Below are 65,000 nucleotides of genomic sequence, written 5' to 3' on the forward strand. Positions count from 1 at the left end.
AATCTGGATTAAGAAACTTAACAAATTCGCCCCTGATAATATCACTGTCCTGTTTACGTGGTTGCTGCGTACGTGGTTCCTGCTTTCTTGTGTATCTATGCATATCGTAGGGCGAAAATTCTTGAATATGAAATATTATTGTTGTTGAGACAGATATAAAACATACAACAGCATCACAGCCAGCGAGCCCCACACCCCCCCACTCGGCGAAACACACAAAGCACCCCTCTCTGCGTCGTCTGGGGTCAAACCCCTTTTGCATGCCAAGTTCGGACAATTATCTCCACCTCCCGTTCAACTCACCTTGCATTCTCGCGCGGATTACACCTCCCCTTCTTTTTTTCTTTTTTTAAGCTACTATAAGCTGTGGTGTTTCAGTCTTTCACACATAGCACTTCTTTAGGACTTCAGTCCTTGCTTCCTTTATGGTTGAGTCGAGATGCTTTCCCCACCCCCCTGCCCTCCCGGCCGACAGGAGGGACAACGTCCCGCATTCTTCCACGAATGTTGCTACGCGGCCGCGGACGCTGTCTACCATCTCAGCACGACACGCTTGTCAATTAGCAAGAACGCAGTCCCGAAAAAAAAAAAAAAAATTCCCCAACAATGCTTGCATGCTCTTCGCCGTCTCCAGCCTTCCTACAGCTCCTACACCCTTTCTGCCCATCCGTATTCAATTTTCACTTTTGATTTCGATTTTTTTTTTTCACTTCTATGCTCTTTTCGTTTGCCCAAGCCTTATAAAAGGGGAAGCAACGACGAAGAAAAATTACTCTTGAAAAAGATTGGTCGCCCGATCGAAACGTCGAGTCCGATAAAAATGTTTCCTTAAATGAAGCGTACACTTCACTCCTCTACAATATATATATATATATATATATATATATATATATATATATATATATATAGGAAGCACAGACGAGAGGCCTCGAGGAGAGCCATCAGTTCGTTTCAACCATGCCTGCATCCAAAGAATCACACAGGCCTCTTTACGTTGACGATAGTGACTACAATTTTGGCGCTCTTATGGTGGAGGTTGGGGTCATCCAAATAGAACCAGAGGGTATTTCCGCGGCTAACCTCGTTGAACAAACAGGTGTCATCTATGACCGCGGCTGCCAGTGAACAAACGCATTGGATGCAATTTGCCGACTTCCATGCAGCAGATATGCCGGTTGACACCATTCTATGCGAGATCTGATGATCAGCGAAGCTTTCATTTCGAAGATTCAACGTATTGACAGTTGTGTGGGTAATTATGGAAATAATTTAAAGGAGTAGACACCAGATCTTTACTGTCTTGTTTTCTTCATTGAAATGATGCTTTGGTCATTAGAATCCATGAATCACCCCGGAGTATTCGCTCCGACTGCTGTGTAATTCATCATACAATTTCTTCTTCAAGCTGCCTCCCTTTCCGTGCCATTAAGCAAACAATGGCTTTGATTCATAGTCGACAGTAAGGGCACGTCAGGCCTTAAAATATGCTATATAAATGCTGATAGGCTGTTCATTGTCATTCCGCTTCATGAATAAGGTTCGATTTAGTGTTGTAATGAATTAAAAATAGAAGCGATTATATTGCAGTTTTATTCCATGCCTTCCGTGGTTCCGTGATGGAACCAAAATCAAAGCAGCATTAGAAATACAAATAATTAAATTATTGAGTGGTTGTAGGCGATCACCATGCCGTGTTACATGTGCTCAAACAGTATATATACACTGAATTTTTAGTGTGTACAGACCTTTGCTGGTACGTGCATATATATATAATGCATCATTAGAAGGCGGAAAAAGGTAAACCCCGCTAAATTGAGACGACAATAGTTCTTTAAATTTACATAGCGCTATTAGGATTACGTATCGAAGCTGTAGTAGCACCGAAAGATGTTAATTTTGCAGTTTTCCCGTCACCACTCATGCAGATGTTACGGTATGAATGAGGAGGAAGTGCGGCGTTAGCGCGGGGGGTAAGCGCGTGGAAGGGAGAGCGTGATGAAGGAGGTCCATGAAGCCGGTGGTGTTCGGCGAGCAACTGTCTCTGTGACTGTGTCTGTGTGCTCCTACCCCATATGCGTGTCTCCTGAGTGTCATCCCTACCCCGTAACAATTTAAAAACTTTTTGTTTTTTTACTAACCTATATTCAAGCTCGCCGTTTCCCATTCCCAGCATCACGAGGCGGGATAACCTGGTAGGGTGATGTCCAGGTGGCCGAGGTTTCATTTTTAGCAGCGTGCAGAAAATATTTGTACGACCGATAGGGGGCTCGGGCCCCTGCCAGAAACAAAATCGGGAACATAACGGGAAAAAAAAAGTACAACAAGTGTATTCGTCTTAGCATAATACTTTGCTCACAATAAAAAAAAAATACATCACAGGAGGCTTGTCTTCCAATGAAGCCCCGCCTTATGCGGCCGCGTCTCAAGTACCATAAATAGGCCACACTTCTAACTTTGGCATCTCGCTTGACTTACGTTGAGCTCAGTACGCACTATACGTTCTTTTTTTCCCTCCTAAAAGGCGCGTTTCATGCCTTTCGCTCGACGAACCTATGCGCAAGCTGTGATTAAGGTCTGAGCCAAACTTAAGCGCTGTCTGTCAAGGGTAGCAGTTTCCTCATGAGCAAACTTCATCATATCGCAGCTTTTACTACGTCGGGGATAGAAAGCTCGCTCAGAAAGAAAAGAATTCAACAAATTGGTCATTATGCTATGTCAGGAAGGGGCATCCGCATTCTCTATACCAGATAGCAGGAAACTTGACGGCTGATTTTTTTTTTTTTTTTTTATTGTCTCCGGGTACACAAGCATGTAATCTGCTTTTTAATTCCTCTCGTGTCACGGCTGTTCCGTTCTTCCGCCAGGTACGTTCAGTCAAGTCTGAAAGAGTGGAGCTCATCCGACGCTGTTTTCAGACGCTGTTTTCAGATTCAGCATCTCGCACTTTTACATTTTTCATTCTTGTCTGGAGTAATGGATAGAAAGGAAGCTTTATTAAACCAAGAAAAACAGGAATCGCAAAAGAAGACGTGCATGAAACCGTGGGATATATGCCAGTGTTACAGCTGGGCACAGAAAAAAAAAACACGTTTCATAACAGAAATAGAACATTGCATATTCCTTTCCTCGCGGATCAAGCCTCCAATAATGGAGGGACAGACAGCGAGAAAGTGGAGCTGCAATGTTCTATTTCCGTCCTGACACACGTCGTTTTTTCTATCTCCAGCTCTAACACTGACATACATCCGAAAACTTTATTTACATCACCTTTTGCCTTTGCAATTTGGCCCATATACTTAAATGCGCACGTTTTCATCATCGGGCAACCGGTGGCGTCGCTTCGGTCGTGCATCGTATAACTGAACAGGAGGAGCCCCGTGCATAGCCATATTTCGTAAGGTGCTTGGGCGTGCAGTGAATACATCCTCAACCGGAAGCCGGTTCCTTCTTGCGAAGGAGTCTGTTGCATCTTAGTGCCCATCATGACACTAGGCGCGGTAGCCTCGATAGCCTCCTCTGGCAACGACGGAAACCTGTGGCTGCCGAAAAGAGACCCCAGGACCGAGGGATGGGCACTGACCGGCAGCCCTCTACCCGTGGCCTTTATTACGGCCGTTTACGTCTACTTCGTGAAGGTTGCCGGTCCCCGCTGGATGTCCCACCGCAAGCCCTTCAATCTAAAAACCTGCATTCTGGCTTACAACCTTTCGGCCACTCTCCTGAGCGCCTTCTTCGTCTGTCGCTTCGTTAAACTTGCCTACTGGGATCTCGGATACGCTTTTCTCCAGGACCTCGACATGAACGTCTCCACGACTCACCTTGCTATCGTGAATCTGTCGTGGTGGTTCTACCTGTTCAAAATTTCCGAGCTGGCTGACACCGTGTTCTTCGTGCTGCGTAAGAACAACCACCAGGTCAGTGCGCTGCACGTCGTGCACCATGTCATCGTCACCTGGAATATGTGGTTGGGCGTGAGCTATGGTGGATTGTCGCACGGTATGTTCGTCACCTGCGTGAACACCTTCGTGCACGTGTTTATGTATACGTACTATTTCTTGGCGGCGCTGGGGCCTTCCTACAAGCGCCTGCTGTGGTGGAAGAAGTATCTGACAATGATGCAGATCGTGCAGTTTGTCCTAGTCTTCGTTCACTCCGCCGGCATGGCGGTCGCCAGGGGAAACTACGTGCGTCTCTTCGTCTGGTTAGAGGTGGCCCAGGCTGTTCTCTTCTTTGTGTGGTTTGTTGCCTTTTACGTGCACGCTTACACGAAAAAGAAACCATAATTGCATTGACTGTTTTTTCAAAAAGCGCAAAGGGAGTTTTGTTTTCTCATTTCTACTCTCTTTTTTTTTTATTTTTTGTTCTTTCAGACACTTGTTTAAGGCTACAATATTATACTAGCCCGTTTACAATTGCTTTTATCAGTGCTAACAATTTAAACCATTGAGGTAACAGAAGCTCCAATCAAACCACCGCTCCCATGCGTTCAGTCGCAAGGCTCTATCGCGCGCTTGTTCCTGTGTGCTCATTTCAGTGACTGTTCTTTTTAAGCGCACAGGGAGTTTTGTTTTCGCATTTTCACTCTCTCTACCATTCTTTGAAACACTTGTTTTAAGCTGCAACATTATTTAGAGCATTTCTAGTTGCTTTCCTCTGGATAGTGCTAACTACTGAATCCGTTCAGGTAGCAGCAGCTCCAAAGAAGCAAGCGCTGGTACACCTTAAACCGTAAGGATTTATCATGCGATTGTTTTTGTGTGCGCGGTCTTAAGTGATTAAAAGCGCATATTCGAAAAATTAAAATGTGTTTTTCATTGTGCGTCAAGGTCTACAAAGTTTTCTCATGAATTGGTCTTTAAGCACATCACTATATGATGCTTGACTGCAGGGTGAATGACAAGCGCGCTGTTATGTAAAGTACGTTTACCCGTCCTGCAAGCATGCTAACTTTGGCAATACGATATTACTTAAAGACATTTGTAAGAAAGCGTACATGTCTTACAAAGGCGGTAGTCCAAAAAAAAAAAACTGTTTTTGGTACTTTTGTCAGTTCACATTTTTTCGCCTCTTGATATTTATGCATTATTAGAGCTGACCAGCATCGACTAAAACCTATGGCATGAAAGCGACGAAGGCGGCGAGTTTTCGATAAAGCTTCGGTAATCCCGCCAGCAGTGTTTAATGGTGCAGGCAGCTCTTTGATCGCTCCAGTTGCAAAAGTCGCCTGCCCAATATGTTTATACGCCTAATATTCTCTACGATAAAAAAAAAAGTAGAAAACAAAACCATGCTCCTGGGCATGTATTCTTCGTTGTCGAATTTCAAGCAATAACTATTCTTTCACAATGGTTAATACCAAATAATGCGCAAACTTGTGCGAATTTTCAGCAAGGTGATATTGCAGCAGTCCTCTTGCATTTCTTGAGGGACCGCAATGCTGCCGCTCTGTGTACACACTCCCGTGTCGAGTTATCTGTAAGCTTTAAACTGCGTAAGCAGTGGTGGATTTATAGCGTTCAGTTAAAAATTCAGCGGTGCACTATTTTGAGACGAATGCTGTGCATAGTTTGTATCACTTGCAAACGGAAAGTGCTGTTCCAGAGACATTGTGTAATCATAGGAACAAAATCGAGATAATATGCCACAAAAGAATTCATTCTGCGTGGGCTGCTGAATACCACTCTAAGCACACAATCAAACAAGGGACTAGCAGAACTTTCTGTGAAGCACTGATGAAAAACACGCAGCCCTTTTTACGCCGTTTTCTGCGTGCATGCTTAGCAGGCTTGAACTTATGGCAGGAATTTTTTAGAGTCATTTTCGAGCGTATGCGAAATATTACGTCGTTTTCGAGGACTGCAGTCACTATCCAGCATCTTCCAAGTCTCTGCCATTTTCAGCGGGCTTATTGCTTCCTATTACGCTTGAACGGATAGATCCTTAGCTTCAAAATCACTGCACTGGCGCACTCAATTGAGCACCACAGTACACAAATAGATTGTACTGTTTCCTCGATGTCAGTGGCTATTCTTCCTAACGCCAATGCCAATATAAATCCACTTGTTTGATTCAGATACGCCCTTGTATATTGTGAAGAAATGAGCACGACAGCTTTTAACTTCTAAGAAACGGTGTTATGGTGCAGGCAAAAACATGGTATCAGCGGACAGCTGTATCGAATATTTCCCAGAATCCGAAGGGACATTTATTTACACAAGACAAAAAGATGGCTAAATAAAAACCAGCCACGTAAATAAAGTTCCTCCTGGTGACAGCATATTCGAGCTTTTTTTTTTTTTTTGTCTATTTGAAATGTGTTATACTACACAAACCATCTATTTTTACAGCTCTGTCGATGTGGCCTTATTGTGAGACGAAACATCTGTGGCTATAGGCGTCATTCGCGTCATTCCCCACCTGGAAACAATTTTTTATATATACTTTTCCATCACGATTTATAGAGAACCATATTCATGCCGTTCGGAACAGAGTCGTGTACTTGGGTTCTTTTTTATTATTATTATTTTTGGAGACACCAAATCTAAGTCACATACTGCAGTGGAAAGTAGGTCTATAAATCTTTTTTAATAACTAAGTCAAATCATACTGCAGCGGCAGGTAGAGCAGTACATTTCTTAAATTACAGTGGTAGCACAAAATCACCTGTAACACCCAAAAACCTGCGCGCAAATCTGATTTTAAATCAAAGATGAGCCCGGTTCCGTTGCTGTTCAGATAAAACCGAGCCGATTCCCTCGTTAGAGCTTTCTTTGTCAACATGAGTTCATAGCTTACGCTGCTTTCAGTATGGCTACATTTATTCCTTCCCTGGCACTGCTTTACAATCGACTACGTAATATATGGATAAATCGGGGGAAGATCCGAAACCAGAAGACTACGATAACGAAGGGATCAGTCCAGAAGAAATCGGAGCAGCATTTGTGTTCCACTCCGTTTTAAAGTCTTCAGTTTGTTTAACTGTGCTAATCTGTAGCGGATTCATACAATCATTATTGTGGGCGAAAGGCAGACACAGGGAGGAACCGACAGGAATAACGGTTGCCCGATCGTTTTTTGTGTTCTCAGAGTCTAACAGTGTGTTACGATATATCGGGATGGAAAGAGATGATAAAGAAAGCTGGCACGTCAGCGCTTTTAATTACGTGGTCCTAGAAGGTGCTCTAGAAGTCTTCTAGAATAATGTAGCGCTTGTGACCAAATCTTACTAATCGCAATGACTTGTTTGTGTTGGTGAAACACTGCAGCGCCCCTTTGGCACACAATCAATGCCCTGTTTTCCTGCTTGTTCGCAGTATAGTCATTTTAAGCCATATTTTTAAAAGCGGTCATAAAATTTGTCATGAATAAAATTTCACGAAGAAAGCGGGTCATGTCTGCAGTTTCGAAGCGAATGGACCCAATGTCAACATTGATGCGCTGTATTCACCAAAGTTTGCACCATTTTTATTTCATTACAGTACATAATCCCTTATATCCCTAGTGAAAAAACCCTATGAGTCACAATAACCTCATACAAATTCTCATACTAAACTCGTACTAAACCCATACAAATCTCGTATAATCTCATACTAAACTCATATATCATATGAGAAATTAATGAGAGTTATCAGATTTGTATGAGGTTAGTATGAGAAATCTGTATGAGGTTATTGTGACTCATACGGTTGTTTTCACTGGGGATGTATTATCATAGCGGTCCCTCAGTTCCCTACGTTTACTCACATGAATAATACCATACATCAACAGCTTTGATAACAATATAGTTTATGCACTAAACAAATTGTGTACTGTCCTCAGTTCCTGTCCAGATGGATTTGGCTCAATCTCCAAAAGAAAAAGCTTTTCGCTTCCATACAGGGCTGCACGGTTGAAACGTGCACAGTGAAGGGGGCGCCATCTTGAATCGTAGCTGCTACCTAACCCAGTTAAAGAGTGAGATATAAACAGTAATTTAGGAATCTGGTTTGTTGCCGTCCACAGTGCACAAGGGAAAAATAAAAAAAAAGAAAGAAAAAATGGAAGAAAGAAAGTACAGAGGATGTTTAAGAGAACACCATGCAAGCCGAGCAAACGAGATTGACCTTCATCTGTATTTGTAATTATGCATGGAATAGGACTGCTGCAGCTGAGGCTCTAAGGGAGCACTTCAGGTGAGGGGTCAAAGGAAGTACCTTTGAAAGACAAACAGAACCACCTTTGCAGGCTGCGAGGTTCGAAACTGGGTTTGGGCCCACTGCGGAGGAGGGGCGCGCAGCGGGGTTTACGGAGCTTCTCCCAAACGCACACCCCTGGAAAAGCCGAGCGCCAGGCCGGGGGACGCTTGTACCCATTTTTACCGGTGGGTGTCCGGCGGTGGGTTTCGAACTAACCACCTCCCACAAGAAGAGAGTGAGAAGTTTGGGCTTAAACTGAACATTAAAAAGACGAAGATCATGGCGTCTTGCCCTATCAAGTCCTGGAGCATCAATGGACAAGAAGTGGAAGCTGTGACAGATTTTCTGTTCTTGGGCGCCAAGATTACCTCGGAAGGAGACTGCAGCCATGAAATTAGGAGACGCCTGCTTCTGGGAAAGAGAGCAATGGTTAGCCTTGACCGCCTAGTAAAGAGCAGAGACATTAGTCTGTCAACCAAGATCCGTATCACCCGTGCTATGGTCTTTCCAGTTGTGATGTATGGATGCGAGAGTTGGACTGTGAAAAAGGCTGACCGCCGAAGAATTGAAGCGTTTGAATTGTGATGCTGGCGAAGACTCTTAAGAGTTCCTTGGACTGCCAGAAGATCAAATCAGTCGATATTGTCGACCATAAACCCTGACTGCTCATTGGAGGGTCAAATTCTAAAGTTAAAGCTCAGCTACTTTGGTCATCTGATGAGAAGAGAGGAGTCGCTGGAGAAAGATTTGATGTTGGGAAAGGTTGAGGGTCGCCGGAGAAGGGGTAGGCAGCGAACGCGATGGTTAGATGGCATTCTCGAGGCATTGCAGATGAAGCTATGTGATGTTAAGAAGATAGTGAGAGACCGGAAAGCGTGGCGTGACATGGTCCATAGGGTCACGAAGAGTCGGACACGACTGAACGCCTGAACTGAACTGATGGAATGGAAGTAGATTCCACATGCGAGGCAATTGCAAAATTTTATTAGCATAGTGAGCTCAATGACCGCTCTTTTTACGATAGCTAAGTTTAAGCATCTTTGCTTGGTTTGCATTATGGTATTTAGAAATGTGCTGCTAGCAGGAACCTGCTCATAAGAGTTCAAATACGCGCAGTCATGCGGAACCAGTCTTCACTGCTGTGAGGCGGTTTTCTTTTCTTTTCTTTTCTTTCCTTTTTTTTTTTTTTTTTTTGCAGCTAGGCTGCCTACAATATTTCATACTTAGAGACCTGGGCAACTTGGTTCAAAGTAGGCGTAGGACAAAAACGTCCTTGCACGTACGATGTCTGCGCATACTGAAAATTGCCAGGCCACCCAATTTAGAGTAGTTTCAGAGAGTGCATTATTGCCATATGTCATCATATATACTTGTCATGTTTTCCAAAGCGGACGATCATACATGGTTGGTACATTTTCTGAAGGGAATATATTTTTGTAAAAAAAAAAACACATTTGCTAATTATGTGGTCGAAGTGTTGTTGCAACCGCACAGCTGGCGGAGTACGGCACGCCGCCTGACAAGCCGATCTGGACGAAAGTTCGGTCCCGCACAGAGAAAGGCGCCAGTGGCGTCTTCCTATGCTTCGCACGATGACGGCATCCCTCCGGTCTTGTGGCACCTATGAACTGTCTGAATTACCAGGGGACAGTTGTTTCGGTGCAGAAAGGTACTGGGCGATAAAATAATTACCCGCATCTGTTAGCTGCCCTGTCAAACAGTGGGCAGCCTATCGTTATTTCTAAGTAGGAGACCGCACTTGTCCCATTTGCTTTTGAGGCAACAAATCCGCCTGTACTAACCTGGCTTCTCTATACAGAAGAAGCAGAGTTGCTTGCTTCCTCCCCGTTACCACGATCTGACTAAAGGTAACGAGTGACCCCGCCTATACTAGAACGTTACTGTGCCAGCCTTCATGCTTTCTGTGCAGAGATGTGTTTGATTGGTTGCCGAGTTGGAGGGATGTCCCCTGTGTTTGACTGGATAATTTCGTCAGAGAGGAACTAGACATGAGGGATTTTAAAGGCGATATTCAATGAGCAAGGGCACTTTGAGCCTTAGGAGTATGGATCATCAAGAAGCTCAACACAAGGAATTATTAGCCCTTAGCGTTCTGCTTTTCAAACATTTTCGTCCAGCATATAAATGTTTCCAAAATAACAGCTTGAGGGGCTAGTTGGTGCTGCATAATACCCAGAAATGTGGCGCAGCAAACACAAACACACGCGAAGAGACACAACACACGCAGAAGTGAGTGGTTTTTTAGGTGTTATTCAGCCGTCTGTTGGTCACGTTAGGAGAATTTGCCGAATTTTGAAATCAGAGTTATGGAGGTAAATTCGGATTTTGAAAGACTGGATTCGTATTATATGTTACGCATTACACCCTGCGTGGATTGCGGAAAGAAAATTGAAGGAGACACGGGGTCTAGGGACCCAGACAACAGAGTTGTTATGTCTACGTTATGTGGCTTTGTTGCCAAGAAAAATGGAAAAGCATAATGCAAAGCCTAGACAGCTGGTTGTATTGGGGGATATCTCTATTCTAGAATGGGCGCGTGTGTTGTGTCTCTTCGCACGTGTTTGTGTTTATTGCACCACATTTCTGGGAAATGTTTCCAAAAGTGCCATTATATCTGCTTGTTTTCATTTTCGTAATTCCCAAAGTTTCAGGCTTCCTCAAACCTCAAGACTCACCACACTACCAAACGGAACCCGGGTGTTCAAGCTAACCTGAGCGCCATGGCAGTGCTCATTTCTTTCTCCGGAGAAAAAAAAGGTTCTCTTATTGGTGCCTCTGTTTCTAGAGCACGCTGCCAAACAATTTTAGCTTCTCAGGGCAGAATAAATCGCGTGCTGCACACAAACGTCTGGTACAAAAAAAAAAAAAAAAAAAAAAAAAAAAAACATGTTCCTTAGTGTACAGAATTCAGGTTAGAAGGAAAGAAAGAAGATGACTACATAGTACGAAAGAGCACTGAACAAGGGTTGAGGGGGACTCTCAGTTCGCACGCCGAGCAAACGTTTCGACGAAGTCAAGTCCCCTGTCTAAATATTGGCTCGGCTTGCGAACTGACGCTATACTGCTCAACCTTTGTCCAGTGCTCTTTAGTTTGTGTAAAGAAGACGTGCAGAGAAATGATGAAATTCCTTCTTTTTTACGCGTAAAACTCTTAAAAAAATTGGGTGACAATTGATATCTGCCTTTAAGGGTATGTACAACACGACAGCGCTAATGGCTGCCATCTGGAGTTCTACTCATGGTTTTCGTTCAGCTTGTGGCATCTCCGAGACTGTGGGCCATATATTATTGGTGTGCCCAGTGTATGCGGGTGAATGAAATCTGCTAGCCGTTTCCTTGAAGCGTTTGGACAAGAGGCCTTTGTCGGAGGAACCACTGCAGGGCGCTTGGCAGTACAAGGGGAAGGGTGTCCAGGCAGTGCGGTCTCTTTGCCGTTTTTTGTGCGCCACCGGACTTGATTTCCGCTTGTAAAGTAAGTTGCCGTGTCTGTATATATTTTCATATGCCTTCTGCCACATCGTCACCCATCATGGTCCTCTTTTTTCTCCTCCTATCCAAAAAGCAGCGCTAACAAACGGGGACGAAAGGAAGAAACCACAGGAAGCGCAGCGCTTGTTCCTGAGGAACAGCGCTTGTTCCTGTGGTTTCTTCCTTTCGTCCCCGTTTGTTCGCGCCGTTTTTTGGATGATGTATCACCAACTCGCCCGCTTAACTATCCTGTTGAATTCTCCTCCTACCCAGTGCAGAGTAGCAGGCAAGATTTTAATCATTCCGGCCGACCTCTCTGCCTTTCCTTGCAATAAATTCATCTATCTCGTTCCCGTAGTTTGCTACTCACTTAATGCCTAGTTTCTTAGTTTGAGAAACTTTTTTTACGCGTATGGAGCGTAAAATGGGCGGCTACCACATTACGTGCAAGACCATCCGACATGTATATAAAGCTTCACATTAGCCACATTTTACTAGCATAAGGTAATGTTCAACAGCCTCGAGAAGGAACAGCAGTTTACATTAGGTAGCGAAATACTGGAAGTAGTAGGCGAATATGTCTACTTAGGACAGGTAGTAACCGCAGATTCGGACCATGAAAAGGAAATAACAAGAAGAATAAGATTGGGATGGAGCGCATTTGGAAAGCACTCACAGATTATGACTAGCAGCTTACCGGTATCGCTAAAGAGGAAAGTATATAATAGTTGCATCTTACCTGTACTCACCTATGGGGCTGAAACGTGGAGGCTAACCAAGGGAGTTCCACTTAAGTTGAGGACAGCTCAGAGGGCTATGGAACGAAAAATGGTAGGGGTAACATTAAGAGATAGGAAGCGTGCAGAGTGGGTCAGAGAAATAACTCAGATTACCGACATTCTAGTTGAGATTAAGAAGAAATGGGCATGGACAGGAAATGTAGTGCGAAGAGAGGATAACCGATGGTCGCTTAGGGTAACAAACTGGATTCCAAGGGAAGGAAAGCGTATCAGGGGGCGGCAGAACGTTAGGTGGGCGGATGAGGTTAAGAAGTTCGCAGGGGCCAAGTGGATGCAGCTAGCACAGAACCGGGTTAAGTAGAGAAATATGGGAGAGGCCTTCGCCCTGCAGTGGGCATAGTCAGGCTGATGATGATGATGACTAGCATACCTGCATGGACTCGGTATAGCGTCGGACTCGGGATCCAAGAGTTCAACTTCCATCTCGTGGGATTGGCAGAGGAGTCAGTTTGTGTCAGCTCGACGTCCTTCTTTCTCGTGACATCACACAATTCGCGAACCAATCAGTGTCATGCCATGACATATGAAAACTACACAGCTTGCAAGAGTCATGCTCGTGATTTTTCGCTCACAGCGCCGACAACAACGACAATGTCAATGCCGTATTTTATGCAGAATGAGGTCCTTATAATCGTGTCGTTTTAACGCAGTGCTAGGTAACGCAGAGAACCCAACAAATATTTGTACCAGAATCCCAAGCTATACAATCACCTGCCTAGACACATGTATTGTGCGATTTTTTTTTTTTTCAATTCGAAAGCATTTGGAGGCTTATGATGGCGAAAACTGATATCGTTTGAAGTCATTACGATGCATGTGCTTGCCACTATACCCTTCGTCTTCTCCGCGGACCAGAGTCGCGGCTTGCACGACTGGACGGGAGTTCTTAGAAAGCGATCCTGGGAGAAAGTTCAAGGACTATAGGAGGTGAGACGACCGTGCAGAAAACTAATGAGGCGGGTGTAAACGCTATGCCGGCGGTAGAGTCAGCATAGCAAAAGCAAGGCGCGACTAGCCCACTGATGATAGCAGCGTCTTGGAGGATGCTGCTAGGCCGTTAGCGGATAGTTCGATCTCAGCGACGAAGGTTACCGCCCAAAATAAGAGATGGGGTAGAGTGAATAATAAAAGTGAAATTGTTCCCCGGTCACTAATAAACGAATTGGTGACAAAAACAATTAATGACAAAAAATACTAATAAACGTGATTAGTTATGAAAATGTCAAATCACAAAATCATTAAGTGGGTAACCATTAGCAATACTAGTGCAATTTATAGTGCGAAATTAAGTTGTCAGGTGTGTTTAATTCAGTCACCATTGATATTAAGGCAGCTAGGAAAAGGTGATTGCTCTTGCACTTCATTTATATTTTTCCTGCAGCACTACTTGAGGCATTACAACTGATCCCCTGTAAGTCATTTCATTCCTGAGTTCATGATACAGAAGCGCCGTACTTATAACCATACAATGGCCAATAAATGTGAGATACGATGTAGAGGCGCTTCATTTCCCGAACAAAAAATAAACGCAGGACCCGTGTACTCACTGCCTCACCTATATTTGAGCCAATGCGGAACTGCATGCTATAGTTGCTCTGATCCGGTTTTCTTAACTAGCATTCAGGTAACGTCTGCAAAGCTTCTGGTCATGTTGGCATCGGAACTGCACTTCTTAGATCTGTTCTACTGGCATTTGATTAGAGGTTTGACGAACTGCCAAAAAAGACCTCCGGCATTGCGAAACACTAGTCGGCAAGAAGGTACAAAATCTCGCGATGCCACTTGGCCTGCCTGCTTTTGACATTTACAATGTACAGGGGAGTAGATATCTTTGCTAATGAACGCTAATATCTCGCACTCATTGTAGCTTTCGTTTTTCCGGTTTCAGGGTTGGTACACGCTCGCACAACGTCCATACAACGAAGAGAAATTGTCCCAGTCGCCCATGGGTAAACACTACAACTTATCCGAAGAGTCTGTCGATAGGAATCTTCCAACATATCTTTGTCGCCGCTACGATATCTGTTGGCTCTTCATCAGCTCAGCATCTTCGGTCCGATAGCCAGAGATCTCAATCCTTGACACTACTATAAGAAAAAGTGCGCAATCTTGAACTGCTGCCTTATGAGCGTCACAGCCGTATACAGCTGACAACCTCGACCCCAACCTCAGCCCTTGGATGATATGTACAGCCTTTGTCAAAAGTTTAGAACCCAGAGGATTTGCTTTTAGGCCATACATTATGACTTCTGTAACAATCGTGGAAGTCCTAGCCATTGGAGAGGGTAGTACGAAACATATTCTTCTCTTGTAGAAGTTTGGAAAGCTGAAAATGCATTACGAGCTACATAGTATGGTCCAGAAGTAGACCCCCTGGGCTCTAAACTTTTGACAAAGGGTGTACCAAAACAAAATGAGAGAGTGCACCAGATTAAAAGTGGCGTATTGCATTGTTTATTCCGAACTATGTACACAAGTCATCACTAGATGTGGATCCGTCGTGTACGTCGAGACCTTCGAGTCATGTTCTTTGCAGAACACGGTCGAAGAAGTGCTTAAGGCCACGCTGAATTTGTTAAATGTGTGTGTATAGATTTAAAAAAAAACGCACTCACAAATATAAATACATTGGGCTTGTGATACCTATGCCTTGAGACCACACAGCAGTCATTGTCCTTAGGCTGCTACCACAGTTACTAGGAAGACACACAACGGCGTTTTCATGCTCGTTCACACAAACACAGACAGAAAGAAGCTGCGGCACTGCGTTTTATCTGCTCGTAACGCATTGGCGCTGGCAGTCAACTAGTATCGTCCTTGGCCATGCGTCGCAGTACGATGCCTCGCTGGTGCTGTCACTCACACATTCACCCTCTTTCAAGACCGCCACGCTGAAACAGGTCACCATGTGACGTACTTTCACAACATTCACCACAGGAAAACGTCGGCCTCAGAAAGCTTGGGCGAACTGGTGGGAGTCGGAAGATTCATGAAGTGCATCCCAGAGTGAAGGTTAACGCACAGCACAAGATTTCCACTCGAGCCGTTCACCTTTGACTATGCATCGCCCCATGGCGGGCCTTCCGGCTGTGAAGCCCCGTTAACTAGGGCACACTGACCCAGAATTTTGGACCAGCAGTCGAACTGGAGTTGTTTACTGGGCCTTTACTCGCTCAGCCTTCCATTGCTCGTCAGGAGAAGACCCGTCACACTTCACCAGCCGAACAACATTGGACTTGTACGACCGAATGTAGAAGCTGAGGAACTGGATGAAGAATATGAGGCACTGCGAGAGCATGAACAGCGGTAGCGAAAAGTAAGGCACTCCCAAAGTGAAGACGAGGCAGATATTGCGCACAATCATGAAGATGAACTGGACAAGCTGGAAACGAGTCAGGTAGCGCTTCCACCAGAGGTGCTTCTGGACTTGCGGCCCCAGAGCGGCCAGGAAGTAATAGGCGTACATGACCACGTGCACACTCGAGTTGAACACGGTCTCGAAGCAGGCGATCGAAAAGCCACCGTATGTGATGTAGAAGTAAGTGCAGAACGAGACAGAAACGTGATGAAAGACGTGGAGACCGCTGACTTGGTTGAACTTCTTGCGCAGTACGAAGAACACGGTCTCGATGCACTCGGACAGCCGCAGCACCAGGTACCACCAAGAAACCTGCGCCAGTAAGACGGGTGGAACATGGCGGTTAGGATTGACGTCTCTGCTGCGTTGAATGGCATAACACACATACGAGCGACAATCGACGGGTGCAGTTAAGTCTGACGTTTTACTTTATCGGTAATGAGAAACACCGCTGACTGCTGAGGCACTTAGAAGTTGGCACAGTGCTATGATCGACATTTGATAAGGTTTTCTTATTTAAGTACAGCCTTAAAAATGTGCCTGCCCGTGAAATAATTTTTTTCCAACTTTTTTTTTTTATTTCCGAAAAAGTAATTTGTCGTACTTCACTGGTTAAAACTTGATTGTCTGGTCCGATTCAGCAGGTTTGCGCACTAACCCATGTCCAGGTCAACATCAAGACCAGATACTGACCTTATACATTACTTGTATTGTGCCTAATGCATAAAGATGTGGAAAAGTCAAAGTTTCCAGCCTCACCTGAAGCAAAATCATGGTGGTTGGCCTAGTGGACAGGTCGGGCCCCTGCAGGAAGAGGTCGTAGTGGCCCGTGACAAAGGCGTAGTAGCCGACGCGTGTGGCTATCGCAAGGTTGGCCAGAACCATAGCGGCGTTGTAGCACAAAATGGTCTTGCGCAACTCGAACGGCTTGGCGTTCTTCATCATGCGCGGTCCCCATATCTTCACGAAATAGGCGTAACACGCGAGAATGGTGGTCACTGCCACGGGACTTCCAATGAGCACCCATCCTTCGACCCGTGGATCCCGGTCAGGCAGGAACCAGCTGTACGAGTCCTTCACGTTCATTCTGCGGTGAAGAGAAGACAACGTCGTGATGAGAAGCCGAGTCAAACCTGGTCTGTCGCGCTATAACTTAGCAAAGCCTGCTGTTATATACCGCGAGTTTCACGCAGCTGTACGGCTGCTGTGCTACTAATAATAAGGTAACGCCACTCCCCTCATCAATCACTATGCGAGAAGCCGCTGAAATCAGGCAGCTGCACTGCAGGCGTGAATGATTTCTCAAGCGCGAATGAACACAGCCACAACCACGTGGCTTAACATGGCGTTAAGAGATCGCGGATATTCTGTGCATTGCTGATGTATGTCCTAAGCCCAGGGTCGCAGCTTCAGCAGCTTAACTGTGCGAGGGCTAGTTTGACGGGCGGTTAGTGTTGGAGATTTACCCCGAATAAATGAACGCTGCATTTGCCATAACCGCAGGTACTCGCTTCCGTCCGTTCTTTAGGACAATGAATCGCCAACAAAATGTGCCCCCCTCGGCTATAGCGATGGGCAACAGGAAACAGCGTTGGCAGTAAATTACTAAAGTCGGCTTTAGTTTGATATTTAGTCGTTTGCCTTGGTCTGGGGCATTCAAGAAGCAACTGATTTGTTCTCTAGGGTTTTACATTCCCAAGCAACCAAAATCCTTGGGTTCAGCTGTTAAGTGCCTTCACCACTGGACCACCGCGGCGCAGCTAGAGACTCCAATTCGCTTCAATCAATATTATCCTTGCGTAGCAGTCACAGATACTCAAAATAAAAATAATCAAGTTCAGCAAAATCACATTCAGACCAACAATAACATCACCAACGCCGAAAAGTCGCATTTTGGCGCAGTCAAATAATCTGAAGCACAAATTACCCACAGACGCTCCAACAAATAATCTCTGCAAGCGAAGCATCGTAACAAATACCCGTAATTCACAAGAACCAGGCAGTTTTGTGCAGGTGTTAATGGCCGCATATTCAAATATCAATCGTGCTGACATTGTACATACATGCAATGCCCGAAGCAACTGTCGGCGGCTTGCTTCGCAGGGCAAGAGAAGCCTATCGCACTCGGTAGCATCGCCTCCACCCGCCAAGAATACGTGATCGCCAGGACGGACAGCGTGGCGTGTGTCCATCCAAGAGGAAACGTCGCGACAGCGAGGAAATTAATTCGCGGAATAAAAAGCTGCGTAGCAGGAAAGAATGGTGTGGAACGCGGACGGAACAAAAGAATGGCGACATCTGCAGCAAAACATCCAGCCCCTCCTCCGTGGGTGAGCGACTTGGGAATCGTATAGAAAGTGAAACGCGGCGCGCTCACTGCATTGTCCGCGGCGCGAGCGTTCTCAAGTGAGCGGGCGCCTTGCGAATGTATTCGAAAGTTCGGACGTGACTTCAGGAGCGGTGCCGTCTCCTACGGCAGGAATTGAACTGGGCCACCGCGGCACGGAAAAACACCGGTGCAAAACAAAACAAACGAAAAAATTCACAGTCGCGCTCTCGAATGAAGAATCCGGTTTAGGCTCGGCGTGCCGACGCGACGGCCATGTCCTCAATGGGCGACCACGTTGCCGCAGGGGATCATCTGTGAAGAGGAACCGCAGGCGCGAGAGCTTTTATATGCTTTCTGTTTCAACTAAAGGACAGAACAAAATTGCATGACACTATTTTTTATGCAAACAGTTGCGGTTCATTTAGTGTCCTGCGACCCTGATCAGCTGCTGAAGCATGTTTTAGCCCACGAAACCATTCGGTTATACTCTGAAAAAAAAAAAATGAACCAAAATAGCTCAATTTATCTGTAAGCAAGTACAAATAGCGGCCGCTGATGCTTTTGTTCTTGTTTGGTTTCTTAATGTTTTCCAGTGAATGTAACTGGTTCGGAAGCGTTCGGAACAGTCATTTTGAAATCAAAGGTCCTCAAGAATATTTCGACGCGCGCTACATAAAATAAAAGGCAACCGTCGACAAACGAGAGTAAAGTCACGCAGAGCATAACTGACTCCTGAGAAAGGAGGCTACGAGTATCCCTACGTGTCACACCATTTGGTATAATAATTCATAGCGGAAGATTAAAAGGCTCAGACAGCGCAGTAAAGTTTGTACTATCCCCGACTACTGCTCTCGCCTAACTTAATAGTGAACTTCAACGCGAAATTCAACGCGAAGTGCAAAAGAACATTACTGTAATACTACATTAAGCAACTTTATTACAACTTCTCCGAGCAAATTTTGGCGATACTTGAGCACAAAGCAACAGCCAAGTATTCCGATGTCATCACTAGACGGGAAACTTAAAGCCGACACGTTCAATAAATATTTTCACAGTCAGTGTTCGACGTTGATAATGACGATGCTATCCAGACTGTGCCACAACAATATCACCATGGCAAACTTGTTGGCACTCCTGAAATTTCTGAGGCAGGCGTGCTATCGTTGCTCCTAAACCTGGACGAAAGGAAAAGTAACGGACCGGATAATATACCCAATAGTTTTCTGAAGCGTTACGCTGAACCCTGTAGTAAATATCTTTGTCCCTTGTTCCAGAAGTCAATCCGCGACTGTCGAATTCCCTGTGAGTGGAAAATCGCCAAAGTAATACCGGTGCATAAATCAGGTGACAAACATTTGTCGAATAATTATCGACCTATTTCTCCACATGTACATGCGGGAAAATTCTTGAGCACATAGTTCTGAAATTTCTAACCCAATACGCAGAGGCTAATCAACTTATCCACCCTCGCCAGCATGGATTCAGGAGCGGGCTATCGACTATTACACAACTTGTTGAATTCATACACGAGCTTGCACAGGGTATAAATAATCAGTCTCAATATGATATAATTTTCCTTGACTTTTCTAAAGCGTTCGACCGGGTATCACACAGGAAACTGATCTATAAACTAGAGCATTTAATTGGTGATGGTCATATGACCAAATGAATTAGCAATTATTTAACGGACCGTTACCAATTAGTTCATCTCGACGGACACATTTCTGACATCATTCCAGTAGTATCGGGAGTCCCCCAAGGATCTGCGCTGGCACCTCTATTATTTTTGTTATTCGTTAACGACATAACAAACCAAACTGATGTAAAAATGAGACTATTTGCAGACGACTGCGTTCTCTACCATGAAGTTAGACACCCTTCGGACCAGGTCAAACTAAACAGGGTGAAATGTGGATTTAATGGTTGGCATTAAACAATGTCTTTAAGTGGTGCGAAGACTGGAACATGGTAATTAACAAAGAAAAGACCGTTTCTATGTTCGTCACAATCAAAAAATTTCCACTTAAGTTCAGCTATGGCTCCGACACCACTGCACTACAAGCTGTAACAGAATACCGATATCTTGGCATCGTTATCACATCAGACTTAAACTGGACAATGCATGTGCAGCACGTAGCAAAAAAAAGACATGAACAAGCTCTTTTTCCTTAAACGTGCCTTAAATAATTCGCCTTCCGGAATAAAGCTCCAGGCATACACTACGCTTCTCCGCCCAATGCTAGAATACGGCAATATCGTATGGTTTTCCTACACAACAGGCTGTATAAACATACTCGGAAGTGCGCAGCGAAATGCTGTGCGATTCATCTATAACTGTTACAGACGGACAGATTCTCCGACTGAACTTTTACATCGTGCGGGGCTTCACCCTTTATCTATCCGGTTAAGACAGCATCGCCTGCAATTCTTATACCTACTACTACACAATTCATACAAGATTAACCCCGAAGACTTCGTGAAAAAAAGCCAGTCCAGAATAACACGTCATAAACATCCCCTCTTTCTAGAGGAATTTTTCTGTAGCAACAACACTTTTTACTTTTCTTTTTTTCCGCAAACAGCGCGCGATTGGAATGCACTTGACGCCTCAGTTGTAAGGCAACCTACAGTCCAAAAGTTCTTAGAGCTTGCCGAGCCTACTTTGTTGTCATGAAGCTGTCTGAATTTGTGTCAAAGCTACGGTGATATATGCTTTCTATTGTATAATTGATTTTTTGGTGTTCTTTGTGCTATTCTATGAAGGTTTTCCATATTGAATCTGCCACATCAGCAATTATGTCCATGTCATGCAGTTCATGTCCACTTCTGTAAAAACCCCATTGGGGTTGACAGCATATCAAAATAAATAAATAATAAATAAAAATGTATAAGCGTTCTTCAGATCACGCTTGCTGTGCTCCCTAACTAGCGCGGCAAAAAAAAAAAATGGCACTACAGTTTCACTGTCGCTAAATGACGGTTGTTAAGTCTCATTGATTCATGTTATTGTCGGTGAAGCCACACATCAAGCTATAACGAGTGAATGTAAGCGCAAAGAACGCCAACAACATCTAACCGAGAAAGAGGCAAGCAAGGCAATTAGCGCAAAGCTAGTTACCTCACGTGGTTAAATACTTGTCACGAATCCTTCAATATATATAATCCGCTGTTTATAGCAATAAACATCAGCTCTGACCATCAAGTGCCTAGTTGGCCACTGATGAAATTATGTAGACATTTTGGCAAAAATACACAGCCGCAAAACTGACTATGCTTTCAATTCATTCCTCTTGTGCGGAATAGCAAGCTGATTAGTTTTTCAATTCTCGACACGAATGATACGCTGCATGGGTAATAATATGCTGTTTGCCTTACAACAGCCGATTCGTGACATATTGCATGCATGTTCCGCCGAGGTATCTTCGCGTGCAACTGCTCGGATGCACTTGACAGTGGAGAAATTCTGCACGCTGTACAAGTTGCAATTTCTTGCACTCCAGACCTCACTCTATTTCACCCTTAACTTCATACTCACGTTGCTATGCGCTTTTCGGAGCAAGTTTCATTCTCGCACGTGCCTTCCTCGGAAAATAGAAACGTTGCAAAATGTGCTCAGCTAACCGCACGCTTTGCTCCCGGCAGGCCGAGTTCCCAACGCTCTTGGCAAGCGCAGTTCGAAGGTCAGCCGTCCGTATCGTTCGACTGGAGCGAGTGCCAGCTATAATTCTATACACACTAAGAGATAAAAACACAAAGAACAAAGAGAATCTCGCGGCCATCCCACGTCACTTAACTTAAGCCAGTATAGTCTGAGCCTGATCTGAGCGCTGTCGAGGGGCCATGTTCCCACGGGAAGCCTTCGTAGAGGTGACAAGGAAAAAGCGCGTGCGTCATTCCGCTTAGCGAAGATCGAGGGTGTAAATGTAGTTCCTTAAGCAGGTGCATATGTCCTAGGAAACGAAAGAAGAGGCAGCTTCATCGCACGTCACCGACGTGGCAGCCACTATTCTGCAGTAGCGCTTTCTTATCATGCAGTGGCTAATTCAACCGGAGTCCTCTACTACGGCGTCTCTCATAGCCTGAGTCGCTTTGGGACGTTAACCCCACAAACCAAACCGGACTAATTCAACGTGGGGTAACTGCGGTAGGTTCACTGTACTGAACGTCGCACGCATAGTGAAGCATTGTCACAATTAAATGCTGGTTTAAAAAAAGAAAAGATATCAAGAGCTGTAAACAAGCTGCAGAATAAGTTTTGTTCCGTTTGCTTCCTTGAGTAAAAGCTGCTGCGGGCTCACAGTGTGAATCAGGTAACACTGTTTCAGCTCAGCTGGTCTCGATTACGCAAAACCCACTTAACAGGGAAGAACGCAAAAAGCCGTTTGGCGGCCTCCGCCGTTTCGGTTTTGGTACACCAAGTATCAGAAGACCTGTACTCTCCTCGGGCGACATTTACGGAACATTCATGCTTTATGCTCTTTATGCACCTTTTGTTCGTTCTCGCCTAAGGCAATCGTGGCAGCCGTGTATTTCGTGGAATGATGGGGAACCCCCTTTACGGCTGGCACGAAATCAGAGCATCCCGCCGAAGTGTCCTTCGCAGCTGTAGTACGTATACTGCATCTCTCAATGAAAGCGGCGTTGCTTTCGACATCGTAGCATGGGAGCGCATCGAACGAAAATATGTTGAATGTTTACGACCAACACGGATGGTGACGCAGCTGAGCAAGAAAACATCGGCGAAGGACTTACGTGAGGCAACGACGGCCTAGGATCGAGTTCCACCCGCAGCCTCGCTCTGTACACGGGAAGGCAGACGTACATACGCCCTGAGTTACGAAGTTAAAGAGCGCCACGCTTGGGAAAACGACACCGATCCGGCACGCACGAAGTGACCAGATACCAGCCAGTGAGGCCGCACAGCGTACAGACGCTGTGGGGCACGCAAATGCCAGAGCGCGAAGCTTTCCTGGTCTCTACCACAGTGGCGATGTAGGAATGGGCGGAAGCGAGCAAGGAGCGGCGCCACCGCTGCCTCAACAGTACGAGCCACTTTCTTCCTCGCTGATCGGAAAGAGAGCCATTTGTGTCATGGCACCCGAACCGGAGCAAGGCGGTGCGATCCTATCGTTTGGGTAGCCTTGAGATGCCTGCCCCCTTCTTTGATCGGCAACCCCGTCCAAGTGACCCGAGTCCTTGGACCAAGCATCGCGGTCGCGCGTTCCGTGCTTTCCACTGGCGTTGCAAACATACACACTGTGTATGCACTACATCCCCTTATCAGGCACAGTCTAATCACCGCCGCGATCTGCACTGGCGGAGCCTGTAATTTCATGCAGCTGGCGATGATGCCTCGCCCAGACGTGCTCCTGCTTCTTCCTCCTCGCTCTCAACCAGTCTTTTCTCTCTCCCACTACCCTCTCTTCCTATTTGTCATTACTTTTAATCTCTGGGCCATCCGTGCCATTCACTTTCTTCGCAGGCAAGAATGCCTTGGAGACAGGCGTTGATACCACGGCGGCTACCCCCTGGCAGTGAAGCCGACGTCGCGAAACTATATACTCGTCCTTCATGGACCGCCAGCTTGATGTAGCGCTGCGTTTTGCAGCAAGTAATTACGCATTGAAAGGAGGCGGGCAATGAGTCATTTACAAGCCGGAATTTTCGATATTTCGCCAAGGCCTTTGCGAGCCTCATTGCTCAAAACGCGTCAAAAACACTTTCTCGCTTCGGCTCCATACGCACGAATGCGGTCAATGCAGTTCCCACTTTCACAACAGCGTCGTGAAGCTATGCGTACGAAGAACTCGCTGGTTGAAGGCAGCCTTCTGGCAACCGCTGGTATACGCAGAGGTGGCTCTTGATGGACGATTGGTAAATGGATATCGAGTCTAGTTGTAGCGCATTTAGGGCAAGAAGGAAAGAAACGGGAATATATCACATGAATCGGTAATTAGGCCTCGATTCTGGTTAACCTTTCATTTCTTTTCTTCCCAAGCCTCAATTCAGGTCACGAACTGCGCAACGCGCGCACTCTGGAGATAATTTAAGTGCCAGAGTCAACGATCCCGACTCAGGAGGACAAGACCTAAAGCTCAGAGATAACGAGGACTAGGCTTTAAAAACAATGGGGAAATTGCGAGAAGTGAAGCTTGTAACAGCAAAGTACATAAAATGAGAGCGTTGACAAAACAGGGCGTTATAAATTCAGCCTACTAATATGCCTACGAATATCACGCCGACAATGTGAGAGGTTCGACGATCTTATAGGACTTCTTAATGGGCATGCTGAAGGGCTGCTCTAAACTATGATCACCGTGCTCTGTATTATACTCATAAGATAATGCTTTGGTGGCATTTTGGGGTGGTGGTGTGGTAGTTTGGACAACTAAGGCTATTTGCGCTTACAAGCTACTCAAGAATGTGTAGGCCTTATCCATATTACTAATGCCGGTTTTGTTATTTCCCTCCCAGAGTTCATTTGCTCCTTCAAGAGTTCTACCCGATACCTTCTTCGAGTTTCAGTGAACCCGTATGAAACAACGCTCCCGCCGTGCTTCCCCCTCGACCCCAACCAAGTTAACGCAGAAGCGCAACAGGTATCAACCTACGAGCGGGATCCATATATACGACGTCCTTCGCTAAGCGTTAAGAAGACACCACGAATATATGGCAGCTTTTCGATGGAGGCGAGAAGCAAGGCGCCCGTGTGCTGTGCGATGTCAGTGCACGTTAAAGAACCCCAGGTGGTCGAAATTTCCGGAGTCCTCCACTACGGCGTCTCTCATAGCCTGAGTTGCTTTGGGACGTTAAACCCCACAAGCCAAACCAAACTATTTCCCCTCGCCTCGACGTCGGCTGCCTTGGAAAGCATGATACGACATTTGCATGGTTAACAAGAAGATTGCAGTTCACGATAGAAAACTCAGGAGTGCGCCGAATTATAGACGTTCAATATACTGCGCTGAGAAACGACCGTTTCGGATACAAGCACCGATCAGGCTTACCGCGCCGCCCCCGTCGCCGCACAAAAAGCGCGCACATAAGCAACACACACTCCTCGTTTGCGGCCGTATTCTCCGCGACGTATACTTACAGCTCGAGAGGCCGCATTACTCCTGGCTTCCGCGTAAACCTCCGTATCCGTCAGCTGACCGCCACCACAGCGACAGAAGACACTGGCGCTACGGGCGCACACTTGGCAGGGTATTCGTTTTAAAAGAATGCTCAAGAAGCGAAACTGCGCGACGGCAGCTGTCGTGGGAGAAGCGGTGCAAGGAGAGGGAAAGGGAGGAATCGCCGGTGGCTCTCTCAAGGTGCGACATGACGTGGAGCCATTGTTTTGAGAAAAGAAAACAATGAGATGCCCGCTAAATGGCGCGTACCCGCGCAAGCGGCAGGCTTGAGACGGCAGGGTTGCGCGCCCTTTGTGGCTGAGAAACGCAAAAGAAGAACGACAAAAGACTTGTGGCGGATTTCGCGACGGCGACCACGTTGGCCAAGGTCGCCTGTGCAGCGTCATAAAAGGAGAGTTGACGAAATAAATTGCGCACACGCGGCTAATTCCACATGCGTCTAGCGACCTATCTAAATACGGTCTCGTTAGAGCGCCGTCACAGACTACAAAACGCGTGCACAAAGCTCGGAGAGAATCCTAATACGAGAGGCGGTGTGTACTACACGGGAGCATAGCACCTGAAGCCCAAGGATGACGAGGATCGGGCATCAAAAACAAGAAAACAGGCTGAAGCGTGGTTCGTCGAACTCTTATACCTACAATGAGAGCGATGACCGGACAGGGCGTTGGACTCTCTTACCGATGCGGCTCACGAATACGGTTTGCGACAGGCTTTCCAATACAGATATATACACGGTCTACGAATGCGGCTTACAAATACGGCTTGAGATCCCCTCAACTTCCCCTTTCAATCTTCCCAGAGTTTTCCACCTCCTCTCCCCCCGTGTGGTTCACGCGTTTAATCGATTTCTTTATTTTTGGCCCAAATTCTGAGACAGTTTAAATATCGCCGCATTCGTTCCTTGCTCACGGCTTATTTTTCTCAACTTTCTTCCCAAAATACGCTGACCTGGTACAAAAGCGCTCTTTAAACCCTCGGTTATAATTTTCTTAATTATTGTCATTCCTTCGGTGGTCAGGTCTTAACTGTCTCACATATTTAACGCACTGGAGTGCCCACCAATGTAGGCTCTTCAGAAGAAATCAAGAAGAAACGGGGCGTGGGCAGATCGTGTAATGCGAAGGCAAGATAACCGACGATCCCCAAGTATGACACAGTGGATTCCAGTGGAAGGAAAGCGTAGCAGAGGGAGGCAAAAAGGTAGGTGGGTGGATGAAACTAGGAAGTTTGCGGGCATCAAAAGGATGCAACAGGGACAGGACAAGATTAACTGGAGGAATATTGGAGGTGCATTTGCCCTCCAGTTAGTGTAATCAGGCTGGTGATGCTGGATGGAAGGCTCTTCAAGTCGTTTGAACACTTGATCATCGACTTCAAAGTTCAGAGCAGTTGCAACCAACAAGGCCTTCTCCAGAATTTTTATTATCCTGCAATATAGAGGCACCGTGCAAAATTGAATCAATTGATAATTGATGCAACACTTCACCTGACGTGCCTGCAGAAGTTGCCGACTATTACCCTTGATACTTCACGACTTTCGATTGCTAACCATTGAAGTAAAAATGAAATTAAACTCGTGTCAGTGAAGCACTTATTTATTTGCAGCCTTGAATACGATAAACGGAAAAACAGCAGTGCAACACGCTTAAAGTTTACGGACAAGAACGGAGGGGAACACAAAAGGAGCACCCGTCTTAGCGCAAAATACGGGTTGCCACGTTTTAAAGTTCACTTACTTCAGGGTTCAGGCCCAAAAGTAAGCGTAACGCATTTTACTTGCGAAATTGGTCACTGGCGGAGACACCTGTACTTTCAATTTCGGTCTTCCTGTTGTAGAAAGCAGCGCTCTCAATGAGAATGGTATCTTGAGATTACCAGACGCAGTACTTAATTATTGACATGCCAGTTAACTTCTACTTTTCTCCTCGCTCCTTTAAGGCTGAACAGTAACGAGACAATACGATAGCAAAAAAAAAAAAAAAATAGATGTCAATTTTAGACGCAACAGCATTTGTCCCACAAGAATGTTATCAGAGCTGTCGGACAGAGCCATCACACGCACTTACTGCTTAGTTCATGTCCAGAACGCCAGATGTTTGAAGTAGTGATCTTAGAAGAACCATTCGCAGCTCTCAATGAGAGAATAAGGCACAGTTTTAGATAAGGCTCATATGACTCACCGCAGAAGGATCAAGCCGACGTAGTCAAACGTAAATATAGAGTGCATAAGGCTGACATTCATGCTACTTATAAACGAAGACATTGGATAAAAGAGTCGGGTATCAAGGCGACGCGCTAGAAATCCCGAAGTGTAGGTCCCTAGAAAATATTGCGCGACGGTATGTAAACACAAATATGTCACTCACATCTATTCCGCACACCTTCGTGTCACTGAAACGAATCTGCCTGCTGGCGTAGAGATCGGCTTGTCATGCGACTGACGAACAAGGACCGCAGCAGTAGCATCGCGCGTTTTGTTCAAACGAGAAATGCGTCAGCACCTTCCTTTCTGACGGTCGAAGATTCTACTCGATGAAAAAAAAATAATAATAAATAGGGGGGGGGGGGGGGGAGATAAAATGCGCACGAAATATTGCGTGTTTTAAAATACAGCACAATGAACGCGCTCTCATGACCCATGGAATTCCATGTTTTGTGAATACACCCTTAAGAATCGCTTCGCCACGCTTCGGATTCGCATTTATAGTGGCTCAATGGCTGTCGCAGAAAATGACAATGCCAAGGAAAAGCCTCACAGAAGCGAAGTGCCACAGTTTCCGACTGAGTTCGCTTGAAACGGTGCCCGCACACATGGGGTATTACGACATGTTAAGAAAACTGCAAGAATAAAGAAATAAAGAGGAAGCTAGCATAAAGAGGCGCAATTTTCATCGCGTGCTGCAAGACACCTCGCATACGTATGCAGTAGCCATGACCAATTAGCCGATTCTTTGGGGCCCCCGCTTGAGCCCATCTTTTCCTGAGGAAACAGAGTTGAAAAACTGTCGCCAAATGCTCGAGTTCACCTCTACAGACACGCACCGCTGGCTGTAACAGGCAAGTATGCGGGCGACCAACATTAACCCGCTGGCGGGTTGAGGTAGCGAGTTCTGGTGGTTCGTGAGCGAGAGTTGCCTGGGGACAAATGGCGACTGCCATGGAAGCGACCGATGGAAGGGCGTCCTTGCGAATCAAGAAAAGGCGAGCGGTTTCCTCGAAGCCTCCGAAGATCGGCTACGGATATGCTCAGTCAAAGCGTTTTCCGACTTCTTTTTACACTGGAGAACTTTTTATGAGCAGACATCACTTGCCCGGTTAGCCACATCAGGTAACCTTCAGGATGCTTAAACCGCGTCGTCTTTTTTTTTTCTTTCTTTCTTTCTTTCGATTAAAGGACGATAAACCCCAACATGCAACCAAAAAAAAAAAAAAAAGCGCTGTACAGGGTGGACAGTGGAAGATGAGACGCACGTGGAAAGATGACAGATGATACAGAGGGTTGGTGACCCTACCTGTCAGGCGAAAACCTGGACCCCTTGCCGCGATGGCAGTAGCGTCAAACACGACGGTGGCAGCAGCAGCAGTAGCAGCACCAGTACCGGCCACGAATTTCGCCAGTCCTAGGCAAGAAGCAGATTCCTCGCCATGACTCCTCCAAAAGTCAAAAGACGTGGGTTCGCCGCTTGTAAGGTAGCAGCTTCGAGCGAACCTGTTTCCACCAGCCCCCACCGTGTCCGTCGGCTCCTAACTGTCCATCGGGCGCTCGCCCATGCGCTCTGGGAGAGCGAAATCTAGAACGGCGCTCGCTCGCCGCTTGCCGAGCGGTCGCTTTCGTTTTTAGAAATCCTTGTCTCCCTCCTCCCGCCCTCTAATCCGCTCCCCTTGGTCCTACCTGCTGAGGCACCTCCCCCCCCCCCCCCCCGCCCCCTCCTTGTTCTTTCTGTAGGGGATGCCTCGAGGCAACGTCGCCGGGATTGCGGCAGACCGTCATAATAGGGCATGAACTAGGAAGAGAGGCGGCGAGGAAGTAGGACTCGGCTGTGCCGACTCAGCGCCTGTCGCTTCGGAGGAGGAAAGGGCGCGGACGAGTACTTCCTCTTGGGAGGAAGAAGCAGCAGGCTATCCTAGCGACGCATGCACTCCTGCGTACGGGACTATGCAAGGCAGCCGAAGCCAGTCGCTCTCAAGCCGCCGCTGGAAGTTCGTTGTATTCGTGGGGTGAGAGAGAGAGAGTGGTGGGAGGATGATGTAGGTGAGGGATGTTTGGTGCTTCCCCCTTCCTCTTCACTACCAAATCCGTCCCGATTCTCTCCGTCCGTATCACTTCGATGCCTGCGGCCCTTACATTTGCGTGTTCAGTGCCCGTTGGTGCGGGTCATATAGCAAAGAGTTAAGGCTCATACGCTCGCAAAAAAACCGGTGGTTAGAATAATCGTTTTGTCCATTAACGTGCCTGGACGTAGCGGGGAAACAAGGATTTATGTAAACATAGAACTAGTTCGTGCGTTTTTGTTTGGGCAGCCAATGCGCAACATAGTTTGTGTCCTCTCAGCAGTCAATAAAATTCAACTGTCTTACATCGATCAATAATTTTACTAATGTCTAATGTCAGACCGGTTCATATCCAGTGACAGCAGAGTATTTTTTGAATGACATCTGGCACTCTAGAAAACGCTAGGAGTCCAGCACCAAAAGTGGTCGCTACATGGCGATAAGAAAAAAAAAAAACACTCAGTTCTCACGCGACTGCTGTTCTGTATTCCATGCAGCGACAACGCGCAATGAGGGAAGCAACATAGCCACTAAGCTTATTTGAAAGTCATTTTGTCTTCAAATACCAAGTCGAGTTATACTTCAGAAGAATTTTTATTTTTAGTTTACACAGCCGTTTTCTAGATCACTGCACATCGTTCGAAATACCATTAAGTTTAAATTATGAGACGTAGGCGTTTAGGTGAAGCGCCATAAGCTATGTAAGCATTACTTTGCAAACGGACAGAGGCGCAGTTTCAGTTTTCAGATAACATGAACGCGGCACTTTAAACATGCGCATTTTTTATAGACCATTTATTAGCAGTAATGCAACCATGTGCGGCAAGCACATATTACGGACCAGATTTTCTCGGGAAATAATTCAGCTATACAAAGGTCGCCCCTTTCTTATATGACGGAGTTCGATTTGTGCAGAGTAATGCACCACTGCCTTAAGATAAGCGAGTTTGAGTTCTGAAAATGCTTACGTTAATTCGCAAAGAGGAATTTCTAGCTAGTCTATAAGGCTTGAGGGCATATCTGTACATGGAGAAAAAAAAAGTAAGGCAAAATAAAAACGCGGCCGCACAAAACGAGCGCAAGCTTCGCTCTCTGTCCTCAGCTTTTGTGATGCAGTATCATGACAGTAAAATTTCTAAGAAACATTTATTCAGTATTTATGAACTGCTCTTGTCCACTGTAAAGCTGATCGCAGTTTCCGAATGATTCTGAATCGTTCTCAACTGTTCGTAGGTCCTTAAGCGTTCTTTTCATTCAAATGTGCTCGCCATGTGTCACTGCCTCCATTCTGTCCAGTTTCTTGATGCACTGATGTCTAATAGTTATGCATAATGTGGCATTAACATCATATTACAGCGCGCAATTCGTTTTGAGGGACGACCTCAGTCCTATGCTGCTATCTCTGAGGGGCCGCCATAATGTGGCACAAGAAGGCGGTAGTAGGTTTTGAACGGCCGGGAAGTGGCCGCCGCTGGAAAAGCCAGGGCTATACCTTCACGATCCGGTGAAAGTATTCCACGGTCACTGGCCTTAGCCGGGCTGCCGTGCAAGAGCCTGCCGCCTAATGGACTGAGAAAACAAAATGACCGCAAGGATAAGAGCGCCGCGCGAGAGGGAAGATCGAAAGCGCCGCTCCTTCTCTCCCTCGTCCTGAACGTGCGCGCGCGTACACTGTACGCGAGCGCTGAAACCGTCGTCGCCTTATTTTTGGAAGTGCGCGTAGTCCAAGCCGGAAAGAAACTGGGCCAGTTCGGGTCTGACGCACACCCGACGAATGTACTACGTGCACCCTCACCAACCTCCTTCCAGCCAACGGCGTGCCACCAAAGGAGCCTGCCATCTCACCAAACACACAGCCCGTTCCTCCTGCGGCAACTCGAGAATGGCATGGAAGTGGGAGGAAAGAATACGAGTCGTTCGACACAGCTCGCCGATTCCTACGGGCAACCCACCGTAACGGAAGTGCAAAGAAAGGGAGCGTTTGGGCCCGGGGCAAGAGTGTTAGGCAGACAAAAAAAAAAAAAAAATACAAGGGGACAAAGCTGCAGAGAACTTCAGGAAACAATATCTCGGGTCTATCGACATGAATTGTATCTCGTCTCCTCCTCACTATAAATTGCTTTCTCGCCTCTTTCTCTCTCTCTCTCTCTCTCTCTCTCTCTATATATATATATATATATATATATATATATATATATATATATATATATATATATATATATATATATATATATAATATATATATATATATATATATATATATATATATATATATATATATATATATATATATATATATATATATTATATATATATATATATATATATATATATATATATATATATATATATATATATATAATATATATATATATATATTTTTTTTTTTTTTTTTTTTTGACGGAAAAATGCAACTACAGTGGGAACTAAAGCGCTAGAGATAGCAAGCAAAGCTGCAGAACGGGGTGCGTTGGTGGTCGGGACACCATCAGATCGGTGGTGTCTGGCGTGCGTGTGTGTATGCGGATCTGGCGGTTTCACTGCTGCACGCCATGTGGAAACTGCTAGAAAAGGGAAGATGCCAGCAGTCTAGCCAGCAAGCCAGACGCGGAAGCTGGTAGGAGGTTGCCGTTATATACAATCTTCTTTTATTTATTTCGACGTAGAAAAGGAAAGCGTGACGCCAGCTCCTAAGAAAAGGTCTTCTAGGGCTTACGTAATCACTGATCTGCCGATAAAATGTAACGTCTGTCTCATGCAAGTACTGGTGACCATACTGCATACTGCAGCTGATCCGTTCTATATATGGGAGTCCCGGCTGCACTTCTCGGTTGGGTGGGGTGAAGAATGCTGATGCTATTTAACGAATTTCTTCATTTTTTTTTTCTGGCAGCCACATGCTACAGACTTGCATGCGGCTTTGTAAAGTTTGCATTTAGTTCAAGTTTGTCGCACAATAATGTCGAGTTGTTTTTTTTTTTTGTGTGTGTGACGTTGAATAGAGTATATTAATATATTATATATTATATTAGTATATTAATATCTAAATAACAAAGCAAGGCATGCAAACGGCTCACTGAACGGTTGAAATATAACGCGGCCTAGACGTTTTGTGTCCAAATTAATTTCATCAGCAGAAGCCGGGGTCAATAATTGTGTCTTTATTTAGGTCGCATGCATATCAGGATTGTTCCTGCCTAGCAACTTTTTTTTTCTTATCAAAAGATCCACATTAACTTGTACTAATAGCGGCAGTGATGTAATAATAATTTCGCTCTGCGAGCAACGATGTTCGTCAGCTGTCCTAGATTTAATGCCGAATTTACAGGGTGGAATACCTACGCAGGATTTTATAAAGACATTTTAACGCATTACATGAGTAACTCAGAAGCAACCCAAACAAAAAAAGGCGTCTGGATAGCAATTAATGAGCTTTAAATGAGGCAAGAAAAAAAATGTGTGCACATATCCTCTCTTCCTAAGCTTTTATTATCATACGTAAGCCCGAACCACTACAGATTGTAAATAAGTAACTTATATGTTCCCAGTGGGTCTACAGTTGTACAAAAACGAAAACGAAGAGATAAACGTGTTGGCCGTATTAATTTTCCCGAAGCAAAGAAGCGACTGTACTAGCAGACTTGAATAGCACCTACTAAATAACTGAATACCAGGCATGGAAAGCCTAGAAGTTACCCATTACGACGCCCAATACCGGCAAAGTCTGAAACGAATCAAATAGACCTCAGAGAATATCGGTAAAAATTCATGGGAAAAGTAATGTGAACTTACGTTTGAAGAGTCATTGCAAATGATGTAGCACCTCTGCACTCTTGTACTCGTCTTTCAGTACGTCCCAAAGCGGGTTCTTCTCCTGCCAAAAGAACTCACTCCAAGCCCAACAGCGATGCTTCGACTGGTGAGTACTCGAAGCGAGCACCAGACATAAAAACCTGCGGAAAGGAGGGAGGCGTCCTCTGTGACGACGAAGCGCGCAACGGGCCTATGCGCTGACGACATTGGTGACGTCACAAATTTCGAATGGCAAGAAGAAACGACGCACATCGAATCGAAGGGTGCATTTACGGAACCAAACCACCAATAAGAGAAGATAAATGGGGGGAAGGAAAAGGGTCAGTGGGAAAGCAAAAAGAGACAAGGCAATACAGCGTCCTTCAGAAGAGCCGGTTTGGCTCCTGTATCGCCCAAGCGTCGCTCTCTTAATTCCACACTTTGTCTGGAAGGTATCTATTTCTACTTTTGTTTTCAACTTCTCGTCTGATCGTCCATACATACCAGTTCGTTCGGAGAACGCTAAGTTGCCACTTGTCGATTGTTTTGGAATGTGAGTCTTGGCGTCCGGTTAGTGCGACTCGTTGTATACCAACCTCGTAGACGGAGGCACGTCCGATTATGCTTTCCACGACCGAGTGTGGTAAATAGCGTGGAGCTAAGTAGGAAATGTATTACTGAATGAGTGACAGCACGCTTTGTGTATTCACTACTGAAGTTATTGAGCCGTATCACAGCACACGCAGCTGCCGCGCTGCTGCTCTGCTTATATCGCCCGAAAACGAAAAAGGAGCTCAGTCTAGCGCGTTCGTGCGTGGTTTATTTTTTCACCAGGCCTTGTCATCTGAATACGGTTCAAAGAAGTATAGACTCCAGTGTTCAAAATACTGCATCTTTGTTCATTAGTTTAGCAGTTGTTCTCGCTCATCTACCACTCTTTCTCTCTCGGTAAACTGGATTTTTTCTTTCTTTTATTAATGGCAGTCGCTCTTGTGGGGATCTTCTTCTTGCGTAAATGAGGCCGCATTCGCATTTCACACTGTCGTAATCAAAAGCCCGCAATCATACGTTAGCCAATAACAATGTTTTCCAGTTGGGTTTTCCCCTTCGCTGGGCAAACTGGATAGAGCATCGGGAGCTTTTGAGAACTTGAACTTTCTCACCTCATGCAGATGAACATCCGCCATGAGGGCTCTTGTGGACCCTTATAAGGGTCCACATGAGGCCGATGCGCTAGTTACAGACTACATACGCGGATCACATGCTCTTCTACTTCACTTTCAATTGGTGGAGGTACCAAACTAGTGGTTTACGCGATCTTTGTTTAAAGAGTTTCTCAAAAACTCTGCAAGCATGATACGCGCTCGAAGATCAATATATGCCCTGTGAATAACCTAATATCGCATTATTTTATTTGAACAACTGTCGCTTTTGGTTTCTGGACACGTAGTTGCACAGTGCAGTCCCTGTATAGAAAGATTAAAAACTCAGCCCGCTCACGTGGGCTTACAAATATGTGACGCCCACACTGCTGCATCGTTTGCTCTAGCACACACGTGCTTTCCGACGGCAGGCAAACAAGCAACGTCGAAAATTGGCATGGCTAGCTACAGCAGCTCCGTTTCCGGCCACGACACTTTTCCATCCGGCTCCAAAGAGAACACAAACTTTTTTTACGGCATCAGCGAGGACTACAATGAACGCTGCTACATACGGAATCTAAATAATCATCTTATATTAAATCCGTTAGCCAGCGACCACGAACAGGCAAATACCATGCCGGACGCCGTCAACAAGAAGGAAGTTCAACGGAGGGGCAACGTCGACTGGTCTGGTACGAGTCTGAGACGAAGTGCAGCAAGCAGAGCAAGCTGGACTTCCCCGGCTTCTAGCAGTGTCTCCCGGTATCCCGAACGAAGTATATCCAGGCTCTTCTTTGTGCATCGTCTCGAGGGAACTTATAGAAATTTACTGCAACTCCAAATCTGCTGGGGCAGAATACCACCTCACAGAAGCAGAAAAGCATGGTGGTCGCTGCACGAACAACCATCCGGGTGCCTTCGACACTCGAACATGATCACACTCTGAATGCAGTCTTCGATGCGAAACACACTGCAAAATGCCAGCAGGCTTGGCTAGTCCGGCAGCACGCCAAGAAAAACTAAGAGAACGAGCGACGGTGCACAGCCGGTCGCTTATGTGTCAACTGCGCTCTCGGTTCTCTAGGCTTGCTCATGCTTGTTGCCCGTCGTACGTAACTTTATTATGGTATGACTTAACGAGAACTTTGGTTGCGCTTTCAACAACACAGTTACGTCAGCATTAAATGCGTTCGCGATGAATATCGATCCCAAGAAAGAGCATTTAGGCCCTCTTTGCAAGCGAATTATTATATTTCAAGCATTTCTTTAGTCTTGCCCTTGAATTTCGTCGTATACAAAGGAAGCGCTTAACAGGCTTTTATACGGCCTCAAATACACCCCCCCCCCCCCCCCCCTCTTTTAACACCTTAAAAGCTCCGCAAGGCATGGGACAATTTTGTAATTCACATACGCACCAGGTGTAATTTTTAGCCCACGTATCACGTAGCCCACGTAATGTGCCATTGCTATTCAACATGCCGACCATGTGCCATTTGCAGACCACGTTCAGATCGTGTGCCATTTGTATAGACCACGTAAAGAGCGTGTGCCATTTGTAGACCACGTACGGACAAAGCGTCATTTGTAGACCTCGCCAGGACAGTGTCATTTGTAGACAATTTGCAGATCATGTCCTATTAAGGCGAAGGCCTTTACAGGCTAATTAGTGTTAGCAGGATCTGTGTCCTAAGTTCAAGACTTTTCTTTTGTGTGTGGTAGAATGTACCTCTGTTGTGTCATCGAGATGAGATTCATAAGGGGCACTCTGCAGAAAGCAAATGCAGCAATCATCGCTGCTCTTTTCGTTTCCAGCAACCGTCAAAATCCCGGACAATGGAACGTCTAGACGCCTTGAGAAAGCGGAAACCTAACAATGAAAATAGCCAACCTTGCCCAATAAGTTGAAGGCGAAACTTCACGCGTGATTCTGCAGTTTCGTGCCCAGGAGCAAGAAAGCAGAAAAGATCGTAATGCGCATAAGGAAAAATTTCGGAAGACACACTTGAGTATGAACACGACCGTAACGGCCATAGGAACCTCTTCACGTTACATCCTACAGAGCCGGCTTGGCCACCACTTCTGTGTTTATGCAAGCACTCACGTGCTGGGACCTTTCAAAACGTACACGTGTTGACCCTGCTTGCGGCTGAGGTGATGCGTCGCCGCGCGCGGATAAGGCGCCATGGCCTGTCATTTGACTCCTCCCCTGCTACACGCCGTTCAATCGTCAGACACCCGGGACTCAACCATTACATCGCATATGTACGAATGTTCGCATCTCTCGTTTTCAAATGCGTGCGCTCTCTACGGGGCTGCTGTCGACGGAGAGTAAAATTTACCAGCCGCTGGTGAGTATTTCGATCAATGGGACTGAGAAAGCCTTCTCTTTAAAACGGACTGCGTCTTATTGCTGCCCAAGTTGGGTTACATATACTTACTCTATACATGTTACCATGCTATATATTAAAGAACTCCAGGTGGTCGACATTTCCGGAGCCCTCCACTACGGCGTCTCCATAGTCTGAGTCGCTTTGGGACGTTAAACCTCATAAACCAAACCAAATAAGCCGTGCTGTTGAACGGGGTAAGTTCTGCGACAGCGTTGTGATTTTGCTTGCTAGAGGCCTCACTTTTACGAAGCCATCACAATACTGTCGTAGCCGTGCAGCTGACCTACACTTTAACAGTGCGCATCGTACAGGATGTCCTATGACTAATGCGAGATCGCGCGACTGAATGGCAAGCAAGACATCTTTCTCGAGGACGACGAGCTGAAATAGAGAGCACCGGCTATAAAGATGTCACTGAGAATACGAAGCAATGAACATCTACACAGCATAGACAGGAGCTGAAAATAGAGTGGCCGTGTAAAAAATATGCACCGAGGTTTAGCTATAGATAAGCCCAAGTTTTACGTGTGAAAGCCAGAAGTTCTTTTACAGTAAATAGGATTAGTTAGACCGATTAGGCTTTGCTACGCCTAATCTAGTTAGGCTTAGCACGGCGTAAAAACGGCCAATCTGGGTTCGGACAGCAACGCGTACTACTGTACTGACATACATAGGCGGATAGCTAACGCCTTCCGCAAATTTTCTTTCTGTTTCATCATTCAAGTCCGTTCCCAAAGCCTCAAGATACCGCTCGCAATGCAAGTAATCATTTTTTTTTCTCTTTCATGTCATGCCAGATAAAGTCCATAGCGGTATAACAAGCTTGAAGCCGACTAGTGCAGGACTTAACATCCATGCCAGACACATCAAACTAATTGCTCATATTGTCATTGACGCATTCAGTTGCATTTTCAGTTTATTATCCAAGACTTGCGTCTTAAGAACTGAACATGAGCCAAATCATAGCAGTTTTCAAAAAAAAAAAAAAAGATGATTATAAATATAAATTATAGACCAATTTCCGCCCTCCCGTTTTTCGGCAAGGTAATTTAAAAACTATTTAGTCGTCGAAGTTTCCAACTACCTCGGCAAGTTTTCCTTACTACATCCGAAACAACTTGGATTCCGCTCTTGTTACTCCACTAGCCTTGCTTTAATTCCTGTCTTTGATAAATGCAAAATAGAAATTGAGAATGACAATTATGTTGACACAGTTTTCACTTACTTCAAAATGGCTGTTGATTTATTTACCATAAAATAATCCTCGTAAAACTTTTTACGTTCGGTATTAATAGCCTCGAACTAGAAATCCTCCGCATTTCTGTATGCAATCATAAAACGGGTGTTAGCATGTCCAGAACTTTTTCTTAAAAGTAAAATATTAAATGTAGGGGTAACTCAAGGCTACATTCTAGGGCAGCTGCTACTCATAATTTATATTAATGACTTATCATACTGTCTGCGTCTTCTGAATGTTTCTTATATGCTGATTATACGGCTACACTAGCTAGTAATTCCTGTTGATACCGTTACATCTAATCTCAATGACGATCTTAGTGACCTAACCATATCGTGTCAGAATAATGGTTTACTAGCCAACCCTAAGAAAACGCCACTCATGTTTTTGTCGTTATTTTGGCGCCTTTCTGATTATGACTTTGATACTCCTGCATCTTCATTTATTCTCATCCTATTCTTCCTACCTACCGGTGTTTCTTTTTGAGAATGCAACTTGAGGTCTCCATTCATGGTTCTCCAGAAAGAAAGAAAAAAACTGGTTATGGCATCATCATCATCATCATCATCATCATCATCATCATCATCAGCCTGATTATACCCACTGCAGGGCGAAGGCCTCTCCCATATTTCTCCACTTAACCCGGTTCTGTGCTAGCTGCATCCACTTGACCCCTGCGAACTTCTTAATCTCATCCGCCCACCTAACTTTCTGCCGCCCCCTGCTACGCTTTCCTTCCCTTGGAATCCAGTTTGTTACCCTCAGCGACCATCGGTTATCCTCTCTTCGAACTACATGTCCTGCCCATGTCCATTTCTTCTTCTTAATTTCTACTAGAATGTCGGTAACTTGAGTTATTTCTCTGACCCACTCTGCACGCTTTCTATCTCTTAATGTTGCCCCTACCATTTTTCGTTCCATAGCCCTCTGGGTTGTCCTCAACCTAAGTAGAACTCTCTTGGTTAGCCTCCACGTTTCAGCCCCATAGGTGAGTACAGGCAAGATGCAACTGTTGTATACTTTCCTCTTGCGCGATACCGGTAAGCTGCTAGTCATAATCTGCGAGTGCTTGCCAAATGCACTCCATCCCAATCTTATTCTTATTTCCTTTTCATGGTCCGGATCTGCGGTTACTACCTGTCCTAAGTAGACATATTCGCCTACTACTTCCAGCACTTCGCGACCTAATGTAATGTAAATGTAAAGCACCTACCAGGGGGCTCTTAAAGGCTCGATATTACTTTCATCTGTATATCCTAGCAACACTATACTACACTGTCATAAATAGTCATCTCAGTTATTGCACTAAAACGTGGGGTCTCGCACAACTCGCACATCGCACCGCTACAAGACGTACAAAGCCAGGCTCTGCTTTCATTACATTCACTTCACGCGGTGCCAATATATCGGCTGTCTTTTTTTCCGCAACTTAATATTCTTCCCATCTCCGGCCCGATTACGTATAACATGCATTTTCATATATTTTGTTGATGACCACAATCATCTACAGTTTATACATCACGATCTTACTAATCCCAATATTACTAGATATTCATCAGGAAGTAATTTCCATCTGGCAAAAGTGCGCACTAATTACGGCAGCTTCGCAGTGGGTTTCGCATAAATCAGAGCATAGAATAACATAACTTTGGATGTCAAATCAAACTCACCTCTAGATATTTTACGGGCTCACCTTTTATTTCTCAATTCATTGCCGCCACATAAGGAAACATTTGATAAACACTTTGTGAAAATTATTTTCAAAATTTATTTTTGGCATGTGCATATTTGCTTGTAACGGTATTTGTATAGTGCGTACTTGTGTTTTATTCTTGTATAAGTTTACTCATCGTGTTGCTCTTGTTACTGTTGTTTTTTTGTAGTATTCGCTATGACTACGTGTCGCCGTTGTATTTTGCTTTTATGTGGATTATTCTATAATTTCATCATAGTTTCTTTTCTTCCTTTCACCTCACATTATGTTTGCTGTAACATAGTATAATTTTACTTTTGATAAATGCTGTTACCAGTCCTGGCATTTCCCTATTCTTTCTAATTAGTTCCGGAGGTCCCGGTACAGTGTTTTTATTTCGGAACCTTTGTTTTGTATTTATTTATTATGCGTCATATTTTTATGTGTACAATAATCTTGAGCTTGAACTAAAAAAAAAATATATGAGCCCAGACTAGTTCCTAACCCTTGCTGTACACAAGTTTACATGGTGTTGATTAGGTAATGGTGTTCCATTACCATCACCTTCTGGCAGGCTCCGTCGAAATTGAATACCGAAGGGTCTTTCGTCCAGTTAGCACCCGACAGGTCAACGATAACTTCCGCAATCTATTTTGCCGACACGAGGCTGTTCTACCATTTCTGGCTATCGGCCATCAACGGCGGAAAGACGTTCAGACTGCCTTATCATATGAACGAGGCGTCAACTGCATTCATTTCGCTTGCTGCTCCATCAGAGTGGCAATAAACACAGCTTGTTCCCTGTATGCGTGGTATCTTCGTGGTTGTTAACTGAATTTACTTCGTTTTGTTTTCTTTTAGTTCTAACTCTTCATCCCTATATAGCAAAGGTAATATGGGGCAGACGAACTCAAATGTTTTGGAATTCGTAACTCCGTCTCCCAAGAAAACGCAACAATTTTTAAAACTCAACCACATTGCTTATAATTATATGTCAGCAGTGGCTTCGGGGGCAGTGTTGTCCCAATCAGTCTACACAGTAAGGTAATGTTAGAGTTCATATCCTGTGACCGCGTGGCTCTGGTGGCTGTGAAAGCAGGTGCAGACACGGAAGCTTGAAGATGTAAGTACATCCGGGGAACAGCGAAAGCCTGCGACACGTCTAGTAGAAGTAAACGCTATCTCTCTAAAGTTAAGTCATATTTGCATTAGTAACGAAATTGTATGACGCAATTAAAATGATTGTGTGTACCTGCTTTCTGCCCATCCCCTCAAGTATCTATGATCATTCTTCCCTATTCTCATTCCTTCCTCGCTCGGTCATTTTTAGCGCGATTGCTTAAACGTCAAGCGGGAATCTTGTGTCAGTTGAATTAGCTGCGATCTTGTTTTCGATTTAGCTTGGACACAATTAATATACTCTGCGGGAGACAATCAGCGGGCGGAAATCGGACAGAATTTTTTCTTCCTGTTCCCGTCTTCAGGTTTTCCTAGAATGCTCAAAGTTATCGTTGTATGCTACTTCACATGCGTAAGCGGACATCGGCATTTTGTTCGGAGATTAATCTCGTGTATATACAGTCGTACATCCATCCAGCCATCTGCGTGCAGGCTTGCTCCAAAGGTCTGACCAGGTGTGTCAGCGCTTAGTTCTATGAAACTCAAATGTAAGCTGCTCTGGACGTCAATCTTTCATTTACGGGCAGAATTCAACCTATCAATCCAGGTTTCAAGCACCCACCTATTTCGCGATTTTCGTGACACTTTTTTCATGACACTTTTTTCATGGCAGCGTTCCATGACACTTTTCTCATGGCGGCGTTCCATGACACTTCCTCTTCGACTACGAGTTGCAAATAGAAGGTGCATTGGAGGGCAGATGTACCGTATATCTGGGCGATTAAAAAAATAAGCAATATACATGCTTCTTTTGAAATAAACCTGAGTTTTTGCTTCTGGGTCCTCTGTCCGACCCTTCTAGAGCAACCTCCAGTACTTAGAATCTGTCAGTGACCGGGATAGCATGTTGCTCTCGCCTTCAGACATTTGGAGCACCGAGATGACTTTACTATTCCTAACCACAGGACAGCGCTCAAAAACAAGTTCTTTCAATTAAGCTCGTTTAACATCAAGGAGATTATTACGCTCGCTCCCGTTGCCTCTTCGAGTCATTCTTGCCTTTCACATTCTTAGGACTGCGTCGTGCCGTAAAATCTTTTGGCAACCATGCAGGCTGAGCAGTGCACCTTTTTTTTCTTTTTGATGCGGAAGTATAGAGTATTATTCCTTTTTTTTTTTCTTCGAAGCCAGAGAAAGAGGTGGCGCGATGAGACTAAGAAAAATTTGAACTTTCCTTAGATGCCAATTGCACAACCCGGAGGTGAGGCGCGATATTTTGCTATAGCCCTGGGCTGATCAAGGATCCGTAGGATAGCACTGCATTCGTGGCTGATGTAACAAAAAGCCAACGCCCAACAATTTTCCGCTCCGAAAATAGCCGGCCGTTTACTCCCTATGTGTACAGATACGTGTCAGTGCAACACAAGTTTAGCGATCTAAAATTGGCGTTTACAAGCGCAACAAGGGGAAAAGCAGCAACATCCAGGAGTCCGCCTTAGAGTCGACGAATACGGTATGTTTCTAGCTTTCAACTAGGGAACAGGCAAACATTTTTAAAGCAATTATTGCGCGTACATGCCTTTTTTTTTTTTTTTTCGCCAAGATGAGGTGATTGCAATGATTGAATGGGAGGGCAGCGCTTTACGGAAGATTGTCGATCTGGCCCCAGTGGGAATTAATGCCGTATCAGGGGACTACCTCATGTGTGATAACACTACATGCCTGCGGTGAGCTTACACATCTCATTTCATGTCACTGTTCGAAGCCCCGCCAATGTATCAGATATACGCGCGACGAAACAACTTCGCAAAAGTGTCCGTGGACCTAGCCATCGGCAAGAGACTAAGTAGCTATCTTCCGCTCTATCTTGCTCCAAAGAAATTACTTCCACGCACACGTATATACAAGCGAAATTACGGCCACGTGTCTCCTATTCGTGTCTTCTGAAGCGCGCCCCATATACACGGCCAGCTCCATTTACCCATTTTTATCTGTATGCATTTTGCACTTATGATTTTAATTTCTCTCACTTTCAGCATTCCTCGTCCTGATATTTCGTTTACGTAAACGTAATTCAGCGTCCACTAGGAATTCATATTCTCAGAACGCACTATACAAATGATAAGTTTTATTGTAGCAGGGGTAACTTGTGTTAAAACGAGTCGTGGCGCAAGGCGATGGGTCCACTCAAAATACGAGTTACGATCCCTTTTTTCAATCATTTCCCCCTAGAGGGAGCCGACACGAACTATGGTTGAGGTTTCAGTCGGTGCAGAGCCGACGGCTACAAGGCGGCAGTGGGAATCAAACCCGTCACCTCCCGCATATGACGCCGATTCTCTCTACAGTAAACCATTACCGCGATAATTCCACCTGAATATAAGCGCCAAAAACGCATAGAACAAACCCACGAACAATTCTACAGTGCATACAAGAGCAAATGATTACTATTCGAAATGACAGTGTAAAAGTTACACAGAATACAAGAAAAGGGGCAAATGGTCACACAGAAGCAAAAGGTCAATAGAAATAATTTAGGCATTAACTAAAAGAAAGGTAAGACCCACTAAGTAACTCATAGTTGACAATTTGAATTAGAAATTCAGAATGAAATGCTTCATTCCTAATTTTATTTAATTCCTTTACACAGCTAGAGCGCCAAGAAAAATCGGGACCGCCTTTCAGCAGTTCTCTCAGCAGGTATTCCTTGCCAGCTGTTGATCTGCACCACTGCGGCTGTGAACACCCGCTGTGAGCGCTTGTAGCCGCTATCGCCGAGTGACTGCGCTCTATTCATATGCGGCAGCCGAGTTTACATTCGCGTAAAGCTGCTTTCTTCTGTCGTGTTGACAAGTGTGGCTCGCGGTGACATCCCGTTGCTATACGCAGCACGAATTCGCGGGTTGAATTAGTAAAGCAGATAATTGAGCTAGTTGGTATGCCATTGATTTCCTGTTTCCTGGTGCACTACCTCATAATCAATCGCGTTGAATTAACGGTAATGGCCGCTGCATCATGATAGAGGCTAAAGGTAAAAACACCCGTGCCCGGAGATTGTTGTGAGCTAACTGGCAAAGAAGGACACGTGTCTTGATTAAATTTGGAGCCTCCTGCAGCTCTCTGTCTTAACAAGTCATAAAATCGCGCTAATGGCAGGATAACAAAAATGCTTTGCGCTCGTCCCATCTAGCTGCTGCTGTCTTGCTGCAGTCTTGTTTTATGTCATGCTAGCTTTCCTTTCTTTCTTTGGTTGCCTGCTGGGCGTGCCCCTTCGTCTAGGTTCCATATTCTATCCCCAGCTTGTCGAGCACTTTGCGAAAATAGCGTGGTGCGAAAATAGCGTTCGAAGGTTACGAGCTACGTTGTTGTCAATCCAAGCTTCTATTTCGGTTGTCATAGCCTAAAATTTACCTTTTATTTCTGTTTTTCTTTTAGCTTTCTTCTGTTCTCTCGACAGCAGGCTCGTTTTGGCTATAGAGAGCGCAAAAAACAAGCATTCTAACTTGGGGATACTCCTCGCGTTCAGTTTGAAGCAATCAGCATTCATAGACGCTTTCGGTGGTGCGTGCACCCCATCTCACACACACACAAAAAAAAAGTCTTAAGTTTTCTACCGCGCAGATGACTACCAAAACTGGCGAGAAGTTTCTTTAATTCGTGCGCAATCCAAAACATCAAAAAAAAAAAAAAAAAAATTAAGAACACTTTGTTTAAAATTGTAGTTTTATCTCGGCATCCTTCTTTAAGTCAGCCGTCAAGGTGTTCGGGGCAATAGCCGGAACTTAGCAATGACATTACACTCGCCAGATGCATCTGAAGAATACGATCCACGCTTTATCACTGTCGCTTCGCTGAAACACACAAAAATAAAAGATCGAGTTATCCAGAAGACGCTGGCCACTGTTCAAAAAAAAAAAGGGGGGGGGAGTGGGTAAAGCTGGCCTGATACCTCTCTCGTCTCTGAATTTGAATTTCAGTATATTCGTTTCTTGAGACATGCAGTAGTCTCAGATGATGTGGCGAAAAGCAGTAATTGTTTGCCAAACAAAGGCCGCAAAGAAGGTTCCGCTTCATGGCACTGCTCCTGTTTTACAAATTGATTGGACTGCACCCGAAATGATAGGCAGGGAACTCGGTATTGCCCTTTATTCAAAATTCACGTGTTCTTTATCAGCTCGCTCATGCCGACTGCGCGCAACACCCAGTTCACATAAAAACAGCTAACAGTCCCGTAAGCAGAACAGTTAAAAGGAAGAAACGAGAACCGACTACGACATTTTATGTCTCCTTGGTGAAGAAATTTTATTGCTTTGCGCGGTAATTTTTTTCAAAAACAAAATGGCTAGGACCGTGCTCTAGTGGGCAAACTACAGCAATGCGGAACCAGAAAAAAGTGATTCAAACGTGTCCACTTTGATGGCAATAGGCGTACACAACTTTTGGTTGTTTTATAGCCTTGTAGCGACACGAATCTCTCAGTCTGACCTCCTTGAATGTTGCTTAACGAGAATCAAGAAAGACGCGCAAGCTTTCTTCATATCAAGCTTTCCAGCTTTTCATGGTCGCTATTTTCCGTTCGGCTCATTGAAAACCTACGCTGACGACACCATGCACAGGGAAAAGCCCTAGAACAAGATACCGTTACTGAAGCACAGCTCAGCCGTCTATTCGTTGAATACCTGCAGCAAGGGCACGCTAGTGCGTCCGGTATAAAGCAAAGTCGAAGGAGCGAAATGAGATCCAAAATTAATACCACGACCTTCACAATGACCGCACACCGAGCGGCCACGTGCCACTGATCTTGAAGGTCGTAGCGATTTGCGCAAAGGTTCAGTGTTTTCCCATGCGTCTGCCGAAGGTCTATGTGGCCATCTGCCGCCTCCATACCGAACACGCATAGTCTTTTACTTAGTGGGTTGCTCAGTATTACCACTCCAGTTGATCACGTGGTTCACATTATCTAAGCGCTCACGGAATCGCTTCGTAATGAGTGAATAGATCCGTTCTTTAACGGACCCCGCGCTACTCACACGATGAATCTTATCAGTGCACATGTTAGCATTACTCCTGATACGAGCGCAATTGCTCGAAGCTAAAGCGGTCAGGTTTCCGGCTCTTTCCCGCAGGGGAAAGGAAGTGATGGAAACATCTGTGCGCAGCCCACTCGCCCGCTCTGTGCTTGCTTACACGGCATCAAAAATCGAAGACGCACGCTAAGCGCTAAAAAGAGGCCGAATGTTGCCCCAAATATATAATCTGGGACAAAAATGTGTAGCCATAGCGCCGGAGAACGGCACAATGCCTGTTTTAGGTATGTGCGTAAAAGTCAGTCTTTTCCTGTGACCCGCATCTCCCGTAAAATTTTGGTACAGGTTTATAATCTCCCGATGAAAAGAAATGCAACAACGCAGTGCGTTGTTTTCCACAGTCAGCGCAGTCTATCGCGTTAGTTCCCTAGTCAAAGGATCTGTGTTTAACTTGCTTTGCCTGTTGCTAGGCGAATCGGCGTCTTGAATAGTCGCCACCGTGGCGTTGAAATCGTTTTCTTTTACAAAAGGTTTAGCTCGAACTGGCGCCACAGGGCGGCCTTAAGCGGTGTCGAAGGCAAAGCCCGCGGTCAGCATTGCCACGGGTCGGTGGAAATACGAAAGGGGAGGGGGGGGGGGGGGGGGGGGGGCGATTTCACAAGATAGCGGGGCTTACAAAGAAGTCAAGGAAGCGAATGGTACGAAGTTAACTCGCTTGTCTTGGATATTTCGGTTGCGAAGATTTCGTCTTGCCCTCTAGTTACTTCTAAGCCGCCCTTCCGTGGTGGTGCAGTGGTTAGGGCGCTCAACTACTGTGTCCAAGAATGCGGAATCGAATCACGGCCGCAACGGCAGCTTTTCGATGGAGGCGAAAAGTAAGGCGCCCGTGTGCTGTGCGATGCCAGGTTACGTTAAAGAACCCCAGGTGGTCGAAATTTCCATAGCTCTCCTCTACGGCGTCTCTCATAGCCTGAGTCGCTTCGGGACGTTAAACACCACAAACCAAACCAACTTCTAAGCCATTACTAATTGGTAGGACATGCTTCCCAGTTCCGTTAATCCGTCGTTTCCTCGTTCTACATGCGCCAGTGGAAAGTCTTGTTGCGCAGTTGTGACATGCTTCCCATTTATTTGTGGAAGCTTGGCGCTAACGAAACTGAGCCTGCGGCTTGCGAATAAATGTGGCACATCATGACAGTGATGAGGGGTCTACCGTCGGTGTCACGCTACACCGTTTCCCGATGGGCTTTCACACGCGAGGGCTTGTCTGCATGTTTCGTCTGCTTCACGCATGCGCATTGGTCGCTGATATACATATTGCTCTATTCTATAGCTGAGTCATAAATATTGTTGATGTGTTTTATAACTGTATTTGTGTCGACGTAATAAAGCATGAATATATACTAGCCATACATGTTGGACACTACTGAGGATTGTGTTACGCCAGCGCTTAATAGGTCATACCTTGCTGTATTTTGCGGCAAAGCACATGCACAAATATCCTAATAAGAAGCATGCTGAGCCTGTCCCTATGGAAGAAGTGCTGGTTTGCTCCCTTCCTGTGCCTTCTATGCTAGTCACATTGGCAGGATTCTCGCCCATTTGGACGTCGAAGGCTGCCATGGGGCGACATAATTTCAACATATGGGCGTCTACGGACACATCTGTATGTGTACCATGTGTAAAGCTATCTTGGGAATCGTCCCATCCCGTGCGTTTTTCTATGGTCATTTCTGGCCGGCGCAAGATAATCACTTCTAGTCCCTTGAAAAATACGCCTGGGTTGCTTGTATTAACTAACGAAAGCGTGAAGTGCGTGCCGTGTCTTTGCAAATTTGTAAGTCCGTGTAAAAAAGAAAAAAAGAAAAAAAAACACCGAAGAAAAGGGCGTTCAGCATACGCATTCTATTCGCCGACGGTAAGGACTAGACTGTCGGTTCCGATTCTTAGTTCGTGGTGAAAATTATGCTGCGTTTGTCATGTCGCTTGTCCCGCGCCACTCAGTAGTAACTCTCCGAACACGCTCGCGACGCAATATCGTCAGTCAGGTCCGTAATCGCTGAGGCACCAAGGCTGCTCCGATCGAAAACACCAGTTCGTCTATGGACAGCAGAGGTATATCTGAGTTCGACATGTGTCCTGAAACTAGCTGTCGATTACTGAGCAGCGCTGACTGCGCAGATCAAATGCCCTACACTCTTAGCATGCATTTTCATTGCGACGGTGCCTTCTCCGGAATCGCATAGGAAATGCACAAAGTACTGAGCTACTGCAGGCTTGGCGAGGCTTCTGAATGCCAGCATGGATGAAACAAAACCGACAGGAACACTGCGCATTGTTTACACAACACGAGAGCATTCTATCCTGTCGGTCTAAGTTCTACTTCGAAAACTTCATGCCGGCTTCTTTGGACGTGGACTGTTTCGTGCCTAACCGCATTTCTCAAACGCAGAAGCATATTTTGTACTCGCAGCTTCCTACCTCAACATTAAAAGAAAATAACCATCTACGCACAAGCAGCACTGTCTTTGGACTGTGTTTTTGCACTGACCGGCTGTTGTGTTCATGGTCGTGGGTTGGATACCAGTAGTGGTTACGGAGGTGAACTTCGGAGAAGTAGGTGTGCTAAGGTACTCCACTACCAGGAAAGGAAATTGGGATTTCTAAAGAAAATCTACAGCCGTTCCCAACTGCATTCCTCGCAGCCTTGGTGTAAACGCGGCACGCAAAACATCCATTAATGACCATTATTGTGGCAACAAAAGCGTCCAACCTTCTGTCGCATCATTCGCCTGCAGTAAAGTGAACGTCGCTGAACACTTACTCTGCCTTGTCCAATTCCCCTGTGAGCAGTGAACCACGAAGATGGCCACGACGACGTAAGAGCTCATCAAATGCCAGACAAAGCGATCCTAGCATCCATCCGGAACGTCAGAGGCAGCGGTGAAAGGCAGCATTGTCGCAACGACAATAGGTGGCTGCTGGTAGGTTTTCCCGCCGTAGCCATCGCCATGCCGCAACGTCTTCAGCGCAAGCACGTTTTCATAGGCGGTATACCGAGGCCAAGTGGAAATGGCGGTGGCCTTTTCAGGGCGATTTCTATTCATGTAGGCGTTGCTGATTGATCTGGGCGTCGAACAAGCGAGTCACGTGAGATAAATCTACTGTCAACTCGACAAAGCGAGGGGAAAGAAAGCGAGAAAGTTGTCGTCAATGCCGTAGTGTTTACAGCTTTCGATTTTCGAGCACGTCGTGCTCGAAGAACGTGCGCCGGAACATTGTCGGAATTGGTTCTTTTGTTGTTGCTGCTGCTCGTCGGAATAAAGAAAGTTAGAGCAAACTGGTCGCGCTCTACAGCTGGCTTCAAACCTGCGCTTTGTTGCTTCGTGTTCCTTGTAGAGCCGTCGCAGCTAAACGCATTCTCGCAAAATAATAATAAAAAAAAATAAATAAAAAAGAAATGAATTAAGACCGACGACGTGTGCCAACCTGCACACCGAAACCTACAAATGGGAGGACACTGCGCTCCCGCGCCCACCATTTCCGCGTCAGGTACACTGAAAAGTTCGGAAAAGTTTAAAACCATAGTCTCTCCTTTACATTTTTCTTTCCTTTCGTTCTTGCTTACATTCTTTATTAGTTTGCTCTCTACCAGTGTTTGTTTGTTCGTGCAACTCACTGCAACTTCATTAATCTGAGAACTGCAACTTTAAAAACACTTTCACATCCAGCCACGGCATTAACATTACACTTGTTTGTTTGTTTGTTTGTTTGTTGTTGTTTTTTTTTTTTTTTTTTTTTTTTTGCTTCTATAATTCGGACCCAGTACATGGTCCAACAGGCCATATCGTATCATAATTTCGTGAATGTTTCCAATACTAGACTATATGGTAACTGCCGCAGCCTCTCCTGCGTAAGCACAACCGAGAGCAATATTTAGGGCCTATGTTCTGCATAAGTTGTAAAACGCCACTGCATTGCAGTCTACGCCTACTCTACAGGGAGCTTCCCAAATTACCAGCAGTTTCCCGCTAACGCGCTTTATTTTGCTTAGTAAGCACCGACGCATGCCTAAAAGAAGTTAGTCTCTTATCAGTCGGAACACACTCACCCACGCACTGACGCAAGCACAGACTACGCAAAAACACCCGCACAAATGCATGCGTGAGATAATAAGAATGCAAACGTTATTGCTCGCTTGTTTTGAGGCATTTGCTATATTTTCAGTGTTTCGACTTTCTGATGCCCCTAGTCTATATATAGGAAAACATGGATGCTACTTGTTACTAACAATTTCAGGCCTAAAATAATGGTCACTTATGTTCACTAAGTCCTAATAACTTGGTTTACAGGAAAGGCAAGGCGCATTACCTGTCACATGTATTTCTGTGCACACCTGAAGTGCGCTGTAAAGGAAGGGAGAAAGGGGAAGTGAACGTGGAAGGAGAGAAAAATGGGGCCATTGTGGAGGGCTGCGGAGTAATTCCTGGGAATGTTTAACGCGCACTGCCATCGCACAGCACACGTACGCCTCTCCGTTTCGCCTCCATCAAAACGCAGCTGCCGGAGGCAGGGTTCGAACCCGGGGACTCCGGCACATTGATCGGAGATCAAACCACTGCACCACCGTGGTGGGGCTGGCATCCTTTTCTCTGATGCGAATGTGGTAAGCTGTTTGCTAGAGGTTTGTTTTTCGTAGTTACTTGTTAATAAGGATGTTAATGTGCTGTGGTAATATGGGCAAACAATTTCAGGTTTGTTCTCACATTATCGTGTTATCCTGGTTACACAATGGGTCCCCTAGAGTCCTTGAAGGGGCGCCTAAAAATAATAAGGAAATAAACTAAACACGCAATTTAGGCATTAATCGCGCTAGTCCAACCCCTTAGAAATACGCGAGAAAGGTCTGAAATGAGAGTAATTTGAAAGCGCACTCTGGCATACTTCCAGCGGTAGGATTACCAAGTCTCGACGCAGCCGAGTTAGCACTTGCGCACAGTGCATAAAAACGCGACACTTTCCCGGCAAAATGGAGCACCAAGAAATCCGGGCAAATAGGCAGCCGCGGTTTGAGCGCGTTTTTGCAAAAAAAGCCCAATTTCCGAGCTCTTCCCTCTGAGCCGGCGTTTTTGCTGATCAGGCCCACCGTTGTCTGAACTCAACAGTGAAACTAGACTGCGTAATTATTTCTGGAATCGTGGGCCCACTCGTTCCCTGTCTGGAAGAAATGTGTGCGTAGTACACTTGCCACAGTTCAGTTAAGGTCTCTCTCTCTCTCTCTCTCTCTCTCTCTCTCTTCCTTCCGCCCGAGCAACTGCGTCGTTTACCTCGAAACAGTCTCTTCGCAAACTTGCACAGCACTCGGGCGTGCACGGAAAGAAGTCGGGAGCCTGGTTCTCCTAACCGCTGAGCCAGCGTGCGTTGTTATGCCGGCGTGGACACGCACTTGGAGACAGGACACGCAGCGGACACCGGAAAATCCGGAACAAACCTCCCCCCCCCCCCCCCCCTTCTTTTTTTTTTTTTTGCGACGCTTCCGCCACGGCTTACGCGTAACCGCATTTCCCTCATTAGGTTGACTGGGCCAGCTATTGTTTTTGCCGTGCAGATGTAGAAAAGCTTTTCTTTCCTTTGAGCAGCCGTGATCCAATTGTACAAGCATAAAGCGTATACGGCATCGAATTTTTGCCGTGACCGCAAGGAAAACGTCCTCAGTGCTTAAGACTGCTCTTTGAATGCGACCTGTCAAAAATCCTATTCGGGCAGTGTTTGAAGAAAGAAATGCGGCGCATGCTTCGGACATTTTTTTTGGTGTGGTGGAAAATCAGAATACTCAAATAAAATATATTAAGGTATACGTGCGACAACGTATGGATACTGCATAGATACAGGATGTTCGAGCAGCGATGGATCAATATTTCAAAAAGAAAAAGGCCCAAAGCGTTCTTCCTAACTGAACCCAAGTGAGTGTTAAGTCATATAAAATATTCACTGATAGTTTTTGTTACTTGAATATTAGTCACCGTAAATAACTCTTTAGATATCGGCCTAAACGCTCAAGTGCGAGCAGTAAAGTTGTCGGACGCCACAAAAATAAAGTCCCAAAGCAACTCAGGCAATTAGGGACGCTGCTGTGGAGGGCTTCGGAAATTTCAACCACCTGGGGTTCTTTATTTAACGTTCACTGAAATTGCGTAATATATGAGGGCCTTGCTTTACGCATCCACCGAAATACGGCCGCCGCTCCCGCAATTAAGTCAGCAGTCGAACGCCGTAACTATACTGAGCCGCCTCGGTGATGTAAAATTACCATTGGTATAGAGCGACATGACTCCTAACAGCACACACTTTCAGTCAGGAAGAACGCTTAGCATTTCTTTTTTAGTGTTAAAAACATTTAACGTTAACTGCCTTGCTTGCAATACCAAACTGCGTAGTTCAATTCTGCCTATAGTGGAAATTTTCATGCATAGCACCTGTGCTGTACGAAGTTTTCCTCGGTGATTTTTTGCAGAAGTCGAGCACAAGTTCAGCGCTTTTCAGCATTTTTACGCAACAATTCGACGACCTCGTGCTGCACGTCGTGGTATACACGCCTCATACTAGAGGGCATTTTTTTTTTTTTTTTGTGCGCACATTCGCGCTGTCTGTTCAAGCCAGAAGGCCATGGTTTTCACTTTCATCCACCGGCGTTGCGTATCGGGAGCGAGCTGCTTTCATGCATTCCACCGCAACGTTACCAAAGTCGTGGACGAAGAGGTCGCGTTCTGATCGGTCGAGCGTGCGGTTTTATGCGTGCCTATTCGCACGGCAACCGCTTAACCAGAACTAGTTTTCGCACTAACGTATGTTGCCGGGTTGGTTTTTCGTTTTTAAAAATGCAAAAAAAAAAAAAGGAAAAGAAGCTAGCGCTGAACGCACACACACAAAGAAACGTGACGAGCAGACCAAGGACAGGCGCCAGTTTTCGCAACAGTTAGCGCTGGTTAGCGTGGTTTTATTCGCAATCACAGCAGACGTGGGTATCACGCGATCGGTATTGCTTATACGTGTATCGATCGTTTCTTCGACGCTGAGGAAAGGTGGTGGCCAAAACGTGGTCATGTGATGCCATGTGCAAGCACGGTGCATATTTTCCGACGCACCATTCGCAGCGTGCTCCTGAGGCATCGTCCGCATTGGTGCGTGCACGCCGTGGCGGTTCGAGTGACCTTCGTTGCTTAGAATGAGAAACAACTAAGGTTGCGTTCGATGAGCCCAGTGACGCCACCCTTGCGAGAAATGCGGCAACCGAGAAAAAATTTGTCACAATGATGAACTTTCGAAAGATCGCGCGAAACTTTTCCAAACTCACTGATGCCTATAGAATCAGGCGGGGCTAGCAAGCCTGTTGTTGCCGGTTTTCCGAACGGTTAGTCTCCGTTAAAGCCCACTCACAACTTCTCTTCGGTACCACAGAATTTGTGACGGTGCATGTTATGCCTTTATGCGAGCCACCAGGCATCGGTCCAGCGAAGTTTCGGCGCACGTTTTGAGCCGCTGCCCTTTTCCTTCTAGCTTAAAAAAAAAAAAAAAAACATACGCAGTGCACGCATCGTCCTTGGACTTGCGTGTTTTTCTTTCGTCGGCGCTTTTTCTACTAGCCAGCCGTTAGGCATATCGCTAGTGAGTCGAACGAAGGTTGCATTTAACTATGACGCATCGACGATTTGGCGGTGTAATTTAAATTGAAAAATTTGGAGATTTCTTCGTATACGGTAGCTGCTTCTCCCAGAATAATGTCTTAATTTGCTGAGCACTGATGCGTAAGAGCATATGGGAGATCCCGCACCGTATCTGCGCTGTTAAGGAGGTCACGAATAGGTGGCGTTCGCAGTCGCTCTTGCAAAGTCCATTTGTGAAAGCCTTGGGCAGCTCGGCCGACGGCGAACATTGCTGAGCTCTCCACCGTCCGAATGTGCGCAACAGCATGGACCTTCTCTGTGCTCTTCGCCATTCGTTTGTTTTACAACGATGACCTCGCGCTCAGTCGTTCGTTTTAATGATTGAAGGTTGGGCAGTAAGAGCAAGCTTTGTGCACACTCGCGGCAGAATTGATACAGCGCTGTACCAGGGTCCATTAAGAGTGGACTGGCTCACGAGGCACTGAAGGTGACAGATTGAAATTATTTATTCTGCGTAAGAGAAGCACGAGTGCTCATAAAATGTTGCCGAAGTGGCGCGCATAAATGCAAAGTCAGAGAGGATTCAGTGTGGATATTTAACAAGCCCTAATTTTTGCAACTAAACTTCGAAAGCCACACGTCAGTGCATCTGAGCTACCGCACTTGCGATTGTATGCAAATCGTATACTCAAGTGAGCATTTTGCATGTCATACAGTATATACATTTGTGACAATTCAAACACTTATAACGTGTACTTTCGTTTATTTGAAACAAATTTGCAAAGTTTTAGCTGGAGGAGTACATTTTTAGTGTATATTAAAGTGGCTTAATTTTCCCCAGAATTCCCTTAATTCATACTGTTTGTCTTGCTCCAAATCTCTCGACGCTTTGTGGGTTCGCATGTGCCGTGTTTGGTCCCTTCAATCGCTTAACTCGAACGCGGTCGGAAAGGGTATAGCCGGAGTCTTGTCAAGGTTCGACGCAGCATAGTTTCGCTTTCTGATCTACCAGCCCGCGGCAGCATCGGCGAGCTAAGCCTAACTTCACTCCATCTTGCATTACGATTTTGGTATCGGTCACCTGCGTTCATAGAAGGCATTTCGCCATTCGGGTGCGAACGTGCATTCTCGTCGCTTGCGTCCACGTGCGTGGTTCTTGCGCCGAGAATACACACTCGTCGCGGGCTGCTCATCCCTGCTGTGAAGCCGTCCTTACATGGAGGTCATCGTCTCTGAGGAGACTCCACCACCACCGCGTACACTTGTGACGGAAGCCGCGGAAAGCCTTACTATTTTGGAGCAGCTTTGCTTTTACATGACGGAGATCTCCGTGCCACCGAATGATCAGATATCACAGCGCTCTCATACGCGACCGAGTAAAGCGCTGACAGATCGGCACGTTCTGGGATGTCCACAACTAGTTTTGCTCCGCCGCTGGCTCGGAGATAAGCGTCAGCGTTTCAGCCGATGCACAGAGGCTCTATGAGCCGACGGACCGGAAAAGCACGCTTTCAGCAGTCCTTGACACTTATATCGCGACCAGAATCAAAGTGAAGCTCTGACGTGAGCAAAGCAGAAGGGACGAATTTAGCAGTGTTTTACCAAGTCGCGGATGAGAGCGCTATAATCGCGGCGTACGGAGTCCGCTGTCGCGCGCTATTTTTTAAACTTCGTGGGCATTCATTTTTGCCAGATAAAAAAGGCTACGCTTAAGGCTACCTCGTCGAAAACACCTGGATCTGACTATTTTCGTGGCGCTCCTCACATTTCCTACGCACACTTGATATAATAGAAGTACTTGCTGTAGGGCTAGTTGGTTCATACCGACCAATGGAACGGCGCAAGGACACGATTACAGGAAAATAGTGTCATAATATGATTGCAACGTTCTATATTATATTTTTATTTTATTAATTTTTTTTTTCCAATATTTTAAATCTGATGTACACTGGCGTATAAAACGTGGTGTTTTCTGCAATAAACTCAGTTGGTTACTAGTAAGCGCTCTTTCTATCCCTCTTCTTTTCCTGTGATCGTGTCCTTGCGCTATTCCATTGGTCCCTTGATAATATGTACATATATATTGAAGTTAAGGTCCATCTTTGCTCGGACACCCTGTAAAAATGTATAGCGTACTCTTTAGCCTAGACAGCTGCGCGAACAGCAAAAAATAATGTTTTACGTGCTTGGCGGTTCGCGCTGCAGTTTTTGCGCCGTTCAGACGTTGGGGATATCAAAGGGTTAGTAAGGACTCCGTCCAGTTATCGTCCTTAAAGAAAATTGTTGCGCTGGTTAGTTCTGGCTATATAAACACTTGACTGGCAACAACAAAATTGGCTCATGAAGTTTTGTGAAGAAATTTGCCGCATGCCGACCCCAATGTTTCATTTCCGGGTCCATTCTAGCTTATAAAAGTTTTGTTAACGGTGATAGTGATGTTTTTATTGAATTGCATCGCCTGCAGACGACTCGACGTAAACCACCTTCAATCTGACCCCAGTGCCGTGTCAGTAAAGCTCATATTACTTTCTTCCTCGCTATTCAAGGAACTCAGCCTTCGTAGAGCACCTAGTATACACACGTTAGTGGGTCGCCATCGATGAAAAGGTTGATTCGCACAATTACGACTCAAATTTGTTCAATGTCCTACCTCGTCCTCGCAGTAGTTTTTGTCGCCGCTTACTTCGGGATATGATCAGCACCGCGCGCGCAGCATGCCGTCAAATGACATGGCAAGTGTAATTCACACATGACTTGTCTCATGTGTACATCATTATTATAACTGCCAAAAGATTATGAAGATTGACGCAAGAAAGAGAAGAGAAATTCTGGAATTCGTCTCGTCTACACTTCACTTATTACATTTTTCTCATGTATCCCAAATATTCTGCACACTTTCAAGCAATGCAATGTATCCAAACCTCACACTGCTTGCAGTTCCTTTATTATTTATTTTTTTAATTATCATCACTAATCCCTTGCCTTCAGCTAAGTCACACTGAAAAATACTTCGTCATTTCTGTACATACGAAGTTTGCGTGCCTTTTTAGCGCCACGCAATGTCGTATGAATGCGCTTCATAAGTACTGCTTCTTCCAACTTAAACTTGCAGCGCAAGTCGCTGAAATCACCTCCGGCTCGGGGTCATTGATCTCTCTCTGGCTGCTAAGTGCTCAGTGTGATCGCAGTCTGCGCAGCGGAAGCCGCTGGAATCACCTCCGGCTCGGGGTCATTGATCTCTCCCTGGCTGCTTAGTGCTCTGTGTGACCGCAGTGTGCGGACGTGCACGGACACTCACACAATCCTCACGGCCTTGCGCACTGAAAACCCTACCTACCTACGTGCGCGATTCACCTATAGTATACACATCGCAGACCAAACATGTGTACGTGGAAAAGAGGAGCGCTGAGACAGGAGATTGGTATCTGCCTCCGCTCTGGCAAAACACTTGAAAGGTGCGAGTGCATAAAATCTCGATGAAGTCATCTTTCCATGACTGCTCGCGAAGGCTACCGACGTCAACCGCTTTGTAACTGCCTAGATGACTAGGTATGCAACGAAGGTTTCAATTTTACATTTTTCTTGGTTATTTACGCAAAAAATACGTTTCCGACAAGGCATTTGACTGCCGATTTTAAAGTCAGACTGTAAAAAGGGTTCCTGTATAGACTTCAAAGATAGCTGCGCAGGTGTATACTGAATGTTTCTTATTTCTAAAATTTAGGTTGCGTGTACTTTCTTCACTAAACGCTTGTGCTTTTTTATACGGCCTGCTGAGATGAATCTATTTCTATTCTTCATCGTAGATGTTCACATTTCAAGGCTGTGTTTTCGTAATAACAGCTACGCGAAAGCTTACGTGAATTAATGTGTAGAATAATGTATCAAAAGCGGTTTGTTTGCACTGTCACTCTTTTCCCAGATAAACAGGCTGTTTTTAGTGTCACAGCATTGAAGAAGCGCCGTTATGGCTTCAAATTACTAACAAAAAGCGGCACTTTAGGCAGCGCTTGCTAGAAGACTCGGCAAGTCAGTGGCAGGGACATCGTTCGCATTTTCATTGATGGTCAGCGCTGATACGCGTGATCAAGTGTCTCTTCTGTATGAAAGTCCAACCTCATGCCGCCTACCAACTCGAATCCCCTTACTTATTATTCCCGCTCTGTCGCTTGTCTGTTGTCCAGTCCCAGAGTTCTGTTCGAGCCGTTAATACACACGTAACTAAATGCACATTCCGAACGGTATAAGCTGCTCACCTTTAATGCACCTACATTCTTGGTATATACCAAGGCCACCCCACTTTATCGAGAGGTGTCTGAAGACGAGGTGTCTGAAGTAAGAGTGGATGAATTTTGCAATAAAATAATGAAAACGTACAGCGGGAAGATAAAGGGTTGGGGCGAGAATATACTTGCGTCACGTTTTGCAAAAGAAAGCATTGAAAAATGATGTAGCGCGCGACTCGGTTCTTTCAGGCGTTTCTCTTCTGTTCATTCCTTTCCGCTTCCTCCACTGTCCTCCTCCTTCGTGCGGGTTTCCCCATTCCAACTCTCCTTTCCTCCTCTTCTCACTCGCACTCACTGATGGGCCACTGTGGCTTGAAAACTACCGCGAGTTATTGCGTCATTTTCTCCTGCCTCCCCCTCCATTTTCTTTTTTCTTTTTTTTTTTCTTTTTTTACAGGGGGACGCTTTGCCTTCAAATCTTTCCGCGGGCACCCTGAATTTCCTCGCCGCATCCCTCCCCCATCCTCTTTTGCAAGACGTTTTCCCTGCAGCAGCGTATTTACCCGAAACAGCACCTGCAAGCTTCCATTCTTTATATCGAAGCACACGGAAGGCCGCCGCTTCGGCAATTACATGAAGCAATGCTGCAATGGCGACATCATGTCGGTTTTGTCCCATCGCCTGAAGGCGCAACACATCGCGTGATTAGTTTCCCCGGAGCTCTAGTTTCATTTTAATTGCAAACTGCCTTATTGCCTGTGCCCTGAACGATCTTGGGACTTTCAAAGGATATACGTTGCTGGCGTTCCGTGCGTCACTGAACTACCAAATTGTGTATCAACTAGGTGAGGCAAGGTATGTCGTCAGGTTAAACTAGCTGGATAAAAATTTTCTTTCTTTTTTTTTTTTCGCTAAAGTAGAAACTCCCTGATATTTGTTCTCCATGTCTGCGGAGTTGAAACCACTTCTTGATAACAAAAAACAAAAGGCCTCCAATTTCACGCCCAATTGAGATATATGGAGCTTGAGCGAAGGAATTGATACGATATGTTTACTTCGCAGTTCGAGAGTATTGCGTTCAACGTTCAAAGGAGGCACTGTACGCAATGTGATGCGACCAGAAAAATGATCAAGGTGTCAAAAATGCTCATGAGACCATTTTACATCATTATTTTTTTCTTGGTGGACTTTTGCCCGACTACAACTGGCTAGTATACTATCTGTAACGTGTTAGAACGCTTAACTGGGCTAGTCGGTAAATATTCATATCGACGGAGCACAGCGCACAAACCAAGGACGAGAAGAGGACAGACACTAAGGCGCTCCTTTTTGTCTGTCCTCTTCTTGTCCGTCGTCTGTGTGCTCTGCTCCGTAGATGTGTATCTGTTACATCGGGAGCGATATATATATCGAATCATCAGCATCGTATTTCACTAGTTCTGATGTCAGTGACAGTATTCCGCGGCCAATGAAGAAAAAACAAGTGCAATGAGTTAACTCGAAAAGTAATCGTAAATTGCGCGCAGTAATTGAAACCGCCGAATACTCAGATTTCTACGATAACACAAGCACTCAAAGAGAGAGAGAGAGAGAGAAGGCAAAACAGGATGTGCGCAAGTTATGCCTAGGCTGCTTCTGCGGTGCTTCAGTAGTCAACGCACTAGATAACTTAGGAAACACTTGGCCAAACACAAATAGCTGCTGCATTTTTCGTTGTGGTGCGGTACTGGCACGAGTACTAGCTATAGCAGATAGTTATGAGGAATCTGTGTAATAATCGCTATTTTTGCAACCAAACAAGCTTCAAGTAGTGGACATCGGCCGTCGGCTAACGTAGCGGTCGCTAGCAGCAAGACACATCGGTATACAAATACCGGCGCTTCAGCTTCGCGTCAGCTTGAGCGAAGGGAGGGAAACAAATAAATAGCACTGGAATGAAAGAGCGAATGATAGGGTAAAATGAGAGAGATACAGCAGATCCTTGATTGTGTTTAATGAATGACGCTGTCATATCGCGAAGGAATTTCGTGTTCTAGGTATTACAATTTTGGGAAGCCCCTTTTACGCCTACCAACATGTGTGAATACATTATCAGACGATTCTCTCAGTTGAGTTATGCTTTCCTGACAATAAAAATTTGAAAGACATTCCGCTTCTGCATTGATGACATGAGGCGACAGAGGCGTGTGGTCTTTTCTAATTACACATATACACATGTGATTATTTTCTCAACTAAACACGTAACTATTTTCCCGACCCATAAGCCTTGCATGCGCACAATTTATTCTAACTGTATACGTGCGAGAGACTGTTTCCTGAGACGCAAGGCATCGCCCGCATGATATGACGGAAGCTACCAAAGTACCCACCACCTGGCCAAATCTGTGGTTATAAGCCGCATCCAATACGGCCTATCCGATTTCTACCTCACTCATTCTGACTTCAACGAGGTGAACCTTAAGTTACGCACCGTCTGTACACGACTGCTCTCGGTCTTCTTAGTCGCAGCTCTGCAACAGGCCTTCTCGGCTTCGGCATTCACACCGTCAGAAAAGGAATCGGGAAGCTTCCTTCATCTCACATCGCGCTCGCCTCCTCACTGCTACCACGGACAGAGCTATTTTACATCATAATTGGAGATACCTAAGCTTCATGCAGGCGCCCTGGCCCTCACAGGCATCCTCCTTGTGCAAGTATACGCTCCCGTTTTCACCTTGGCTTGCAAAAATTCCAGGCTACCCAACATCAGTATCGAGTTCGGTATACTTCTAAAGACAGTACTGTCGGCCACTTTTTTTAAAACTACCGCGCATGTGCCCCGAGGCGAAGTAGAGTGGAAGTCAGCAGTGGAAACGAGCCTGCGCGCCGAACATGCTGCTAGAGCCCGCGTTTTCTACTTGGCTGTAGTGAAGAGCGAAGTATATCCCCTTCGAATCACGCATTATGGCCGAGTTCTGGGCACGTTTGTTTCGTGCCCCCCAGACGTCCTACCCCGACGTGAAGAAAGTTTTTATGTGCCGCCTGCGGGTTGGTGTAGCATTCACAAACTCTTATTCTTTTATGATAGGTGGCAAATAGTCCTGCATGTTCAGGCTGTGGGTGCGACGAGACTATTGGCCGCATTCTTTGTGAGTGTCCCATATACACTGAGGAAAGACAGTGTCTATGCAATGCGCTGGAGCGTCTAGATGGACGCTCCAGCGCTCCAGATGGCGATAGTCTATATTCTAGAAGGCAACGTCAAGGCTGACACCCCGGCTCGTGATTACAGCTACTGAGCAGGGACTCATTGCCTAAACGTATTCCCTCTTTCGACCCGTCATTCTACGCGTCTTGGAGTCTTATGACTTAATCGACGTATTCACCCTCTCATCACAAACACCTTTTGTCGGTGGATACATACACATCGACAATAAATTTGCTTATTTCTGCTCCTCATCTACTCCGCCGTATTGAGACGCTAATTCTTCACACCTTCGCGATAGACACTATCTCGACCTTGATGCGGCGACACCCTTAACATTTCTCCATATCACATGGCAATGCAGGCGTAAAAAACACAACCAAAGCCACATGACGCGGCCCTAGAGCAACGGGAGGTGTGGCTCACCAGCAGCACCCTGGAAACTCGTGAGGCGATAATCGCCATCCACAAAGCGTTGGCTAGAGCCCCTGGGGTCTCGGAATCAAGACACCGTCGGCTTTTCTCCAAATACCCTCCTCATACCTCACAATAAATGCTTGTTCCATCCTTCACGCCCTACAGTTTGTGCTTTCTTGTGGACAAATTTATGATTTGCCCACTCTGATTGTTCTGACGTTAATGGTCACCCTCAATTTTAGTATGCTAGCACTAAAATCATTCAATTCTAGATTTGGTCGATGTTCGTCTATCCGAAGGCTCTGATTGATGTTTAAACAAAACGAAGCCCTTTACGGTCACCAGTGGGTTCTAATCCCGCGAAGGCGCAATCAGATCAGCTTATAGCTAACCACTTCACTAGACTAGTACGCCATCACCGCTTTTGTTTTCTTTATAACGGACCACCGCAAGACGAAAAACAACGCAGCACAAGAATTCTGATAAAAAAGCAGCAGCCCCATTTTAGCGTCCGCTGCATTATTAAAAACGCCTGAAAACAACGAAGTCCCCAAGAACCGACAACCTAGACGGCTCCTTTTGGGCATTAAATATTCCACGCATGTACAAAATGCTCGCAACAAAATTATCTCACTGAACTTACATCGACACAAGCATGGTGCAGAGCCATGCGCGTCTCCCACATAGCGTGTAAATTAAAAACCATAAACATGTCGGGCACGTTCTCCACAGGAAGAATCCGGATGTCATACGGAATTATGGGCAGCTCTTTAAGTGTGCGCTTAAGGCCGTATCAAAAAAACACCGCGCTTCAAAAGTCGATAAAAATTTGGTCAACAGTTTTCGGTTCGCTGCACAGTCGGCAGTGACCTGTCGAGGGAATAAAAAAAAGTTTCTTCTTGGGCCATGACTTGACAGCAGAACACTAAGAACTTGAAAGAAGCAATTTTCTTTTTGCCATTTTTAAAATATTCTTGGAGGCGATATACCCCAATTTCGATAGATATATCGGCACTGGCATAAATACATCAATGAAATCGTTATACATTTTTCTTTTTGGGGGAAAAAATAACTAATACAAAGAAAACCGCATCCACTTGATGCAACTTGTAAGTAGACTCCCAACATTGTCCTTCCAACGTCATTACTGCTGCACTTCTGTAGTGTGCAGTCGCGGCACAAGTGTTGCTAGTGTAAATTTTTTATGCGTACGGCGAGAGGGCAAAATGTTCTGAATGATTGTGTCAGTATCAGCAATGCGAAGTTCCTCGACAGCACCTCACAGTGGTCGTAAGTTGAGTTCAACTGTGTGGCGGCCAAAACACTCCCTTCTGAGTGCTTTAAGAACAGAACGAGGACGTATTTAAACACAAAGCTAGCGTGTATAATAACGTGCGCAGAGCATTGGCACATGCTGTTTGTCTGTTTGTTTTTGTTGTGCCAATGCTCACAGTTTCCATTTAATTACTGGAGCTCGCACATGACTTCACTTCCTATGAGACCGAAACGAGCAGTCGAAGGCGCCATTATTCTTTGGTTTTACACAGTTGAACGCATTTTCAGTTGACATGGCTCTAAATAGAAATCTGCTACGTATCACGGCCATGGACGTACACGCAGAGGCCGTGTTTCGCCAACAAAACAAATCGGACATCATGATTTGTGTGGATTAATAAGGACAGCCAATGCCCTCCAGATCGGATGCTCTGGTCGCTTTTAGAGGAATGGCAAAAAAAATGGCTAAAATGTGTTTCGACGCTTGCCAATGCGCAGACACAGTGGGCCAGAAAGAAGTCAGTTTTTGCTCATGCACCTGGTATAAAAATACTTCTCAAAAACGTTTTTATACGACGCCCTTGACTGGTTAATACTCTACTAAAATAAACATGTAAAATCATTCTCAGGAATCCTCAACAAGCGCATTATTTCAACAGAAACTAGTTTATGAATGCATTTTTATGTCGCAAGACTGTACCGTATAATAATCAATATATCCGCGTATGCTCCCTTTGAACATTCGCACTTTGAAATTTGTTGCCAAAGACAGCGTTAATTAATCAGTTCAAGCACGAGACAAGCTCTGAAAAGATGTTTCTGCTATTCATCGAAAGGTTATGGACCATCCACATCAGCATGCTGACAGTATTTTACAACCCACAATGTCATCACCATTAAAAGAGCTGTCCAAGAAAGCTAGACATAAGCTGGACCGAATCGTACTCAGCTTTTAACCGGTTCCTGTGAAGATGACCTCTCGAGTGCTGTGGGTTTAGAAATGCCTCCACTCTTTACGTTCCGTCCAGAATAACAGCACAATGCTGGCACCCTAAGGAAGGAGAATAACAGCTGGGAGATATGTCAGGCACTTTGCAACCTCTCTAGGTAACTTTAAGGAACGACACGCACGCACGCACACGCACGCACATGCACACACACACACACACACACACACACACACACACACACACACACACACACACACACACACACACACACACACACACACACACACACACACACACACACACACACACACACACACACACACACACACACACACACACACACACACACACACACACACACACGCGCATTTCGCCGCTACCCGAATAGATGTGAAGCAGCGCGTTTATGCACGTCGTTGATGTAATTCCAAATGAATGCAGAGAAGGCATGGCAGCTAATGTCGTGCAAATTCTTTCTTCGCCCTTCTTTTCTCCTCATTTCATCTGGCTGATATATCCCTGCGGCACACTTGTCTGGGATGATGCTGGGGTAATATTCGCTAAATGTGCAAGAAACTAACTTGCTTTCAGGCTCAGCGTAGCCTAAAAAGAGCTGACAACTCGTCCGACGCGCTAGCCAGCGAAAAAAAAAAAAAAGAAATATATATATATATATATATATATATATATAGGACGCTTAAGCTTCGCCTTTAAGAGCGCAACGCCATAGCGTTCAAGCCCCAAAACTTTGAAGACGATGGATGGATGAATGTATAGGCTTTGATTCGGGCGGCGGCTCGCGCCATCTGTTGCGGCAGCGCCGTACGATCGAAAGAATTTTCCAGTGAGCGCCGCATCGCAGGTAAGCACAGCGGAAACGTTCTTTGCTACTCGCTCAACTGTTAATTCCACAATTGGCTTCTTTCTAATGACGCAGCTGACAGGCATAAGGCAATGCAATCATTAGGTCCACCTTTACTCGGAGAGAAGAATGCAGGCCTGCCTTTACTAGCGTGTTTTAGCAGTGTGTGTATTTTTTAACTGTTCTATGAGAAGGCGATTAAGAAAAAAAAAAGATTCTGTGGCGGAGTGGTTGCACACTTGCCTCGCACTGCAAAGGAACCGTGTTCGACTCCGCGAGTCTCCGTAAAACTTTTATTGTTTCTTTACTTCCTTCTAATTTTTCGCGTTACAAACACAACGACGACACCGGCTTTTCTGCAACACGAGGCCCTTAACGCTATCCCGTTAAAATACTCCCCCCCCCCCCCCGCCTTCCTGTGTGTCACTGCTTTCTTTATTAGGTGCCGACCCACCCTGACA

At 45.5% G+C, this 65,000-nt stretch overlaps 1 protein-coding gene and 1 pseudogene across 3 annotated transcripts; one reads left to right on the forward strand and one right to left on the reverse strand.

Annotated features, from left to right (window-relative positions):
• Positions 1-3,482: 3,482 nt before the first annotated feature.
• LOC146190713 (very long chain fatty acid elongase 7 pseudogene) lies at positions 3,483-4,283 on the forward strand (annotated as a pseudogene).
• A 10,611-nt stretch (positions 4,284-14,894) lies between these two features.
• On the reverse strand, positions 14,895-49,225 carry LOC146190714 (very long chain fatty acid elongase 7-like). 3 transcript variants are annotated; one of them, XM_084601075.1, is made up of 4 exons: positions 48,786-49,220; positions 33,354-33,514; positions 16,581-16,908; positions 14,895-16,133 (listed from the first exon to the last, which is right to left on the reverse strand). In XM_084601075.1, exons 2-4 carry the CDS (start codon positions 33,365-33,367, stop codon positions 15,618-15,620), a joined length of 858 nt encoding a protein of 285 aa, XP_084457201.1. In that variant the 5' UTR covers positions 33,368-33,514; positions 48,786-49,220; the 3' UTR covers positions 14,895-15,617. The 3 variants fall into 3 exon arrangements, with proteins under 3 accessions (XP_084457201.1, XP_084457200.1, XP_084457202.1); XM_084601074.1 differs by lacking the exon at positions 33,354-33,514 and having other exon boundaries at positions 48,786-49,225; XM_084601076.1 differs by lacking the exons at positions 33,354-33,514; positions 48,786-49,220 and adding an exon at positions 22,903-23,315.
• Positions 49,226-65,000: the final 15,775 nt, after the last annotated feature.

Source organism: Amblyomma maculatum, chromosome 4 (assembly GCF_055883805.1).
Source record: "Amblyomma maculatum isolate TAMU_Amacu chromosome 4, ASM5588380v1, whole genome shotgun sequence".
In the NCBI taxonomy this organism is placed as follows: Eukaryota; Metazoa; Arthropoda; class Arachnida; order Ixodida; family Ixodidae; genus Amblyomma; species Amblyomma maculatum.

What these genes read in the sequence shown, in the direction of transcription:
- LOC146190714 (XM_084601074.1), bottom strand. Translation starts at nt 48,880, where the DNA reads ATGCTAGGATCGCTTTGTCTGGCATTTGATGAGCTCTTACGTCGTCGT. An exon ending in GGGGAATTGGACAAGGCAGA is followed by an intron (nt 16,909 to 48,785) that starts GTAAGTGTTCAG and finishes TCTTCACCGCAG; the next exon opens with AATGAACGTGAAGGACTCGT. An exon ending in CCACCATGATTTTGCTTCAG is followed by an intron (nt 16,134 to 16,580) that starts GTGAGGCTGGAA and finishes TTACTGGCGCAG; the next exon opens with GTTTCTTGGTGGTACCTGGT.